Raw genomic sequence first — 72,089 nt, 5'->3', positions numbered from 1 at the left:
GCTAACATCAATTGTTGGCCTACAATTATTAGTAATTGCTTTTTAGTTTTTACGTTATAATGTGATGCCTTATTATACTCACTATTTTGCCTGTTCGTCTGTGAGACTTTTTATGTTGTACGATTGCCTCAACTGTTTTGTTCCTTTCGTTTTTGTTAATTATGACAAAACAATCTCAGATTCAGAAAAAATAAAAACTTTAATCTATTAATTAATTTAAGGAATGACTGTAATATTCGTTCTGTCTATTCAAAATAGCTTCAAAAATGTGGTGCACACTGAATAACCTGCGTAGCCTACGAGTTATTTTGAAGTGTGCACCACATTTTTTATGTTATTACGAATAAACATAAAACAATATTACAGTCATTTCTTATAATTTAATACTAAATTTCATTTTAAACCGGAGTAAACCATGAAAAAACGTTGATGACGTCACGGTCACTTGATACAATTATGTCTATGAGCTAATTCACATAACAACGTCAGCCAATCAGAAGACGCGTCTCTCCGGCACAGTCGGTGTGGATACACGCGTCCTTCCGACAGCAAGAGGGTTAAATACACCATTCAAAAATGTTTACTGGTATCAAACTCAAATATTTATTGGTAAAATTGGTGTGAAAACCGGGCCAAATTTGTTTATATTCACGAATTATGAGAAATATTTGTTTTGCTACCATTTTAATAAGAATCAGTATGCAGATACAAGATGCATATGCAAATTCCTGGTGTTAAATTTGAAGTGAATTAGAATATTGTTGAAACTTTTTTTTTTCTAGAATAGCCCATTTTATCCGGATTAATCTGTACACCTGTTATTTTGACTGCACATTTCAGTAATTTATGCTGGCATAGGGTTTAATTTGTTTGCAACTCCAACGTTAACTGATAAAACATGTACTAAGTTGTTTTTTTTAGATATGATTTGATATACTGCATTCCAAAGTGCTCCTCAATGTTTTTAAAAGCTTGTGGTTTTACTAGGATTTCAATGCAATTCAATATGTAAGTATAATTTGCAATATAAAAATGAGTACTTGTTTAAAAAAAAAACCGCTTTATTACCCCCACTTACCTAAAGATGCGCTTTGGTCGAGTAGTTGTTTCTTGTTCACATTCCCTGTTTCCATTCTCTATTCTAAATGTACATCAAAATATTAATAACTTTGATTTTAACAACACTTGATGTTTACAAAAATGTATTGAGAACTCATCTTCCTTTAAATCCAAAATAATGAAAATTGACACCCTATAAACACGAATTGTGTGCTTCCTCTGTTTCTCACATAACAACTTCCAATAGAGGCCCAAGCTGATATGTCATTTTTCTAGTTTACTTGACGCATTAAACGTTAAAAGAATGTGTACTCCCCCTGATATCCAATTGAAATTATACAAGAGAAAAATGTATCAGAAAAGGTAAAAATGATCAAGTTGGTATATTCGAATTGTTTATTCTGTCCCTTGCTTTAATAACTTAATAAAAGTGCTTTCTTGAGGACTGTTTGCATCTAACATACGTGTTTATGTTAAACTTATAGTATTTGAGATATTCTAAACTATTACGTTAAAAATAAAATTAACAAAACATTAGATTATTGAAGATGCAAATACATTTTGATCATTTATATGCATAACCATGAACACACTTCACAGGAAGATTAAAAATTGATAATTTGCATCTTTTCTCATTTTCAATTAAAATTAAAGCAATTCTTCTTTTCCTGAATTTGTTTTAAAAAAAAAAGGGAAAATGAGTTAACTAATACCCTTAGAATTTTCATAAAATCCCAATAGACTTTACTGGTTTTTTTTTATACATTATAAGCTTAAAAACTAATTGTGTATTATCTATAAGGTTATTTGTCTTCAAAATGAAATTGTTTAGTCTGTCCTTTAACGTAGTATTTAAGAAACAATTGATGCAAATTTTATCGCTCGGACAAAAATAATCACGAATATAATGCCTACTCATGTTAAAACTACAATAAAGTATAGCTTGCATCAATTATTTCGATTCTGACTAGGACAATTAAGGTAACTTCTATGTCCGATAAGCACAAGTGTAAAATAATTTGTGTAGGCTCTTCCATGAACCTCCTTTTTTTGTTTGTAAAGAAGCAAACGGCTGGCACTGTGGTTTTTCAGAGGGAGGAGTTTGAACAACCAGCATGAACGGTTGTCGTATCTAAGTCAAATATATCAATTTCGGAATGCAACACATTACAGTCATCACAAATGAATTAGTAACATCATGTGCACCATTTAAGAGTTTGAAAGTGTTTTAAAGTTAAGGAAATATATTAAGTGCATGATAATTTGATAAAATTTGATAATTTGATAAAATTCACTATTCTAAAGAAGTCAATATACGCATGTGCAAACAAATTGTATTATATTTAGAGCATGGGTTTGTTCAGAAAGCGAAAGAAGCACGTCATATTACAATAAAATACAAATGTTTTTAAATTTTTTGAACTGTTCAAATTTACCCCTGACAACCGATCAGATATTTGTTGGATTGGATGCGGTATGGGGGGATAATTGTGAGGGAAAAAATCCTGGCTCGACTGTTGTTAATCATCCGTGTATCACCATGGTTTCATTGGATTTTCATTAAATATTTTGTTCGTATTTCAATATTTAGATTTCTTACCTTGTATTGTTAGATTTTACTTTGCTATACATTAATCCAATGACCACAATGCTGAAGACTAGTAAAACTATAACTAAGACTATCGTCAAAACTGATTTCTTGTCATCTAAAACAAAACAAAAAATATCAATTGAAACTACTTTGGAAGTCATTTAACTTTTTTTACTATTCGATGCCTTTGGTTTGAGATCTAGATCAGTTTGGTATGATTTGTCCTTTTAAACTTTCATTTTCTATCTGTGCAGTGTTTATAAAAAATGTTTGTTTGTTCTCATGTTTTCTGTTGAAAATTGTAAAATTTTCTTCGAAATATGGGTTTTGATTGGCCCTTAATATTATTTTTTTTCTGTTTGTATCACTGTATAATAGATTACAGTGGAAAAATAGATTAAGATAAAAAAAAAATGAGATGAAATTCAAGAATGAAAGAAAAGTATTTCTTTAACATCCTTGATCATCATCAGTTTCAGGTTAAACCCTTACATGGACGGTGCCATATGTGAAGCAATATCTGCTTACCCTTCCAAAGCACCTAAGATCACCACATTTTTTATTAGCGTTCTTGTTGCTTGGTCGATGTTGGGTTTTGTGTAATATTGATTATCTGTTTGTCTTTTTTCCCTTTTTAGCCATGGCGTTGTCAGTTTATTTTCGACTTATCAGTTTGAATGTCCGATTGGTACTTTTGCATCTCTTTTCAGAAAGGCTTTTCGAAAATACTCAGAAATTTCCTTTGCATTAAACCGAGTCCATGCATTTTAAATTGTTTCTTATGAAAGTTTTGCCATTTCTATAAACGATTTAGTATGTTATACAAATAATATACGAATTTTGTTCAAATTGGTGAATTATTAATTTGACTGCTAAAATATGCACCTTTAAGCGAAATATCCACAGACGTAGAGGAAGTATGAACATATGTTAGATGGAAAGTTCAAAGATAAAGGATGACAAATACTACAAATTATTGAGAAAATATGCGTTGGAAAGAAAACAATTGTCGGGCGGACATTTCATTATTCTCTAAGCTACGTTCCGACTCACCTTGAATTGTTTGAAAAATTGTTAAAATACTCTGTTCAGTCGTGGGAATATTTTTGCCATCTGATAAAAGAAATTAACCATATTTTATTGCGGAATATACAAAAGCATCCATATTGGACCTAAGTTGTTTAATTTCAAAGATCGTCTTCAGTTACCTAGTCTAGTAATAAACAAGCTTTATAAACATGCATCAGCAAAACATAAATAAACTGTATGAAAAAACAGAAATGCATGAATGATGAAAGTGTCTACTGTAGTATATAATCAGAAAAGAGACAAAAGACAAATGACGATGAAACAGGAAAAAAAAGTAGAGAAATAAAAAAAATATTTAAGAAAAAAAAAATTATTAGAAAGTCAAATCATCCAAAAATAATACATTAATATAGTTGTACATGAATAACAGTTTACACTTAAAGCATATTATTTAAGAATAGAAAGCCATTTTACATATTATTGTGGGTTCTAAAGGCGTTGATCGTGCGTACATATTTTGAGTGAAGCTCTTCCGCTCTACATACAAAATGTTCATCTGTAAACGCTTTTACGTCCAAATTAAATGATAAAAAGAAGCATTCAATATTTAAATTTGCGCAATAACATCAGACAAAATTTTCAAAGGATTATACTCTGCAAGGTTTGTTTTGATCACTGACAGGTAATAGTTACATGAAAGTTGCGATATGATTGCTTGATTTGCAGGCTAATAATATACGATAAATTCAGGATTATATCGTGCATTTATTATTGCGAATTTGTCATGCAAGACAAAAAAGCAATTTTTAATATTTGCGATATTGAGAAAAATATTGTTTAATTCATATAAAAAATTAAGGTACTAGTAAATTGATTATCGTTGGGAAATTGATCCAGATGGTGAAAGAGATATGAACGAAAAATGAATGATGTTTTTTTAAAACATCCTTGTTCGTTATATCTTCATTTAGGTCACACCAATGATAGAGATTGAACCCGAAAATCCCCAAATATAAGATTAAAAATTTAATTTCAGGTGACCTTAATCATATATTTTCTATTAAACTCCTCATTTCTTATCGAGCTGCAGAGCAATACATTTAAATCAATTTATTCCAATACACAGTCATATTTTTAATGTTGATTAAGAGTTGTCACTGATCTGTGAACCAGATTTATGAAACAAGTATATTGCTCGGAATGCGAGAATATCTTATTAAAATGTTGCTGGGCCTGAAATTCGATATGCTCTTTTGGATATTATTATATATTTTGGTTGAAGACGACATTAGAGGAGCGTAAGCTACTTACTAGTATAAGACAATAAAATAAATTAAATCAAACATTTATCAAGGCGGAATATCAAAATGTATTATACTTGACGTTAACACACCAGATTTTGATTGGCTACTACGATGGAGACAGCTTACTCTATCCCATGGCACAGCGGGAGACAATATTTTTGATTGTCACCCTCCCTACCAGCCCAATCAAAAATCGATTAATAAAAGGACATTGAATTTAATTTACATCAAGTTATTAAAGACATTGCTACAGTTTTACGTTTTGCCTCAGATTTTATTATTTGACTGTTAATAAAATAAACCCATCTTGCTTCACTTCTGTTGGTTTTTCTAATACTCGTAACGTTGTTATGTTAGTGACGTCATAAAAATGCTTTTAAATAAAATTCGTCTGTAAAAACAATAATGATATGAAATTCAGTATAATAAATTAAATAACCCATAGCTGAGAAGTTGATAGAGCAGATTGGTAGTTAAAAACATCCCTTCGCTGATATATCATCAGCTTGCAGTCAACAATTCGATCTCCAATATTTGAATCCGTATTCATGCAATCTTTAATTTGAACTTTAATAGAGACCGGCTTTGCATGTTATCATGCAGTTCATGCGTTGTTAATAGTATCTGTGACATTTTCATATACGATTTAGTATGTTTTTAATTACAAAAAATAGGTCATATTGGTGAATAAATTTGACATCAAAATATATATCCATAAATAAAGGCAACAGTAGTATACCGCTGTTCGAAATTCATAAATCGATTGAGAAAAAAGAATCCGGGTTACAAACTAAAACTGAGGTAGCACATTAAATATAAGAGGAGAACTACGACACAACAGAAACATAACACTACAAAGTAACACACACAGACACTAACTATAATATAACAATGGCCATTTTTCTGACTTGGTCCAGAACATTTGAAGTAAAAAATGGTGGGTTGAACCTGTTTTTTTTTTTGCTAACTAAACCTCCCGCTTTTATGGTAATGTTAAATATAATTAAAATAGAAACATTACATGACTAGACTACAATATAAATAAATGGGAGAACATATAGGACAGAGAAACACGCAAAAATGGCTATCAAAAGGTTCCAGGTTTATGATTTAATACACCAGACGCGTGTTTCGGCTACACAAGACTAATCAGTAACCCTCAGATTAAAACGTTCGAAAGCCAAAACAAGTACAAAGTTGAAGAGCATTGAGGACCAAAACTTCCAAAAAGTTGTGCCCAATACGGCTAAGGTTGTCTGCCTGTGATAAGAACATCCTTAGTATTTAGAATAATTCATACTTTTGCAAACAGTAAATTTATAATGCATGGATATATTTTAAAGTTTATCTGAAATAGGAAATGCTACACTAAAATTTTCCAAGGAAAGCTGACGACATCTTTCATTCAACTCACTCAAAATCGAATGATAAAAATCGTTGAAAACAATTATTTATCAAAAGGACGTTTCATGATTGTTTTAAAAGGGGGGCGAAAGATACCAGAGGGACAGTCAAACTCATAAATCGAAAATAAACTGACAACGCCATGGCTAAAATTGAAAAAGACAAACAGACAAACAATAGTACACATGACACAACCTGGCTACTAGTACGTTGTGACTCACCTTGAGTAGTTGTTTGAATAATGACACTCGATAAGCCTTCGGTAGTGCACACATGTTCAGTCGGGGAAACATTTCCGCCATCTGATAAAAGAAAGAAGTTTGAGCATATTTTATTGCAAAATACACAAAAGCATCGAATCCAAGTTGTTCCAAACTACAAAGGTCCTCTTACGTACCTTTTTTAGTACATAGATATAATAAACAAGCAATATAAACATACATTATCAAAAAAGTAATAAATGTACAAATGTATTTAACAAAACGAAAATGAACAATTTACTGTATGAGGGAATTGTCTACTGAGGTATATTTTAGAAAAGGAAAAAAAATGACTAGAAAAAATCAAGTTCATTCATCGGGTCCAATTGGCACAGTTCTTTTATTTATTGTTACTTTTTTTAAAAGTTACATAAAATAGTTTGAACATATATTTTCGCATTCTGTTTATTTAATTAAGGTGTTTTTTTTTCTTCATGATATTATTAGTTGAAAATCAAAACTTTGAACTGATTACTGATTCAAAATCGCCAATATGACCATGCAATTCATCAAGGGCTTCCAAAATGCAACGAATTGTTTTAGACTTTTTGAAAAAGAAATTAATTCCCCTATTTTTAAATGCCTTATTTGAACAACATTACCATGTGTACTAGTAAGTAGAATACACAGTTTAGAAATGGAACAAGGCTTGAAGACGAAATGAATCTAAATTTGGAAGGTGTTTTGTGCTGCTTTTGAATCCATTACATAGTTGGAATTTTATTGTTAGTCGATTCTACTTGTAAAGAGGTACACACCTGTAGCGTCATTAAATTTATGTTTCCCAAAAAAAAAATATATTAGTTAGAATGTTGTTGAATTTGTGATTTCCTATTGCAGAACCTCAATGTAAACTTTACGTCAACTCTATTTATATAATTGGCAGCCTTATCAGCATGGACAAAACAAATTCGTTGGTGAGTTCTTTTAACTTGTGTATAATACGAGAAATAGGACTAGTCTGGTTGTTGTTAGGAACAGAATGTTCTTTCAATTGTTTAATACGAATATCACCTATGTTCATCCCTAAATTAAAAAAAAGAGTCCAAGGATTTTTTTTCAGCTTTTTCTCGTTTGATCCGTTTCGATCAGTAAGTATGGAGTGAGTCGGAGACGATGTTACGACAATAATTCCAATTAAAATTTGACGGTGGACGATATTAAAGGGGCACTAGCTGTCAAATTCGTGGTCACCGATTTGACGCAAATTCTCATATTTGATTTATAATAGTGTAAAACATTTATCCAAACTACCAAAAGTCTAAAATAAACAGTTTCCAGAGCATGGGGTAGATAATATGTAGGTTCGTTTCGTGTGTATTTTAGTCCAGACGCCATCTAATTAACTATCTATTTGACCTCAGATGACCATATAAGCGATGTAAACATGAATGAAGATATGAAAAGATTAAACCAACACGTGCAATTGGATTTTTTTTTTATGTCTGTTTGAGTTTATTTTATAGTTTAATAATAATTGTTTCTCATTGTTTTAACCGTATAAGAATGATTGTATATGGATCGAATCAGTATTCAAATGATTTACCGTAGTTTCACTTTCATTGTTGACATTCTTTTTCTTTAAATAACCAGTACACGTACAATGCATGCGTTGTCAATCTCTAGCAAGGGGTTAAATTGAAGTTCACATGAATTTAATGAGGTCGACTAATTCACTTGCAAGTGAATGAGTAACTATCAATGTTTCTTCGCTTAATTTGACAAAATTGAACCATTTTGGCTGCTAAAAGCGAATTATTATTTCACTTATTGATTGAACAAAAAAAAATCTTACTTTAGTTTTTTTATATATCTCGTAGCTAGTGCCCCTTTAATGTCCCTTACTGAGGAATGATTTCAACTCTCGGTCATTGACCATGTTAATGTCTCCTGTTATAACATTGGAACTCGGGCGATAAATTTATTTGGAATTACTGCAACTTCATGACGTAGGTGTATTGTCACAGATATTTATATCTTTTCACATTTCGTTATAATTAAACACATAACTCTGTGTAGATTTTTTTTGTAAAGATAGCAAATAAGAGGGAGCTCAGAATTTTCATAATAGCTAGGAGTTTGATCTTTAACGGAATGATAATTAATTTTTAGAACTATATGCAAATTGTTAAAAAAATATCGGTTCTTTATATGATACCAATTCCCATATTATTATCATTTAGACCGATATGATATACTGTCTGTAATTATTGATAAAAACTTCTAAAACGATAAAGGTGTTCTTTCGTGCGTTATGCTCTTCAACTTCGTACTTTATTTGGCCTTTTTATTTTTTTTTTTATTCGAGCGTCACTAATGAGTCTTATGTGGACAAAACGCGAGTCTAGCGTTTAAAAAAAATGTAATCCTGGTATATATGATAAGTTTATTTATATAAATAGCGTCTTGTTTCATCTACGTACTAATAACGCATCCCGATTTGTTTCATGTGTAAGTTTTTTTCAAAATTTTAAAGGAAAATGAGAGAATATTAAAGGTTGACCCTAACGTAGTGTTAGTTGAAAGACGTTGACCTGTAAATCATTTTTGGCATGACATTATCGGTAGAAGGGTAACCACAATCTTCAATTGTACAATTGTAGTTCTTTTAGAAAAGTTTTTTTTTTGTAGATTGAAACCATTTGAATGAGTTTGGTATTTAGTATTTTTTTATTTGCATTTTGTTTTCCATATTTCCAATTGAAACAAGCAAAGACTGTCGTCCAGAATATCAACCATCACACAGGAATTGAATTAAGTAAAAAGATAACACTCTTCGGCTAAAGACATCAAACGCTATTAGTCATCAAGTATACGACAAAATACATAAACTATAAAATCAGAGGACAAAAACAAAAGACAATATATACCAGGGTACGTAGCGACGTCTGACTAAAAAGAAGAATAGAGGTGAATACTGAAATATTAGTCTAAGATGGACAATGTTAAGGTAATTTTTTGTCCGAACACAGTGACATTCTCGTTCGGACACACTCTCCATTAAATAAACTTGCATATTGTGAGAGCATAAATAAACATGCGGCAAAAAAGGCACTCTACTGTCTCCACACGGCAATAAAACAAACTCTGCAGGAAAGAAATTTAAGATTGGAAACGATGCATTGTTGGAAACTTTTCGGCTTGTATGGTTTTCAAAACGAGGCTTGCCGAGCTGTTTTAATCTTATTTCGAGGTGAATATTTTTTTCGATATTGTACATACTTCGTATAAAACAAACAATGATGAATTTGACAAATAAAATAACTGTCAGAAAAGCCTTTTCGTAAGTATTTTAACAATAAAATTACAAACCATAAACCTTTACGCCTACTACACCATAAGGTCGAGTATATAACCAGCTGCTGGTACTTCCTCCAGATTTATCGGCTCGTTTTATTATACCGTTTCTTGACTGTGACCAGTATATGTAGCCGTTATATCCATCAATGCCATACGGATAATGGCTATACGAGATGACTGTTTTAACATCCTTTCCATCTGATGTCATTGATTGAATATTCTGTGAGCCAGTATTTGTCCAGTATAATGTCTGCTCCTTGATATCTGAGAAGAACGTTTTACCCATTTCATAACATGATAAGAGTCACTTTCAATTAACAATGTTTCAAACGCGAATATGTAAATGAAGAGATATGTTAATGTTGTTGTTAATTCTAATGTTTTTCGTCTAGACAAATATAGTATAGAATTGAGCATAGATCAGTGAATGTGCCAAACATCTAACCTGATGGAAGAGCAGAAATAGTTCAAAGCTTCCCATTGGTCTTTTAAGCAGCCAGAAAATCCCACATCCGGATCAGGCTTATGCTGGCCCCTTAAAAATAATGTAAACTACTTCAGCGATATGAATGCCCCACTGAACTCCAAAACTTATAAACTAACCAAAATTAAAAAACAAACACACACAAGACTAACAAAGGAAACAGGTTCCTGACTTAGAATAGGCGCATACTTCATGCAGCGGGCTAGGCATGCGTAGTAAAACTCAGTCCGAATCCGACATAAATTAACTAAGGAATTCTAGTAGTTACTGATATGCCAGCTCCAGACCACAATTAAATTGTTCAAACGATTATATATACACATGGAAAAAAGTATTGCAACACCAAATTGAAATTGAAATTAAAAAAACACTCTTTATTTTTTTGTGATATAATTTGGTAAAATAGAACTAGTTAAACATTATTTAAGTATCACCTGAGTTTAATCAATAAATATCGACTCGATAAGTTTTTATCTGCGCATGCAGCTACTGTACCCGTAAACAGCAAAACAGATGTTTTTATCCTCATTGTTTTCAACACTTTAAAAACCAAGTTTTTAAAAGTTATGTGATTAACACCTTGTAATGGGTCCTTGACAACTCTTAACTGCAGCAAGATGGCAGATTATCAGCATAAGAGAAACAGGGATGTCGCTTAACAACTGCACGTATTGTTGGTCATCACCATTCCACTATAAGTCGTTTTGAGAATAAAAATCAGGCAATAAACCCTGTTAAAGACCTTCCGAGATAATGAAGACCCCCTATACCATTTGCTAGGGAAAATCAAGCATAATGAAGGTTGGTCAGAAGGAAACCCATTGCATACAAGACAATCCTAAAAAGAGAGTGGTGGCCATACAGGAGCCTTTTAACAAGAACTGTTCGAGATCGACTCATCGCTACTGGTTATCGTGCGATAAGACCATTTCGGAGACTTTTGCTAACAAACACACACACAGTTTTCCGTATCCAATGTAGTGCAGAGCTCGCCAAAGTTGGAAATTAGCATCGTGGAGGAAGATCCAATGTTCAAATGGAATTCGGTTCATCTTCCTTGGCCCGATCGTAGCCCGGATTTGAACCATATCGAGCATATTTGGGACACTATTGGGCGGAAAGTGCGCGAAAGGACACCCAGTTCAAACACATCATGAAATAAACAATGCCCTTCATCAGAAATGGTTGCTGCTTCCTTAGCAACACATTAGTCGATTTATGGCAGGAATCAGAAGACGTTTATATGCGGTTATCCGTTTGAATGGAGGCTGCGCACAAAGTACTAATTCTTTGGCGTATAACGATCAACCATGATGTGAACAGTCATCTGAAGATTAATTTTGAAATGTCTGTGATTGTAAAGTTCGACTACAGTAAAAGTTGTAAAATGCATTTTTTTGTACAAAAAACACTTCATTTTGTTATAAAAATTGTGGTTATATAAATCATTTTTTTTTCAAACTTTTTTTGTTCGTTTCAATGCCAATGTTATCATCAACTATGTTTCAATAATATTATACACATATTTTATTATATTTCATCCAAAAAAAGAGGCTGATTTTTCAAGTTTTAAAAAATCAAGGTGTTGCAATACTTTTTTCCATGTGTATATTTATTATCTGAAAATCATACACATCCCCCACCCCTTGTAGGGGTTTAGAATCACGCCATCATAAATAAGTCCCTAGTTTATTAAGTAATATTATTGCAGTGTGTATTACTTGAAAAGGTCTTTCTTAAGGTGTAATACCACCATTGATTTTCCCCTATTAGTCTTTGTTAAATTTGCACTTTTCACAAAATTGTGCAAAAATTAATCTTTGTTTCAAATAAAGAAATACTTGGCATGAGTAAAGTTTTATCGTGTCCAGCACTATAGAAACAAATTCACATAACATTTAATTGCATAGAAGAAAATAACCATCACTGAAAGTTAACCAATCAAATTTCTCCCCTTATTTAACCTGTGTACAAGATTTAGTAACCATGTAAGCTCAAGTTTACAAAATATTCTATAGAAACCCCAAATAAAAAAATAATGGTGCTTTGAAATACCCAAGACATATGTTTATGAAACAGAAATGTTTTACTGCAATAAAATGTAGGATTAATTACCTACAACTGTCAAATTCAAGGGAATATTCTTTTTCGACTTATGTTCGTATACAACCGGATGTGACGTACCATTATTTAGTGGTATTCCTTAAAACTTTCCAAATTAATCATTCATGTTTTGTTCCATAAATTGTAAGTAGAGAGATGAAACATCATTGTATAAAAATTGGTCATGCATTTTAAGGTAAAATCATGTTCCGTCCAGTTGAAAAAAATTACGTTTGATATATAATTTGTACACTAAACGAAATACTCCACATTGTAAAATTAAAATTATGCAAGCGCATGTGTGACTTTTTTATTTGCATTCATTGTCCCCATTTTATTTAGACCGAATCAACTATGATTATCCTATATTAGTAACTGATGTTGATTTTACAGGAGGTTTTTACACACAGATACACAAGGAACTAAACAAAACATATAGATGATCATAGTTTTGTATTCTCGTGTGCTGCTATACGAGAAAAACACTTGGAGATAGTCAGACTATTGATTATATTATAAATTGAAAATACCTGGACTTAGAAATTGAATGGAAGCGGTAGTTTTTCTAAAATAAACTTCTTTTTTTTTATCAAGAAACGGAATCTGGCAAACGCTGATTTTGACACTTTGTCAGTAATAAGTAAAATCACAAAAATACTGAACTCCGAGGACAATTTAAAACGGAAAGTCCCTAATCAAATGACAAAGTCAAATGATAAAACACAACAACTGGCATATTCCTGACTTGGTACAGGCATACTAAATATCGAAAATGGATTGAACCTGGTTTTATAGCGTGTAACCTCTCACTTGCATGACAGTCGCATCAAATTCTATTATATATTTACAACGATACGTAAACAAAACAGACATAATAGGTAAAATTGTCAAAATAGAGGTATATCAGTCATCACTGTGTCACAATCTCAATAAGAACAAAGACAAACAAATATTTAACAAATAAGCACAAAAAGTATCTATCGAGTTTAACAACTATATTCATTGCTTACTTATATATGTATTTTAAATCAACCCATAAAGGATTGAAATATTTGATGTCCAGTAAAAGTTTCCTTTTAAAGTACTCCCACCTCTAAAAATATTGATAAATACAGAAAGAAATGAAGAAAGAAAGATTATTTGATGAAGAACAATTAAGCATTTGAAATAAAGAATAATGAAGCGTTCATTTACAAAGATTAATGTAAAATAGTTGTTACTTTATCAAAACAATGTTAGACAACTCAAATCGATCATAAATTAGGTATATGGTACATGAGTTTTGTCAGTGAACATTATAACTGGAATCTGGAGAATAAAAGTACATGTTTTTTTCTTTATGATGAAGAAATTATGTAACCAGCTCGAAAATTCCAATTTCAAAGTATTGGAATACTTTGTTTAAACTTAAGTGACGTATTTTAGAAATTGCATAGGTTAGAATATTTTTATACTTTAGAAATTGCATAGGTTGGAATATTTTTATACGAAAGCATCATATGCCTAGGCGTGTGAATAAAAAAATAAGTATACTTGTCCAAAAAGTTCGTTAAAAGCATAAAATATTTTGTAACAGCATCGGGTATAGTGAAAAATTAGAATAAAATAGTATTTGCTATATACATAGCGGTAACATTTATTCAATGCCAACAAAAAGCATGTGGTTTTAGCTTGATGTTTGTCGATAGTACTTTACCTAGATATATTAGATTCGGATAGTCGGCGTTTGAGTACAATGTTTGTCTGTTGGAACCATCCAATCCAATTTTTTCTATTTTTCCAGCGCCATTGTCAGTAAAATATATAACACTGAAAAAAAAAGAAAAGAAAAGTAATGTCATTAATAACGCTTGACAATTCTACAAGTATTAGCAAGCCTCCCACTTTTATCAAAACTTGTAATTTGAATTGAGCTTCTAAAATACAGTGCTTTTAAGCTCTTAGATTCCTTTCGGTTCACCTTTTAATATAATGTATTTCTTTTCAAAATCGTTTCCCCATATAGGTGTTGCCATCCAGTTAATAATAATATACCAAAAACAACTAGAGGCTCTCAAGAGCCTGTATCGCTCACCTGATTCTACTTGGGTTTTTGAAATCATATGAAAAAATATAAAATTTGGCTAAAAGTGACAACACAACCTCATTGATAAGGAAAGGAACATGTTTAATTTCATTCAAAAGTCCCCCACTGGCGGCCATCTTGGATGGCGGATCGGCTACAAAGTAACAACACTTGGTCAGCACCTCATAAGGAACATTCATGCCATGTTTGGTTTTATTCCATTCAGTGGTTCTCTAAAAGAAGTCATTTGTATGCATTTCCCATAGGGTCCTATGTTAAACTAAGTCCCCTGCTGGCGGCCATCTTGGATGATGGATCTGCTACAAAGTAACAACACTTGGTCAGCACCTCATAAGGAACATTCATGCAATGTTTAGTTTTATTCCATTCAGTGGTTCTCTAAAAGAAGTCATTTGTATGCATTTACAATAGGGTCCTATGTTAAACTAAGTCCCTGCTGGCGGCCATCTTGGATAATGGATCGGCTACAAAGTAACAACACTTTGTCAGCACCACATTAGGAACATTCATGCCATGTTTGATTTCATTCCATTCAGTGGTTCTCTAAAAGAAGTCATTTGTATGCATTTCCCATAGGGTCCTATGTTAAACTAAGTCCCATGCTGGCGGCCATCTTGGATGATGGATGGGCTACAAAGAAACAACACATGGTCAGCACGGCATAAGGAACATTCATGCAATGTTTGGTTTCATTCCATTCAGTTGTTCTCTAAAAGAAGTCATTTGTATGCATTTCCCATAGGGTCCTATGTTAAACTAAGTCCCCCGCTGGCGTCCATCTTGGATAATCGATCGGCTACAAAGTAACAACACTTGGTCAGCACCACATTAGGAACATTCATGCCATGTTTGATTTCATTCCATTCAGTGGTTCTCTAAAAGAAGTCATTTGTATGCATTTCCCATAGGGTCCTATGTTAAACTAAGTCCCCCGCTGGCGGCCATCTTGGATGATGGATTGGCTACAAAGTAACAACACTTGGTCAGCACTCCATAAGGAACATTCATGCTATGTTTGGTTTCATTCCATTTAGTGGTTCTCTAGAAGAAGTCATTTGTATGCATTTCCCATAGGGTCCTATGTTAAACTAAGTCCCATGCTGGCGGCCATCTTGGATGATGGATCGGCTACAAAGTAACAACACTTGGTCAGCACTCCATAAGGAACATTCATGCTATGTTTGGTTTCATTCCATTTAGTGGTTCTCTAGAAGAAGTCATTTGTATGCATTTTCCATAGGGTCCTATGTTAAACTAAGTCCCCCGCTGGCGGCCATCTTGGATGATGGATCGGCTACAAAGTAACAACACTTGGTCAGCACCCCATAAGGAACATTCATGCTATGTTTGGTTTTATTCCATTCAGTGGTTCTCTAAAAGAAGTCATTTGTATGCATTTCCCATAGGGTCCTATGTTAAACTAAGTTCCCGGCTGGCGGCCATCTTGGATGATGGATCGGCAACAAAGTAACAACACTTGGTCAGCACCTCATAAGGAACATTCATGCCATGTTTGGTTTCATTCCATTCAGTGGTTCTCTAGAGGAAGTCATTTGTATGCATTTCCCATAGGGTCCTATGTTAAACTAAGTCCCCCGCTGGCGGCCATCTTGGATGATGGATTGGCAACAAAGTAACAACACTTGGTCAGCACCTCATAAGGAACATTCATGCCATGTTTGGTTCCATTCAATTCAGTGGTTCTCTAAAAGAAGTCATTTGTATGCATTTCCCATAGGGTCCTATGTTAAACTAAGTCCCCCCGCTGGCGGCCATCTTGGATGATGGATCGGCTACAAAGTAACAACACTTGGTCAGCACCCCATAAGGAACATTCATGCTATGTTTGGTTTTATTCCATTCAGTGGTTCTCTCAAAGAAGTCATTTGTATGCATTTCCCATAGGGTCCTATGTTAAACTAAGTCCCCGGCTAGCAGCCATCTTGGATGATGGATCGGCAACAAAGTAACAACACTTGGTCAGTATCTCATAAGGAACATTCATGCCATGTTTGGTTTCATTCCATTCAGTGGTTCTCTAAAAGAGGTCATTTGTATGCATTTCCCATAGGGTCCTATGTTAAACTAAGTCCCCCGCTGGCGGCCATCTTGGATGATGGATCGGCTACAAAGTAACAACACTTGGTCAGCACCTCATAAGGAACATTCATGCCATGTTTGGTTCCATTCCATTCAGTGGTTCTCTAGAAGAAGTTCAAAATGTAAATTGTTAACGACGACGACGACGGACGACGACGGACGACGACGACGGACGACGGACGCCAAGTGGTGAGAAAAGCTCACTTGGCCCTTCGGGCCAGGTGAGCTAAATAGGTTGAGCCAGGTTTGGCTTGCTAGCTCACAAGAAACAAGCGTAAGAAAATAAATCGATTTAATGAAGTGTTTAATCACTTTTAAATTAAATAATAATCAAAGAAACATACCAGTATTTTTAAATTTTTAAATTACAGTGCAACAGTTAGTATTTATTATAGAACTAAAAAGTCTTTATTTTTTATAGAAAAATATCCCATGAATTATCTTGCTAATATTACTTTAGTTGACCATATTGTCAGGCTTTTATTTCGTAACAGATAGCACCAAGTCATAAAAAGAAAACAGGGTGATAACTATTTAAAAGATCTAATTCATATAAGAGAATACTATGCATTTTTATTTTTAAATGCGATAGTACTTTGCTATTTAAATCAAACTTATTCATTTTACCACGGTCATCGATCATGGAAAAATTACATTCTTTGAACTTAAATAAATCATCTCAGAAAGCTCATTTTAAATCATCATCATCATCTACAAGAGTATCAAGGGATTTTGAATTGATTGAATGAATGAATGAATCTTTATTTCATTAGCAACAACATTGCTTAAGCATTATACAAGGTATATACATATATGACAAATATGACAAAATACAGAGAACAATTAAATAAATTAAATAATGCATTATTTGCTGTGCAATTAAGAACTTTTTTTTCAAAAGATCATTTATGTATCACTCAAATAAAATAAATCATACGTGTACCTGTTCTCGACGTCCAAAGCTATTCCTAGTATATTGTGTATACTAGAGTCCTGTAAAATAACGTATTGATTAAGTCCACATAGATCTGCTTTTGATATTGAATCGGCATAGTCGTCAGCCCAGTAAATAAGATTATTGATGCTGTCAACCGCCACAGCACTAGGCCTATGGTCATCTTCTGCCTGTATTATTATCTCAGGAGAAGCTGTGTTGTCATTTGGTGGATAACGTATTCTAGAAATATACTTCTTTTTATTATTTGATAAGAGCCAAATAAGAAATGTTTCTTTTTCTAACCGGCTATTTTTAACATTCACGAACTAGCATAAAACTTTTGAATGTAAGTTCGTTTGATGTGTTTGATTTTGCATTTAATAAAGCACTTTCCTATTTGAATTTTCCTTTCGAGTTCGGTACTTTCGTTATTCTTTTTTTCTCATAATAAACCCTCAAAATAAACAGAACCCTTTTTTTCAAGATGGGTTAGTTTACGGCAATAGTTATATACAGCTGTTCAAAATAGTATAAATCACTGTTCTTTACAGGATTTCAAAATTTGTATCTATATTATAGATCATTATACGATATACAACATGTATTTGAATAAAAAAAAATCATTATGAACATACATATCGGTATATTAAAACTCATTACATTATTCCTACCAGTTTTTCTCCTCACGAAAACAGAAAGTATTGTTCTAGCGGCAGTATATATGTTATAATATATTATAGCCTGGTTGGTCGGTTTTGGTCGCTAATAACAGTGCTGGAGGTGATGTAATAATGTCACAAAACCATGTTCCTAGTGATCGAAAGAGAAATGCAAAATACAGATTTATCATTGGTGTGCAAAATTATGAAAATAGATGTACTCCTAATAACGTTGCAGTTAATACAAACCTAGAAAGTGCACGAGTATTGAGATCAGTATAGTATAACAGACCAAGTCGAGTGTGGTAATCTATCGCAGGATTTCCAAGGCCATCAACAATAACAGTAATATCCCCATTGTTCAAGTCCAATGAAATTAATCCATCACTGTTTTCTAAAGCTACAAAGAGCACTGGTTCGCTACCTAAAACACAAAGAGAGGTTTCTACACAAGGGAATGCATGTGTATCAAGTCAGGAATGTAACAGTTGTTTTCCATTCGTTTGATGTGTTTGGACTTTTGATTTTGCTTTTAATAAAGCACTTTCCTATTAGAATTTTCTTTTAGAGTTCGGTACTTTCGTTATCTTATTTTTTTTCCATTATTATTTTTTCTTTTTCATTTAAAAGCAGTTATTGCAAATATGATACAAATTTAATAATAAAACATTAACGGTGTCAATTTTATTATAATTTTAGATTCACTTCCCGACAATTATTGTCTTTTCACCAAAATATGTATATGATACATGTAATATGCTTTTTATTTTTGTAATAAGATATCGGTCATAATGTCATTTTAATGTGGGTTATACACATGTAAAAATTTGGATAATTGACAAATACTACTAGACGGCAAACTTTTATGTAATTCCTTTTGTTGTAATCAATTGTGACCATCAGTTTTTCTTCATAAGGACTTTATATCCTATTAATCTTTTATTATAAATACATAGCATGACTAAGATTCTTATATGATAATATAGTTTGTTGTATATTACTCTCAAACAAAGTGAACTGGATAATACTCAAAATATAGAATCTTGAGAAATCTCCTTTATAGGTTGCACTTTGTAAATACAGCTGTTTCTCAAACCACGCCTCTTTTGGGGAGATTTAGAATATTCATAAAAAATTAATTTTGTTTACATACTGGTTCTCTCTGTATTCCATCTCATAGAGACATAATTTGGGAATGTTACCAGTAAATATACATGTGCATATTATTTACATCGAAATCTGTGGTAACCCTTCATTCGAGGTAGGGGCAGTTAAGAAAATTAGTGTTAGTTTAACTTCTGAAAAGTTCAGGACCTATAAACGTTGAAAATATGCCGCACAGCCCTATATTTTGACCTTTAAAAAAATGTAGTGCATATGAACTTTCTATTCTGGAATAAGATTTTTTACAAACTTCATAGTAAAAGTGGTACAGTTTTAGCCGTAAAAGGAGTTCCTATGGGAAATTGCATTGTCAATATTTACAGAAATGCAACCTATAAGTTCAACAATGAACTATTTACTTTTTACAGATATAGTACGTAAAACGAAAATGCAAACTAGGATTTTAGAGAAGTTGTTTTATTCTATTATGAAATCCGATTATCCCTATATCTTCCGAAATAACTGAATTTATATAATCTACGGTGTATATTTCAAATAATCTTAATTCAATATGATAATTTTTCATCACGAAAAATAAATGTTGAAATTATAATCCATTTTTCAACATTTATTTTTCGTGATGAAAAATATCTTCTAATGTAGATATATATTATGCTCATACAACTAATTCAATTGACCATTGATACTGGAAACCTATTTAAACAGGATAGATCTGATTTGATAGGAATATTTTAATTGAACAGACTTTAACTGACGCTTACTTTTATTTAGTTTTTTTACAAGGTACAATTTAAGACATCAAATATGATTTTTTTTTTATTAATAATTGAAAGTGTCTGATGAGCTTCTAATAAACTAAGTATGAAGCTCAAGTTTGAGGTTATATAAACACAATAAGATTTTGATATTTGAATACTTTTTACACGCGAATTCACTTCAAAGTTCATTACTACCACCAAGTCATTGGCCTTCAGTGACAGTGGTTTTATTTTTTTTCGCAAGATTGCAGTTTTTGACACACACAAAACCTATATAAAAAGATAAGCAAACATTATTAACAAGATCATCGAATAAGTGAGAAGTTATAAGTCATTGCCTTTTGATGACGATCGCTTACCATTTTTTTTCCTGCTGAATTTGTAGTTTTAAAGACAGTAACAGATCAAAATCAACACGACCGACAAATTAGGTGTTACTTCTCTTAATATACTATGTATGAAATTTTCTAAAATCTTGTATAAGATTTTCAGTAGAAAAATTTACGCCAAATGGAATCGAATTCTTACGTCTTACGGGAGTTTTTGTCGCAAATCCGAAACACTTATATCTGTGGATAAAGCCAACAGTAGTATGCCACTGTTCAAAAGTCATAAACTGATTAAGAGAAATAAATTAAATCCGGATTGCAAACTTAAAACGAGGTGAACATGTCACCTATAAGGGGAAACAATGGAACAACAGAAACACTGAGCTGCAACAAAAGCAACGCCAACATACATAGAAAGGGATTTTTTAATATCAACTGTCATATTCCTGTCTTGGTAAAGGATAGTATAAGAATAAATGTTGGGTTGGACCTGGTTTTATGGCTAGCAAAACCTCCAACTTATATGACAACGTTAAAAACCACCGTTTAAATGACAATAATACGTGACAGGAATACAGTTAAATCAAACACAAGAACACTCAGCAAGGAGAAATACGTAAATGAATTATATAATAATACATTACAGCATATACACCGCAGAAAAACAACGGACATCTCCAATGAATCAACAACAGCACAGACCACCACAAACTGCGGGTCACATAAATGGATCAACCGCCACAAAAAAAATGACTTATTTTTGTGACGTATATATTATCACAAGTAATCTTGAACTTCATATAAAGATTTCGAACGAGATAACAAAAAATCACAATTATTTTCATAGTACTAGTCCAGTGTAAAAATACTTTTTTCGACGCCACTACTGGTGGAGTTTTGATTCCCCAAGGGTAACACCAGCCCAGTAGCAGCTGTGTTGACATTAATTATCATTGATATGGTCATATTCATAAATTAACTGTTTACAAAACTTTTGAATTTTTGAAATACCAAGGCTTTTCTACCTCAGGAATAGATTACCTGATCTGTTTTTGGCAAAACTTTTAGGAATTTTGGTCCTTAATGTTCTTCAACGTCGTACTTTATTCGGCCATTTAAACTTCTTTTGGATTCGAGCGTCACTGATGAGTCTTTTGTAGACGAAACGCGCGTTTGGCGTAAAAACAAAATTTAATCCTGGGATCAATGATGAGTTTATTTACAACCATTGAATCGACGCCACTGCTGGTGGAGTTTTAATTCCCCGAGGATATTACCAGCCCAGTAGTCAGCACTTTTGTGCTGACATGAATTATCATTGATATGGTCATGTATATGAATTAACTGTTTACAAAACTTTTGAATTTTTGAAATACTAATTAAGGCTTTTCTTCCTCAGGAATAGATTACCTTAGCTGTATTTGGCAAAACTTTTAGGAATTTTGGTTCTCGATGCTCTTCAATATCGTACTTTATTTGGCCTTTTAAACTTCTTTGGATTTTAGCGTCACTGATGACGAAACGCGCGTCTGGCGTAAAAGCAAAATTTAATCCTGGTATCTATGTTGAGTTTAATTATGGTATCAATACAGTATCTTTTTTTGAAGAAACAACTGCCTATGATTTAAATTACATTTTTTTTCTTTCTTTTTATCATTATCATCAAAATTGTGAATCGTAAAAATTATGATTTATGGTCATAATTATAAATTAACTGTTTACAAAACTTTGATATTTTTTAAATATAAGGCTGTTCTATATCAGTGTTACCCAGATTACCTAAGCTGTATTTGGCAAAACTTTAAGGATTTTTTTATCCTCTATGTTCTTCAACTTCTTATAAAATTTCAATCCTTGTATATATGATTAGTCTATTTGTAAATGATAGAGATAAACTTTGTGTCACCTTGGTTGAAGTTTTTACTCGACATGTTCGCTAAGGTAAGAAAACAAACTACGTGGGACTTTTCAAAAATGCTAGACTTGTTTATAAAGATGTTTCAATCAATGATTCTAGTGATAAAAATATTATATTTCGTAATTTATTTTATCATTTTCACATCATAATGCAGTCCTTTTGAATATAGTTGTATATTGTTAACGGTACTACTAGGGAAATTGTATTACTCTGACGTGCAACGGCTGTTTTGCCAGACAAGCTGGGGCCGTGGGATATCAGAGCTCGTCCCATATCAAAAAGTGGATATTTGCCCGTCCAAAATAGATGCGCTGCTTCGTTACTTCTAGGTCCGACTGACGGCCTTGAAATTATATAAATTGGGCATCAATCTGTTCATTTTTCCAATTTATATAATTCCAAGGCCGTCAGTCGGCCCTAGAAGCAACGAAGCAGCGCATCTATTTGGACAGGCAAATTTATTGGAATACATAAAACTGCTGGTAATCATTAGGACAACTGAAATTAAATTCTGATAAAACAGACAAAACAAAAACAAACAAAAAAACATTGCAAAAGAATATTCACCCCTTCACATCCTTTTTTTAACATTTATTTTTTCGAGCTAATCGAGATTTTTTTTATCTTTTGCGTCTACATCGACCATATTTCGAGCATAAGCCAATTTTAGCATTGGTCACGTACAGCAGCCATGTGCATCTTGGATGTTTTTATCATATATAATTAAAATTTAATACACCTCAAAGAGGTTGTGATTTTTTTTGTGATTTTACTTTTTTATAATTCTTTCATGGTTTCACTAAAACGTTGAAGTAGGAATTGTCTTGAACCAATGATATGTATATACTTATTAATCGAATGGACCTTTTATGAATTGATTGAATATCGGACATAGATCCAATTAAGCCAACAAATTCAACAAAGATATACAATTTAATACAGGTCTAATACCACAAATTCATAAACGTCACATCCGGTTTCATAAGAAAAAGGGTCGAACACAATATATTCCCTTGAGATGTTGGAAATAATTCCTACATTTCATTTCAGTAAAACATTTCTCGGTCATAAACATGTATCTTGGTGTTACAAAGCACCAATTTTTTATTAGGTATTTCTACAGAATTTTTTTGGGAACATCAAGATAAGAACTTGATTACTAAAGCTTGTACACATGTAAAATGGAGGTGAAAATTTGATTGGTTGACCTCCAGTGATGGTTATTTTCTTGTATGCAATGCAATGGTGTGTAAAAAAATATATAATACTGGACAGGATAAAACTTTTATTATTACTCAAGTATTTCTGTATTTGAAGCCAAGACAAATTCTGCGCACAATTTTTGGAAAAATCTTACAGTATAGCAAAAAAATAATGATGGTATTACACCTTAAATGTAGGTATCTTTGAAAAGAATACTTTCACTACGTTTCTAATCATTTTAGGCTACATATTTTGCATACGGAAATAAATGATGTTAAAATAACAGAGTTCAAATGGCCTCTGTGTTGCATATATTTTATCTGTTTTGTTCAAGTACAATAAAAAAAAAATGTTTTTGTTTTTGGATTTTTTTTTTCAATTATCTTACTAGAGTGTTGAAGACTTGAGAGCAATTTTCGATATAATTAATATTTCCAAGGAGGTTATAATATCTAATATAAGGTCTAATATAACCTCCTTGGGGAAACACACTAACACAAATTTGATCGGCACTTATCTTTGAAATTGCAAGAGTCGTTGTTGTTATTTACATTTGATATGATTTGATAAAAAAAAAATCGGGAAAAAGTTGAGCATGCGAGCAATGCAATTTTCTATATAATCAATGTTTCCAAGGGCAATACTAATAAAAATATTTGATCAGCACTGAATTTCAATCTTGTTAAAGAAATTGCTGATATAAACCTATCATTTAACTGTCATAAAAAATCTGGCAAGAATTGTACAAAAGATACCCATAACGATGCAAATTTTCCATATGATTAATGTTTTAACTCTTTTCAAACTAATTGGTCGGCACTGTTTTTCAAACTCCTCCAAGACATTGGTCATATAATTTAAATCTATGATATAAGTTTTATAAAAATCTAACCAGACTTGTAGTAATGAGAGGGCAAAATATGCAATTGTTCGTATAATTGATGTTTCCAAAAGGGCATAACTCTTTTAAAAATAACTCGTCGGCACTGATTTTCGACTTAACTCCTTCAAGACATTGCTCATACAATCCTATCATAAAAGTTTGATAAAAAATCTGACAAGAAGTGTACAAATTAGAGTTCTAACTGTGCAATTTTCCATATAGAAATATTTCAAATAGGCATAACTTCTGTAAAAAATATTGATTGGCACTGATTTTCGACCAAGACGTTACTGATATAAACCTATGATATAAGTTTCATAAAAAAAATGGCAAAATTTAAACGTTAGAGCGCTAACGAGACAGGACAGACGGACGGACTGTATTTCTTCTGTGTTGCGGGGGAGATAAAAATGCATATATGTTCAAGTGTTAATTTCTTTTTTTATAACTTGAAGTCATACAAATAATACTAATATTTTAACAACGAATATTGTATCAGTTACTTCTCTTTCTTTCTATTCTGAAGTAATGCAAATTTTACAAAGATATATTTAGCATATTATCTTTACGTTATGTCAGAATTTAGTACTTGTTAAACATTATGAGGAGGTTCAACTCTTGGATAGAATCTCTGTGCGTATATTGTAGAATTATTAAAATTATCTGCAATTATAAGCATTCATACAGTTGTAACATAAAAAAAAAAACTAACCTTCAATGTATATGATATTTATGGCGAAAAGGCAAATGAAGATTTTCGCAATTGTCTTATAAGACATCGTATTGTCCAATTACTATTTATCAGTCCCTTCCGAAATGACATAAGATCTAGAGCAACACCATATCATAAATATGAACTAGATGTAAACCGCAGCGCATGTATCAATGAACAATGTTACTTTGCATAATACAATCTTTTGTTCTTAAATTTTATCAAATCTCTATACACATTAGTTCTTCTATTATAAATATGGTTGCTTATTTGCACTAAATTAAATCGACCACTGATTCTATAAATAACAAGCCATGTAGACAGAATATACTCTTATTTACTATACAAAATACTGAACTTAAATACTTTATTTGCTCATGATTTATTTGAAAGAAAAAAGTGCAATTTAAGACATCAAATATGCATTTTAAATAAATGTAGAAAATAATTTAAACAAGTACCGAACTCCGAGGGATTTAAAAAGAGGAGAGTCCATAAACAGTGAGTCTGTCAAAATCAAACGTTATCAATCAATTGAAAAATTGTAAACATCTGTCATTTGGTGAGTGCAATATTTTGTCGCTCCTGTCACCATTTTTCAATAGAAATTTCGAGTTATTCAGAAATAGATTCGATAAAATTTTAAGTAACCAATAAGATTGTTTTCAAGAGTAAAAACTTCCATATGTATTCATTCTGTGAAATTATAGATTAATTTGTCTCTAAAAATTGGTTTTCGAAGGTTAGAAAAAAACCCATCAGTAATGCAAGTCTTAAATAGCAATTCATATTGTTCAGCATTTTTTCTCTTTTCAAATAAACCCAACATCAAGCATCAAAAGTGATTTACTTTTGTCTTTATTTTATTGGTAACATTATTTAAATAACCACTTTTATTTCACATGTGAAATTATCGGTTTGTATTTAACTGGGAAATCAATGTAATTCATTGCAACCAATGTAATAAGACGTTTTATCATACATTTAGTAGTAATTCTAATATGACGTGATTCTTTCGTTTTGTAAACAACAATGTGTGAAAATTCTCGATATATCTATGTTCCAGACCGTATGAGTATTTGGACCGTACGCGTACGGTCTGGACCGTATGCGTACTTTTTCAAAATACTCATACGGTCGGACCGTACGCGTACGGTCTGACTAATATTAAAAAGTTGGTCAAGTTTATTAGTTACAAATGCATATAGCAGATCAACATAACTTAACTATCAAATGAATCTAAAAAAGTTCAATTGTAATTGAAACAAAAACTTGTTATTTAACTTTTTTTAAATTCACGCTAATTAAATATGTTAGTCTCTTGTATTAAGCATGTCGATCAGTAATACATTAATTGAATTATGATCACTGAAATTGAAGATATCGGAAGTAAACATAATGTGGGAGGTCAACTGTTTTAGAATATTTAGCAACTTTACCAAAAAATGCAAATGCAAAGGAACATGCATGAACTGCATACATGAAAATGTAAAAAATATTACGTTACTTGAATTGTGTCACCTTGGGCGAGAGTACCAAAATGGGATTCAGATATAAAATTAAACAAATACTTAATTTCAATTGTTCGTTTGTTCATTTTATCTATCTAATTGTAATAAATTATCAATAACAATTTGTAAAACTAAAAATAAAGATTGTGATAAATGCTTGTTTCAGTTTAACCCATATGATCAAATAACATGTATGGTGAGCTCGTACTGGACCGTACGCGTATACTCATACGGTCCGACCGTACGCGTATGGTCGGACCGTACGAGTATACGTATATGGTCCGGACCGTACGCGTACGGTCCAAATACTCATATGGTCTGGAACATCTATACTTAGCGCAGACTCAGAGATATACATAATAATGGATGTTACAATAAACGGATGCATAATAAAAAGAATTAATATACTGCAACTTATTTGTGTTTATTTCCTAAATATAGTAACACAGCTATTTTGTGCAATGTCAATTTCATCATGGAACACTTTCTCCACAATCAGGGGTTCATTAACGCTCAGGATAAAATACGAATATCATGGCCCAGGCCATGTGTAAATTTCCAACAAATCTATGGCTTTCATGGATTATTTCTTAAATACAGTAGTTCTGAATATTTGATAAATAGCCTGCTGTTTAATCCATATCGCGCAACTTTGATGCGCACCCCCTTACTAATTTTTTAATTTTTTTTTTACATTAAAAGCTTCTTCAGAATTTTTTCCCCTCAAAATGGGTCCTAAATGAACGGTCATTCGGGCGTGACGCAATTTATTTAATGACGTCATTGTTTGGAATGTGACGTCATAAACGTCGAGTTTTTATATTTCTGACACACGAAATGCAACTATTAAAAAGAACTCAATGCAGTACCATACAAAACACACAAAAAAATACAATAAACAAAATATTTTTAAAACAGTAGCACGCAAATTGTAAGGGAACATAGGTGCTTCAGATGAGTAATTGAGCAGTTCTTTTAAAGTACAAGACAAAGGTAGAACTGAACTTGAGGTAACCCAGGTGCTAGGGATCAGAAAGCAGTTCATATATACTCTCCTGTTGAAATATATGATAAAGCGTATAAAACATGGCAAAATCCGTATCACATGCCGTATCACCCTCGACCAATATCATCCCTCGGGCCTAAATTAAGGCCCTCTGGCTGATATTGGTATCTCGGGATGAAACGCAATATGATACGGATTTTGCCATGTATTATTCCCTATATAACCCTTAGATGAGTTCAAACAACGAAGCATTATGTGTGCACCTTTATGTTATTATAAACCCTTTAATGGCGTTTCTGTATATCTTGTTACCGTAACCATAGCAACAATATTTACAGGATAGACATGTAACAGGATAGCCAAATTTCTTCAATTTTGAATGCTGTTGTGAAATAACTACTCCCTTTGATGAAGTGATAATGATTTTCTGTTGTGATTTTGGTTTCCACCCTGTTATTGCACTTTTTACAAGTATTACATTGGTATAATTAATCAATATGTTGGTAACAGCATAGACATGACAAAAAAGTATCCACTATTTTATTTTTCTCACTCTACATGCTTAATGTCTTGAAATTTCTTTTCTCTAGTTGCATTACAAGAAACGTGCAGTTTTAAATGTTAAGGTTACTTTGGAACTTTAAATCATCACTGACTTGTTCAATATTCATAAGGAGAACAATTTAACGGCTGATTTAAGTAGCGGTAACAGGGTGGACATGACATTCATGTACGCTGATTGAATTCAGTTTGTAGAAAAAAATGCTACATGGGTTAATAAAAAAGCTGCGATTTTTCACTACAATTGTTATTAGTGTTTCAAAAAATTTCTTTTTGCAAATATTAAGTCGATCAGAAAAAGTGTATGTTTAGAATAATGAGCTCTACCAATTGTCAATATACGTGAAAACTGTTACATTTGTATAGGAGTTATTGGCTTTAAATGACAAATTTTACGTTTATTTTATTTTTTTCCCATTTTTGCCTATTATCATGAAAACTATGATATTTAGAGAGAAACATTTTCTTTTCTGATATGCCTCATATATTTAAATTATAATACATAAATACACACTTTAAATCACAACCAGGTGCTCCACAGGGCGCAGCTTTATACGACCGCAGAAGTTGAACCCTGAACAGTTTGGGCAAGTATGGACACAACATTCAAGCTTGATACAGCTCTGAATTTGGAATGTGATCAAATTTTTGACATAATATGAGGTTCTGGCACAAAACAAATGTTTAGATCTGACAAATCTATTGCACAATCTTGTGCAATTAAAGATTTCTTCAAACTTTTTCAAAAAATTTGGAGGAGAAAAAAAAATGAAAACTACTACCCTCCCTTTTTTTTTGCAATAAGTCCAAAACCTGACATTTCTTTATACATAATTTACAAGCAGTTCAAGGGAGGTAAATCCAAACATACCCAACATTCTATGTTAAATGTTTTAGAATTACCTCCCTTACACTACTTTTAAATTGTCTTAATTGTCCATTGCCCAGAAAAACCTAGTGTTCCGCCTTTTTTTGCCCCTAATTCCAAAAAAGTTTGAGCAATTACACCCCCCCCCCCCCCCCAAGTCAATACTAACCATCCCTTCATGGTATGAAAACTTGTGGTATAATTTCAGAGATATTCATACACTTTATAAACACAAGTTAGTGACTGAAAACTACAAAAATGCTTATTGTGGCCCCTTTTTTTGGCCCCTCACTTATTGACCCCCTTTCCTTTGGACCAAGAACCCCAAAACTCAATTCCAGCCTTTCCTTTGTAGTAAAAAACCTTGTAGTATAATTTCAGAGAGATCCATACACTTGAACAAAAGTTATTGTCTGTAAACTAGAAAAATGCTTCTTTTTGGTCCTTTTTTGGCCCCCTATTCCCAGTCCTATTCCCATATTTTCAGGGATATTAACCCCAAACTGAATCCAAGCCTTCCCTTCGTTATATGGAACATTGTGGTACAATTTCAGAGAGATCCATATAGTTATACATAAGTTATCGTCCCGAAACTACAAAAATGCATGTTTTTTTACCCTTTGTGACCCATAATTCCTAGACTGTTTGCCCCACAATCTTAAAATAAATCTCAACCTTCTACTTAATGGTATGAAAATTGTGGTACAATTTTAGAGCAATTGAAATACTTAATACACAACTTTTTGTCTTGAAACAAGATAAATAAAAATAAAATTGAGAATGGAAATGCTTGTTTTGGGCCCCTTTGGTCCCCTAATTTCTAAACCGTTGAGATCATAACCCCCAAAATTAATCCCAACCCTCCTTTTGTAGTTATAAACGTTTTGTTTAAATTTTATTGATTCCTATCAACTCATACTAAAGTTATTATCCGGAAACCATCCGTCTTCGGACGACGACGACGACGACGACGAAAACGTGACACCAATATATATACGACCAAAAAAAAAAAAAAAAAATTGCGGTCGTACAAAAATTATCAACATGGAAAGATCTATTAATAAGCCAAAGAAACTAAAACAGACTGAAATATAAGTAATAATCGGTTCAAGATCAACAAAATAGTTTAAGAGATTTTTGTCATGAAGTCCATTCTCGTCTAAAATGTTGGTGAGTGAACTTTGTTTGATATGCCCAAATTCCAAGGTGAGGGACACGGGCTCTTATATTTAAGAATTGAATGCTTCTTTTTGTAACTTCATTGGGGTGTAAAAGCGTTGACCGAAGTACATTTTGTAAAAATGTGCGCACGGTCAACGCTTTTGCAACCCTATGAAGTTACAAAAAGAAGCATTCAATACTTATAATTACATTTTTTAGCTATGATCATGAAAACACGAATTTTGTAATTCTTTTATTTAATTCACCTGTGCACTTTATTTTGGGACCACGTGTTATCATGAACGAAAAGTTTTATTGAGTGATGCAATTGCTTAAAGAAATAAATTTCTTTTCGTTATAAGGCTTAACGAATACCGTTATGCGTAGTAATTTGCACGGGTGAATCACCTAAGCGGGAATTAAATCATTCGATGGTTTGCATTCAATCAGTCTACACGTTTAATTCAATTGCTGTTAAGGTCTGTTTGACTTTTATTTTGTTTTTGTTTAAAAAAAAAAAAAAAACACACTTGTTGTTCTATAGGTACTGTCTTTTACATAAATTTTAGCATTGGTCACGTACAGCAGCCATGTGCATCTTGGATGTTTTTATCATATATAATTAAAATTTAATACACCTCAAAGAGGTTGTGATTTTTTTTGTGATTTTACTTTTTTATAATTCTTTCATGGTTTCACTAAAACGTTGAAGTAGGAATTGTCTTGAACCAATGATATGTATATACTTATTAATCGAATGGACCTTTTATGAATTGATTGAATATCGGACATAGATCCAATTAAGCCAACAAATTCAACAAAGATATACAATTTAATACAGGTCTAATACCACAAATTCATAAACGTCACATCCGGTTTCATAAGAAAAAGGGTCGAACACAATATATTCCCTTGAATTGTTGGAAATAATTCCTACATTTCATTTCAGTAAAACATATCTCGGTCATAAACATGTATCTTGGTGTTACAAAGCACCAATTTTTTATTAGGTATTTCTACAGAATTTTTTTGGGAACATCAAGATAAGAACTTGATTACTAAAGCTTGTACACATGTAAAATGGAGGTGAAAATTTGATTGGTTGACCTCCAGTGATGGTTATTTTCTTGTATGCAATGCAATGGTATGTAAAAAAATATATAATACTGGACAGGATAAAACTTTTATTATTACTTAAGTATTTCTGTATTTGAAGCCAAGACAAATTCTGCGCACAATTTTTGGAAAAATCTTACAGTATAGCAAAAAAATAATGATGGTATTACACCTTAAATGTAGGTATCTTTGAAAAGAATACTTTTACTACGTTTCTAATCATTTTAGGCTACATGTTTTGCATACGGAAATAAATGATGTTAAAATAACAGAGTTCAAATGGCCTCTGTGTTGCATATATTTTATCTGTTTTGTCCAAGTACAATAAAAAAAAAATGTTTTTGTTTTTGGATTTTTTTTTTCAATTATCTTACTAGAGTGTTGAAGACTTGAGAGCAATTTTCGATATAATTAATATTTCCAAGGAGGTTATAATATCTAATATAAGGTCTAATATAACCTCCTTGGGGAAACACACTAACACAAATTTGATCGGCACTTATCTTTGAAATTGCAAGAGTCGTTGTTGTTATTTACATTTGATATGATTTGATAAAAAAAAAATCGGGAAAAAGTTGAGCATGCGAGCAATGCAATTTTCTATATAATCAATGTTTCCAAGGGCAATACTAATAAAAATACTTGATCAGCACTGAATTGCAATCTTGTTAAAGAAATTGCTGATATAAACCTATCATTTAACTGTCATAAAAAAATATGTCAAGAATTGTACAAAAGATACCCAAAACGATGCAATTGTCCATATGATTAATGTTTCCAAGATATATAACTCTTTTAAAACTAATTGGTCGGCACTGTTTTTCGAACTCCTCCAAGACATTGGTCATATAATTTAAATCTATGATATAAGTTTTATAAAAATCTAACCAGAATTGTAATAATGAGAGGGCAAAAAATGCAATTGTCCGTATAATTGATGTTTCCAAAAGGGCATAACTCTTTTAAAAATAATTCGTCGGCACTGATTTTCGACTTAACTCCTTCAAGACATTGCTCATACAATCCTATCAAAAAAGTTTGATAAAAAATCTGACAAGAAGTGTACAACTTAGAGTTCTAACTATGCAATTTTCCATATAGAAATATTTCAAATAGGCATAACTTCTGTAAAAAAAATATTGGTCGGCACTGATTTTCGGACGATCGACCAAGACGTTACTGATATAAACCTATGATATAAGTTTCATGAATAAAAAATGGCAAAATTTAAACGTTATAAACCTATCATTTAACTGTCATAAAAAAAATCTGGCAAGAATTGTACAAAAGATACCCATAACGATGCAATTTTCCATATGATTAATGTTTCCAAGAGATATAACTCTTTTCAAACTAATTGGTCGGCACTGTATTTCTTCCGTGTTGCGGGGGGGGGGGGGGGGGGGGGGAGATAAAAATGCATATAATTATGTTTAAGTGTTAATTTCTTTTTTTATAACTTGAAGTCATACAAATAATACTTATATTTTAACAACGAATATTGTATCAGTTACTTCTCCTTCTTTCTATTCTGAAGTAACGCAAATTTTACAAAGAAATAGTTTAGCATATTATCTTTACGTTATTTCAGAATTAAGTAATTGTTAAATATTATGAGGAGGTTCAACTCTTGGATAGAATCTCTGTACGTTTATTATAGAATTATTAAAATTATCTGAATTATAAACATTCATACAGTTGTAACATAAAAAAAACTAACCTTCAATGTATATGATATTTATGGTGAAAAGGCAAATGCATATTTTCGCAATTGTCTTATATGACATCGTATTGTCCAATTACTTTTTATCAGTCACTTCCAAAATGACATAAGATCTAGAGCAACAACATATCATAAATATGAACTAGATGTAAACCGCGGCGCATGTATCAATCAACAATGTAACTTTGCATAATACAATCTTTTGTTCTTAAATTTTATCAAAATTATAACTGTTGAAATCTCTATACACATGTTAGTTCTTCTATTAAAAATATGGGTGCTTATACACTAGATTAAATTGACCACTGATACTATAAATAACAAGCCATTCAGACAGAATATACTTTAGTTTATTTACTATACAGAATACTACACTTAGATACTTTATTTGCTCATAACTTATTTGAAAGAAATTAGTGTAATTTAAGACATCAACTATGCATTAGTATATGGGCAATTGTTAAAAATTAAGTAAAATGTAAGTACCGAACATGAGCTATTCCCGAATATGACTGTTTTGCTGAGTATGAATTCGCATTGCTATAAGACATATGTCACGGTATCTGATTATCCAACATTCATGTATCTATTTAGGGTGTTGTATTTGTAATTCTGATTGGATATTGTTAAATGTCTTATTGTTTCTGGTTTAATTCTATTTTTTTTAATTTTCTATTCGTATGTAAAAGTAAAGATAATTTATCACCCAGTTCATTTCTACTTTTACTTCTAACATTTTGCGGCCACCATCATCAAACTGATTATTTTGCCACTTTTTGGATGCGCATGTAAATACTTTAGATAAAAATATGTGAACATTTTTTGTGCTATACATTCTATGTACAGTGAGGTTAAAAACATCCTGGGCGGTGATCTAAATCTTCTCATGTAGGTGAGTCTTGAAACTTTCAAGACTACCTGCACTGGTGGTGGTAAGTGGTAGTGCGTTCCATTCCCTTATTGTTCTTGGATAGAACGATTCTTTCCTCACTTCTGTTCTGCAAGTTGTTAATTGGAAACCGTTGATGTTTAAGTTCGGGATAATCTGTCTGGTGGAATGAGCGTGTCTTCTGTATTTACGTTTACCATCCCGTTCGAAAGTTTGTAAAACGTTGTGAGTCTTGCTGATTTTCTCCTGTCTTCAAGGGATTTCCTTTCTAGTATGGTCATCATGTCACTAACAGATGAGATGTTGTGATATCTGTTAGTGACATATCTTGCTGCTCTTCTTTGTACCATTTCCAGACGACGTTTTTTTGTTCTGCTGGAAAGGGTCCCACACTGTGCATGCATACTCCAAGGTTGGTTTGACTAGGGATTTGTATGCAGTTACCTTAATAGTGGTGTTACTGATATTAAGGTTTCGTTTCAGAAATCTAATTGTCTTGTTTGCTTTATTAAAGATATTTCTTATGTGTTCGTTCCATTTCAAGTCTGAGCTTATGGTACAACCAAGATATTTGGCAGATTTAACAGTCTCCAGTGCGTGTCCATGCAATGTACTCTTTTGTACTCATTTATAAGATTTTAGTTAAAGCAAATATATGTATATGATTTGTTTGTTTTAGTTTGATTTAGAAGAAATGCCGACATAGCTAGATAATACTAGTTATCAAACTTTTGTGGCGTTGATTCAGTCGTGTGACAGATAGTTCGTCTCTCTATTGTGCTGTCCTAGGTTGTTTTACGTGTTCGTTTTCATTCTGTGGTTAGCTTGTCAAAATGTTCAATTATATAGTTTATTTATGTATTTCTATGTCGTATGTTCTTGCATTTGTTTGTACTGTATTCCTGTCGTGTAAAGTTGTCATTTTAGTATTATACATGTATATTTAACATTGCCATAAAAAGGTGAGGTTTTGCTTAGACACAAAACCAGGTTCAACCCACCATTTTTTCTTAATAGGTCCTGTACCAAGTCAGGAAAATGGCAGTTTTTATCTTATATCTTTCTGTGTGTTGCATTGTCGTTTGTTTTTTGTTGCACTTCGGCCTTCATTGTTGTTGTTCCATTGTTTTCCTCTTATAGTTGATGTGTTTCCGTCGGTTAAGTTTTTTACCAGGATTTGTTTCTTCTTAATTAATTTTGATTTCCGACAGCGGTCTACTACTGTTGCCTTTATTACTCAACATTCTGAAAATGTTTGCGCAGTCAGATTTTCTGTTATTATAATGGTTGCAGTTTACCTGTATGTTCAATTATTAGCATTATCAACAAACTTCGTTGGCTGGAAGGGTCATTAGACACATTTTTTTAAACAAGATACTCCAATGATGATGATGGCAAAGATTGATTGAATTTGGCCTAGAAGTTTCAACAGGAGAGAATTTCTGTAAAAGTAACAACAACTGACAACAGACACCAAATGATGAGACTAAGCTCACTTGGTGCTTTTGGCAAGGCGAGTTGAAAATACTTTTTATTTGTGGGGTGGTTTTTTTTGGTGGTTTTCTTTGATAGCTTTAAATTTGTTTTCATTTAACCATGGGCTAACGCTCAGGGTAAAATAATCGAATATAAATGCCAAACACATTGATAGAACTGACTAAGCCAATTCTAGCCGTAGAATGGATCAAGTCAGTTCTAATCGTATGTTCTAGTCGTAGATAAATAAAGGCAACACAAGTTTACCGCGGGGTCCGCTCGACAGTCCGACAGTTCTATAGTCCGATGGTTCAATGGTCCGACGGTTTAATAGTCCGACAGTTCTATAGTCCGACGGTCTGATAGTCCGATTTATACAACCAGATAAGCACAGATACAAGACGTTCTACTGACCTGGCTTTCGAGAAGCGACAAACCTTACTTTTCCAAAACTGAACCCCTGTTATTGTTTTAAACGTATTTCACAGATAATCCCCTCCTCTCCCCCTTTATATAGTAATGGAACAAGAAATTTGAACCAATATTGAAACGCAGTGTGCCTTGGAGTGGTTCAGTTTTGACAATTTGTTGTATTTTTGTAAACATATTGTAAAATCAAAAGTGCAATTTTTGATAAAAATCATTTAGTTTCATGATCACTATTGAATTTTGGCTGCATGTCAATCTGCGATCTTTTTCATAGATAAATAATTCTAAATTTGATCATAGAGTTTAAACTTTTGTATGAAAATATAAGTATTTGAAAAATTAACATGATTAATGCATTGCCAAAAACAAACTAAGAAAAAATACAAACGGGTTATCCTTTGTTATACAATATTCGTATACCAATTAAAGGGAAACTTCGCAAAAAAATCAAAAATTGATATTATGTCCATTCTGTATAAAAATGCTCAAATTTATAGATATTAATATTTTATTCCGCTAAATAAGAGATCACCATCGATTTTAAATTTTGAGTATCAGTTCTCTACTCTCCGCCATCTTGTCACCTTCTCCGAGAGGTATAATAGTTGTGGTTCTTACGATCTAAAAACCACGATATGGACCACGCTCTGATTGGCTAATTTATTTTTTATTTTTGTTATCTATCATACGATTGGTTCTCTATGTATCTCGGATTTATTGTACGAAAAAGAGAGTTTCCGAAGTTTACTTTCTGTTTCGATTTCACGTTATATTTATACTGCTGTTAAACAGGTCGAGAACTCTAGATTTTCTGACGTCAGAATATATTTGCATAGTAATTTCCAAAACACAAGGCCAATATGGCCTTGCAAAACTGACCAATCGACTCAATGAACTACAATGCATTGTGGGCTACTACGAGTAAACTACTACTTAAAACACGTGGAATTAGTGGGAAAACAGTCAATTAATACATTGTCTGGGACTCTCATTACCAAAGTTTTTATTCTGCAAATATATTTAATGTAAAATATATAACGTAATCTTCAATTTGCATGCTCAGATTTAAAAAATATTGTTTATTGGCTTCACGATTCGACTTTCTTTTTCGCCTTGCAAAAGTAGTTGAACCGGTTTTGTGCATTGTTATAAATTGAACCTGCATTCATTTCACGACATGACACAGTGAAATATCCAATGAAGTGACCACTGTCCAGTAAGAAAATCATTTGAGCTCTTTTAAACCTGGATAATGTCATTGCAAAATCATTTCTGCCTAGAAAAACACGAAACTTTCATTGAAACACTTCTTTCTGTACTGAATGTGTATTTTTTTTATCAGGACCCGAACTAATAGTAAGAACATCATAATATTCAGTATGCTAAAAAGAAGTGTTATGAAGGAGGCAGGGGCGGGTCCAGCCATTTTAAAAAGGGGGGGTCCTAACCCTGGGCAAAAGGGGAGGGGTTCCAACTACATGTCCCCATCCAAATGCACTGATCGTCCAAAAAAGGGGGTCCATCAGCCGGAACCCCCGCCCCTGGATCCGCCACTGAGCGGGTACGGTATATAGCTCAATACATTTTTTATAGTTTAAATTCATCCATCGATAATATCCGTTTGTTGCTAATTTTATCACAAAATATACCTCAGAGGTTTTTTTATCGTTCGGCTGCTGTCCTGTTGACATATGTAAAATATCTCCAATATTAAAAGTCTCTGGATCATAGTGGGTGCCATATTACCTATCATTTTTTTTTCTAAAACGTGCTTTGTATATAGAAATAAGAAGATGCGGTATTAGTGCCAAATGAGACATTTTTCCAAAAAAGACATAATCTAGTAAAGTAAGCAGTCATAGGTTTAATGCCGAATAGTACGCTATAAATAACCAAAAATTTACTTGTGAAAACAATCCAAACAAAAAAAAAACAGCAAAAAAATCCCCAAAAAAACCGGCCAATATAATATATAAAGGGAGAAGAAATCTATCTAATAAATAAAAATGTATATAGGTTTGTATATATAGGAGCCTGTATTTCAGTGGTTTTCGTTTGTTTATGTATTACCTATTTGTTTTTCTTTCATTTTTTTATATAGTTAAGGCCGTTAGTTATCTCGTTTGAATTGTTTTACATTGTCATATCGGGGCCTTTTATAGCTGACTATGCGGTATGGGCTTTGCTCATTGTTGAAGGCCGTACGATGACCTATAAATGTTAATTTCTGTGTCATTTTGGTCTCTTGTGTCCCATTGTCAATCATACCACAACTTTTTTTTTATATTAGATCCAATGCTGTAATTTTCACAAAACATATCAAATTTTCCACCTCGTCGCACATACATATGGATAACATCATTACAGCTTATTTCCTAATGCATGTAGAGCAAAATTTGGTTAGCTTGCTTGCTTTGTATATTGTACAAACATATAAGGATAACAACCAATTAAATTCAAATATAAAATATACGAGTTAAACTATGCCTATATATATTGTTTAAAGATGTCAATCTTATTTTCAAAGCTTGTATAAACAACTATACACACAAAGCAAGCAAGCCAACCAAAGTTTTACTTTGCAAGCATTAGGAAATCAGCTGTAAAGATTGTATTCAGTTTGGCTAATGTCCGAGCCCGTTAAAAAACGAAAACAAAATGAAACTATAGTTGCTGACTTAACTACCTTACAAAAAAGGGAACAGTTTGGAAGTCTCGTATACTGAAATGTGACAAAAATAAATACTTGTAGATTTTGTTAACACTGCCATGTATGTTAATATTTCTTCGCCTTTTTTACGAACACAAAATTCAAGGATCACACATTTGCCTTTAATTGTCTATACGGGAATTGCTGCACTCGTGAATATTAGCACCGGCTGTTATCGACGGCTTACTTAACACTAGTAAGTTTGTCTCATGGGTAATTGTGTTTTTCGCTGTTGTTTCGTTGCTGTCTGGTGGACGAATACATGAAATCTCCGTGCCATCATCAAACATATTAATGGCTATATATCGGGTAATTCAAACCCTTTTTCTTTGCAAAGAAACAACTCTTTGTTAATCTGAGCATGGAAGGAATACTTTGTATCACGAACTATAAATGAGGATACACAAAATGAAAAACTAAGCGAAATTGTGAATCCCGCATTGCACGAAAAAATGTGTTGTATTTCAGTAAATAACACATGTTCTCGGTTGATTGTAAACACGTAGTAGTCCATCATGCATTGTTACTCATTTATTGGATTGGTCAAAAACCTAGGTAAAAATAAATTGCGTCACATGTAAATAAACAGGTACATGTGAGAGAACATAAGTATGCTGATTTATGCATTTCCATATAAGGTAGTGGTCCTGACCTGTTAAAGGATGGGTAAAAAGTCCTAACGATGCTAAAAAAGGGTAAACACTAAAATAAAAAGTTAACGACAAAATAACAAACATACTTTTGTTTTAAACATTTTCAAGATTTTGGCCAAAATATCAGCTAGGCTTTGGTTTAACCTGGGATTTATATAAAGGCTATAACAAATGAGTAGTGTGAGCATGTTGATAGTTAGAGTTTCCTCCTCATATTCATGATTATATGTTTACACAGTTGATCCCCTATCATTATCATTGTTTTATGGGGGGTACACTTGATTATTGGACGATCATGTGGCACGCTTAAAATAAATCTGCCAATCCTGCGTCATGCTTAGACCCTAATGAGACCCACTTTATATTCATAACCATATGATTAAACAGTTAGGCTGTGTTGATCGTCTGATTATTGTATTGTTATGCGTTTACTTTTCTACATTGGTTAGAGGTATAGGGGGAGGGTTGAGATCTCACAAACATGTTTAACCCCGCCGCATTTTTGCGCCTGTCCCAAGTCAGGAGCCTCTGGCCTTTGTTAGTCTTGTATTATTTTAATTTTAGTTTCTTGTGTACAATTTGGAAATTAGTATGGCGTTCATTATCACTAGACTAGTATATATTTGTTTAGGGGCCAGGTGAAGGACGCCTCTGGGTGCGGGAAATTCTCGCTACATTGAAGACCTGTTGGTGACCCTCTGCTGTTGTTTTTTATTTTGTCGGGTTGTTGTCTCTTTGACACATTCCTCATTTCCATTCTCAATTTTATTATTGCCCTTAGTATTCATTACCATATGATTAAACAGTTAGGCTGTGATGATTGTCTAAATATTGCCGTGATGATTGTCTGATTATTGCCCTTGTTTATTATGATCATATATATGACTAAACAGTTACTTAGGCCATGATGATTGTCTGATTATTGCGCTTTTTCATCATGATCATATATATGACTAAACAGTTAGGCCTTGATGATTGTCTGATTAATGCCCTTGTTTATCATGATCATATATATGACTAAACAGTTAGGCCGTGATGATTGTCTGATTATTGCCCTTGTTTATCATGATCATATATATGATTAAACAGTTAGGATATGATGATTGTTTGATTATTGCCTTTAATATTCATTACCATATGATTAAACAGTTAGGCTGTGATGATCATCTGAATATTGCCCTTGATTGATAATCATGATCGTATGATTAAACAGTTAGGCCATGATGATCGTCTGATTATTGCCCTTCATAATCATGATCATATGATTAAACAGTTCGGCAAGTACATGTATGAATGTTTGATTATTGCCCATAATATTCATGATTATCTGATTACACAGTTTGACCGTGATGATCATTTGATTATTTTCCTTACTATTCATGATTATCTAATGTAAGGTTTGTTGCCCTTGCTATTCACTAAGAACCATAGAAAATACATATATACCGTAGACTATACTTAAACACCATAGACAACAAAATAAGCTTATATCCAAGAATTGTAGACAATATGTAAAGCCTATTTCTAACAACAATAAACTAAACATATCGACTTCAACTAAAAACCATAGACAAAACATATCATTCATATATCCTTTTATTATCTAAGATCAATAGATACTAGTAATACATATAAACTTAACTTAAAATCCATCTAGACAAAACATATAGTGCATATACATGTATCCTGTATCTAAGAACCATAGACAATACATATAAACCTAACCTAAGAACCATAGTCTATACACATAGACTTTACCTAAGAACCATAGAAAATACATATAGACTGAACTTGAGAACCACAGACAATACATATAGACTGAATCTAAGAACCATAGACAATACACATAAATTAAACCTAAGAACCGCAGACGATACATATAGACTGAACCTAAGAACCACAGACAATACATATAGACTTAACCTAAGAACCATAGAAAATACACATAAATTAAACCTATGAACCATAGACTATACATATAGACTCTACCAAAGAAACACAGACAATACATATAGACTAAACCTAAGAACCACAGACAATACATATAGACTAAACCTAAGAACCATAGACAATACTCTTAGACTAAACCTAAGAACCATGGACAAAACACATAAATTAAACCTAAGAACCATAGACTATACATATAGACTCTTCCTTAGAACCACAGACAATACATATAGACTGAACATAAGAACCACAGACAATACATATAGACTCTTCCTAAGAACCACAGACAATACATATGGACTGAACATCAGAACCACAGACAATACATATAGACTAAACCTAAGAACCATAGACAATACATGTAGCCTATACATAAGAACCACAGACAATACATATAGACTAAACCTAAGAACCATAGACTATACATGTAGACTCTTTCTCAGAACCACAGACAATACATATAGACTGAACATAAGAACCACAGACAATACTCTTAGACTAAACCTAAGAACCATAGACAATACATGTAGCCTATACATAAGAACCACAGACAATACATATAGACTAAACCTAAGAACCATAGACAATACATATAGACTCTTCCTAAGAACCACAGACAATACATATGGACTGAACATCAGAACCACAGACAATACATATAGACTAAACCTAAGAACCATAGACAATACATGTAGCCTATACATAAGAACCACAGACAATACATATAGACTAAACCTAAGAACCATAGACTATACATGTAGACTCTTTCTCAGAACCACAGACAATACATATAGACTGAACATAAGAACCACAGACAATACTCTTAGACTAAACCTAAGAACCATAGACAATACATGTAGCCTATACATAAGAACCACAGACAATACATATAGACTAAACCTAAGAACCATAGACAATACATATAGACTCTTCGTAAGAACCATAGACAATACATATAGACTAAACCTAAGAACCACAAACAGTACATATAGACAAAACCTAAGAACCATAGACAATACTCTTAGACTTAACCTAAAAACCATAGACAATACATATGGACTGAACCTAAGAACCACAAACAATACATATACACTCTTCATAAGAACCACAGACAATACATATAGACTAAACCTAAGAACCAATGACAATACATATAGACAAAACCTAAGAACCATAGACAATACTCTTAGACTAAACCTAAGAACCCTAGACAATACACATAAATTAAACCTATGAACCATAGACTATACATATAGACTCTACCTAAGAACCACAGACAATACATATAGACTTAACCTAAGAACCACAGACAATACATATAGACTGAACCTAAGAACCATAGACAATACTCTTAGACTAAACCTAAGAACCATAGACAATACTCTTAGACTAAACCTAAGAACCATGGACAATACACATAAATTAAAGCTAAGAACCATAGACTATACATAAAGACTCTACCTAAGAACCACAGACAATACATATAGACTCTACCTAAGAACCACAGACAATACATATAGACTGAACCTAAGAACCATAGACAATACTCTTAGACTAAACCTAAGAACCATAGACAATACTCTTAGACTAAACCTAAGAACCATGGACAATACACATAAATTAAAGCTAAGAACCATAGACTATACATAAAGACTCTACCTAAGAACCACAGACAATACATATAGACTGAACCTAAGAACCACAGACAATACATATAGACTAAACCTAAGAACCACAGACAATACATATAGACTAAACCTAAGAACCACAGACAATACATATAGACTAAACCTAAGAACCACAGACAATACATATAGACTAAACCTAAGAACCACAGACAATACATATAGACTGAACCTAAGAACCACAGACAATACATATAGACTAAACCTAAGAACCACAGACAATACATATATACTAAACCTAAGAACCACAGACAATACATATAGACTTAACCTAAGAATCATAGACAATACACATAAATTAAACCTAAGAACCATAGACTATGCATATAGACTCTTCCTTAGAACCATAGACAATACATACAGACTGAACTTAAGAATCATAGACTATCCATATAGACTCTACCTAAGAACCATAGACAATACAAGTAAATCACATATTTAAACTTTTTAAGTAATTATGTATGAAAACTTTTGTTGAACCACAAAGTTTAATATCCATGTAAATATAATGTTTCCATTACCGATAATATTTGTTACATTGATTTCAATTACTTTTCTGTCTTCAGATTTCAAAGAGACTTGGTTCATTAATTCTCAGCTAACAAATTCACATTTTAAAGGATTTGGCCACACTCTGTAAGGTCACATCAGATGTATTAGATACTGGTATGTATATAGACAAAATCAATATTGTTTAATGTTTGGACGTGGTAAATGTTCCTTGCTTTAAATTATACCCCATCATTTAAGGTTAAAATTTTCCTTTTTCTCTTCAAACCCAAATGTTTTTGGACAAGAAACATAGGTAAAGAAATTAAAAGATGTGGAGTGATTGCCACTACAGACAATACATATACACTGAACCTAAGAACCACAGACAATACATATAGACTAAACCTAAGAACAAAAGACAATACATATAGACTAAACCTAAGAACCATAGACAATACTCTTAGTCTAAACCTAAGAACCATATACAATACACATAAATTAAACCTTTGAACCATAGACTATACATATAGACTCTACCTAAGAACCACAGACAATACATATAGACTGAACCTAAGAACCACAGACAATACATATAGACTAAACCTAAGAACCACAGACAATACATATAGACTAAACCTAAGAACCACATACAATACATATAGACTTCACCTAAGAACCACAGACAATACATATAGACTAAACCTAAGAACCACAGACAATACATATATACTAAACCTAAGAACCACAGACAATACATATAGACTTAACCTAAGAATCATAGACAATACACATAAATTAAACCTAAGAACCATAGACTATACATATAGACTCTTCCTTAGAACCATAGACAATACATACAGACTGAACCTAAGAATCATAGACTATCCATATAGACTCTACCTAAGAACCATAGACAATACAAGTAAATCACAAATTTAAACTTTTTAAGAAATTATGTATGAAAACTTTTGTTGAACCACAAAGTTTAATATCCATGTAAATATAATGTTTCCATTACCGATAATATTTGTTACATTGATTTCAATTACTTTTCTGTCTTCAGATTTCAAAGAGACTTGGTTCATTAATTCTCAGCTAACAAATTCACATTTTAAAGGATTTGGCCACACTCTGTAAGGTCACATCAGATGTATTAGATACTGGTATGTATAAAGACAAAATCAATATTGTTTAATGTTTGGACTTGGTAAGTGTTCCATGCTTTAAATTATACCCCCATCATTTAAGGTTAAAATTTTCCTTTTTCTCTTCAAACCCAAATGTTTTTGGACAAGAAACATAGGTAAAGAAATTAAAAGATGTGGAGTGATTGCCACTACAGACAATACATATACACTGAACATAAGAACCACAGACAATACATATAGACTAAACCTAAGAACAAAAGACAATACATATAGACTAAACCTAAGAACAATAGACAATACTCTTAGTCTAAACCTAAGAACCATAGACAATACACATAAATTAAACCTTTGAACCATAGACTATACATATAGACTCTACCTAAGAACCACAGACAATACATATAGACTGAACCTAAGAACCACAGACAATACATATAGACTTAACCTAAGAACCACAGACAATACAAATAGACTAAACCTAAGAACCATAGACAATACATATATACTAAACCTAAGAACCATGGACAATACATATAGACTGAACCTTAGAACCACAGACAATACATATATACTTAACCTAAGAACCATAGACAATACATATAGACTAAATCTAAGAACCATGGACAATACACATAAATTAAAACTAAGAACCTTAGACTATACATATAGATTCTACCTAAGAACCACAGACAATACATATAGACTGAACATAAGAACCACAGACAATACATATAGACTTAACCTAAGAATCATAGACAATACACATAAATTAAACCTAAGAACCATAGACTATACATATAGACTCTTCCTAAGAACCACAGACAATACATATGGACTGAACCTTAGAACCACAGACAATACATATAGACTAAACCTAAAAACCATAGACAATACATGTAGCCTATATATAAGAACCACAGACAATACATATATACTATATCTACGAACCATAGACAATACATACAGACTGAACCTAAGAATCATATACTATCCATATAGACTCTACCTAAGAACCATAGACAATACATGTAGCCTATACATAAGAACCACAGACAATACATATATACTATATCTAAGAACCAAAAACAATACATAGACTTTTCCTTAGAACCATAGACAATACATACAGAATCTTCCTAAGAACTATAGACATTATATATATCCTTTATCTTAGAACTATAGACAATACATATAGACTACATAATAACCAAAGACAATACACATAGACTGAACCTAAGAACCATAGACAATACACAAAGACTGAACTTAAGAATCATAGACAATTCATGTAGACTTTTCTAAGAACCATAGACAATTCATATAGCCTTTATATCTAAGAACCATAGACAATACATATAGCCTTTATATCTAAGAACCATAGACAATACATGTAGCCTATATCTAAGAATCATAGACAAAACATATATCCTATATCTAAGAACCTTATAAGGCTCGTGTGAAAACTTTTGTAAAACCACAAAATCTAATATCCATGTCAATACAATTTTTACCGTTTCCTATAATATTTGTTATATTGAATTCAATTATTTTTCTGTCTTTAGATTTCCAGATGACTTGTTGCATTCATTCTCAGTTAACAAATTCACCATGTTCACAGTGTCAAGGATTTGGACACACTCTGTAAGGTCACACCAGATAATTTAGATGCCGGTATGTATATAGACAATATCAATGCATGTGTTCCATGTGTTAATTTAGACTACCATAAGTTAAAATTAAAATTTTCCTTTTTCTCTATAAACCCATAGGTTGTTGGACCAGAAACAAAGATATCAATATAAAAAGATTTGGTATTATTGCCACCAGAGACTAAGTGACATTGAAGGTAAGGAACTTAAGGTCACTGTTCAGCCTTCAACAATGAACAAAACCTTAAATAACAAATGAAAATATTAAGCTGATAAATTGATAAAATCATCAGATCAATACAAACATGATAATTAAATCACAAAAACAAATGGAGCCAATTTATCAGCAAAATAGATTTTTCTGATCATGTTTGTTGTGACCAATGAAATATGATTCAAATATCTTGCTTGAAAATTAAATCTGCAAGGCCCTGCTATTTATGTTTCCTAGGCTTATAATAGTGGTTGCAATCCTGACCATTTGTCCACTTTAACATCAACCTCTATTATACATAACTGAAGTTTCTTAGGCATAGTTCTGTATTCCAAGATCAACAAAAAAGTGTAATGTTTTAATACTTACACATGTAATCATCAATTTGAAACACTTTCAGCTTTTAACAATGGTCATAAAAGACATTTCTTAACCTACTCTTTAATATATTTCCAACATGAGAAAATATATCCATTATAAAATATGTGGCAAGGAAACCTATAGTGATTAATGTCATTCTATACAAGAATGTAATGTTGATCTTATTGAGAATCTAATGGAACTTTTCCATAGGGTCATCTCCTATTGGTCAAGGTATTTATACATTTATCTGTTCTATTACTAATTGAAAAAATACAATAGTTATTAGCCTCTTTATACTATCACTGGGACCTTTAGATCTATTCAAAGAGAAATCTATCACTCAATGATTAATATACATGAATAAAAAAACGGTCTGCTAAATGGATGAAAAGATATGTATCAACTCACAAAACCTCTTGCTTGTCAATAATTTAAATTCTACAAGATCATGCATGAACAAAAGAATCACATTTTGGCCAGAATCTATGTGACAGAATGTGGTCAACTGCTATACAGTAGTAATGAGTTGTAGAGAATTTGCTCTTTTAAGAACTGACTCATGACTCATGCACCAAATTCCTATTCTATACTTTCTTTTCAAAATGTAATTTGGTTCGTCTGACATCTTTGAAAGTTGATAGTTTAAGTACTACAAGAATTAATGAGAGCTTACGAATTCTAACATAATGATTTTATATTTCAGGTTGGTTCACATCTACTATGCAAAAGTTCACCTAAGACCTCAAGGAGTTAACACACAGATGATTTGAGCAGAATAACTGAACAATACAAAAAAAAGTTTTAACATTCTGTAATACATGAACATTTAAATTTTTCCTAGGCACTGTACATAAATATATATATAAAAAATATATACTTTTGATACCTTTAATTATAGGAACTATTTACAAGGTGTTTATTATATAATGATGATATGGAAAAACTACCTATTATGAAAATGTAATGCATATTTTTAGAATGTTTAGATAATCCATGAAAATTTTCTTGAAGCTCTCATTTTAGATTTCATTGGATTAAACAGATGGTAGATAGAAATTCTGCTTAAATAACATTAAAAAATACATAAACTAATAGTATACATGTATATTATTTTTAGAATATGATACAAACATCTTTAACGAAGCATAATTGAGGATAACAATAAAATCAATACCAGAGATAGTTTGTAAATGTTTATGCTTATATTTCAATAACGAATGAAAATCATTATCATTAATTTCAATAATTTGCTTAGAAATGCTTACTGATTACTAGAACAAGGTGTGAGCCCATATTATCCATAATATTTTGTAAATTATCTGAATATATGTCACATTAGCAAAAGGACTATTTTAGGTTTTGATTATATAAGCTTAATACTTAATGAGGCCATCACTTGTCATATTAAAAACATAATTTGAGGTAAAGGCATATTTACAAACACAAATTAGTTTTAGATAATATAGGTAATAGCAGAAACAAAGGTATTAAACACATTTTTGTTACAATTCTAATCTTTATAGAGTATACACATACATGTATTTATAAACAACTAATAAAATTATATAAACCTAAAATATTTGTTAGCTGTGGTTATTATATACATTCTATATATATTGTCTTTGGTTCTTCAATAGAGTTTGTATGCATTGTCTGTAGTTGTTTGATACAGACTATGTAAATTGTCTGTATATGAATAAAGATATATGGTATGTTTACCCATGAAACAACTATCCAACAAAGTTTAAATGAGTGGATGGTAGCAATTATTGACAACCATACAGAATTCAACAATGAGAAAAAAAACCCATACCATATACTCGGCTTTTAAAGGCATTAACATGCAAAAATGAAACAATTCAATAGAGAAAACTTATGTCTAACTTTAAAGCAAAACAGATAACAAATATGACAGTCATGAAGCAACAACCACTGAACTCCAGTGTCCTTTCTTGGGAAAGGCACACCGATAGTGTAGTTATAAGATACCCTCTGCATATATTGTCTGTGGTTGTTATAATATAGATATAGTATGTATATGTTGTCTGTGGTTCTTAGATACAGTGTGAAGATGTTGTCTGTGGTTCTTAGGTACAGTCTGTATATTGTCTTTGGTTTTTAGATACAGTGGGTATATGTTGTCTGTGGTTGCTAGATACAGTTTGTATATGTTTGGCTGTGGCTGCTAGATATAGTATGTATATGTCGTCTGTGGTTCTTATATACAGTGTGAATATGTTGTCTGTGGTTCTAAGATACAGTATGTATATTGTCTTTGGTTCTAGATACAATGGGTATATGATGTCTGTGGTTGCTAGATACAGTGTGTATATGTTGTCTATAGTTGCTAGATATAGTAAGTATATGTCGTGTGTGGTTGTTAAATGCAGTCTGTTTATATTGTCTATGGTTGATAGATGCATTCTGTGTATATTATCTGTGGTTCTAAGACACAGTCTTTGGATATTGTCTGTAGTTTCTAGATACAGTGTGTATATTCTATCTGTGTTTGTAAGACAAAGCCAGTATGTGCTATCTGTTGGTTTTAGATACTGTCTGTTTATATTGTCTGTGGTTGTTATATGCATTCTGTGTATATATTGACTGTGATTGCTAGATACATTGTGTATATGTTGTCTGTTGGACAGAGCCAGTATATGCTGTTTGTAGGTTTTAGATATATTTTGTATATGTTGTCTATGTTTGATAGGTAAATCTAGAAAGGCGGTTATGTAGAAACAGGGAATGTGTCAAAAAGACAACAGATGTGTCGTAAACTAATAGAAAAAATCCAACATCTGGAGGCGGGCATCAGTTTGCCCCTTAAATAATGTATACTAGTTCAGCAAAAAAAGGAATATATATATAAAAAGAACATGTGGTATGATTGCCAATGAGAAAACTCTCCACAAGAGACCAAATGACACAGAAACTGATAGCTATAGGTTAACGTACGGCCTTCAACAATGAACAAAGCCTAGAACTGCATAGTCAGCTATGAAAGGCCCCCGAAATCACAAATTTTATACAATTCATACAAATAAAAAACTAACGGCATAATTAATGTACAAACAAAAGTGAAAGAAAAACTAATACGTAACACAACAAAAACGACAATCACTGAATAACAGGCACCTGACTTGGAACCGGCACATAAACACAGAATGTGGCGGGGTTAAAAATGTTAGCGGGAATCTAACCCTCCCCTTACCTGTAACTGTGGTGTAACAGTACAACATAAGAACGAACTGTGAAAATCAGTTGAAAAAGATGATACTCATAGATATGAATATAACAACACAACGTGAACGTGACCGGGTGTTGTACATCTCAACAACATATAAAGACACTTAGTACAGATCTGAGAGCGCTCGATCGTAGTTACCGGTACTTATTCAAAGTCTATATCAACTTATATAAAATAAAACAATCATGCATCCAAGACTAATTTTTCAATCAGTACGCATCCACCATCGAATTGATTTAGTGTAATTAATACATATATACGGTCATTTGATAAATCTGTAAGTGTTGTATGATGTACTTGTAATTGGACCTAATGGTATATTATAAGGTATAAGGTTATTTGGTATAGTCTATAAGTGTTGCAAGTGGTAATTTGACCTAATTGTGTTATTTAGTACAATCTGTAAGTTTTGTATGAGACAATTAGACATTGAGGTATAAGGTATATGACTATTTGATACATTCTATGAGTGTTGTATGATGTATTTAGATCTTCTGGTAGAATATATGTAGCTATTTAAACCAATATGTGTGAGTGTCATAAGAGATTATTCAAATTAAAAGTGTACGCCAAGAAAAGTTTGGAATCTTCATAGTAATTGTAACAAGCAATATTTGATTTCATTGGTAAAGGGTTGCTGCTTAAAAGGAAGATATTGACCTAAGAGTTCTAATTAGTAGAGTAATCTATAGACAACATGCAACTAGGAATCATACCGTCTACAGACATCTTGTATCTGGTAACCATACCATCCATAGACAACGTATACCGAGGAAACAAGACCATAAATAGGCAACTTGTATAAAAAGAACCAAACATTCCTATATACAAGTTTTCTGTAATGTAATGATTGCTAGATACAAGTTTGAAATACATAGTATGAAATACTTGATATATAGGAGGTATGGTTCCTAGATATAAGATATCTTTAGATGTCGTGGTTCGTAGATACAAGTTGTCTATATATGGTGTGGTTCACAGATACAAGTCTTTAGTTTTCTATGTTATGTCATGTGTACTATAGTTTGTCTGTTTGTCTTTTTCATTTTTAGCCATGGCGTTGTCAGTTTATTTTCGATTTATGAGTTTGACTGTCCTTCTGGTATCATTTGTCCCTCTTTTTAAATAAATGGTATGGTTTCTAGATACAAGTTGTTTATATATCGCTGTTCCTGGTTACGGATACACTTTGTCTTTAGATGGTATGGTTCCAAGAAATAACTTACTCTTATATAGATGAAACTCGCGTATTAAATCATGAGCCTGGTACCTTTGTTAACCATTAGCATGTATTATTGTATGATTTATTTGTACTGTAGTCCTGTCATGTAATGTGGTTCTTTTATTGTTATACTAGTATTTATCATTGCCATAAAAACACGAGGTTTGGCTAACAACAAAACTAAGTTCAACCCACCATTTTTTCTTAAAATGTCCTGTACCAAGTCAGGAATATGGCAGTTGTTATCTTATAGTTCCTTTCTGTGTGTGTTGCATGGTCGTTTTGTTTTTTGTTGCACTTAAGTGTTTCTGTTGTTTCATTGTTTTCCTCTTATATTTGATGTGTTTACCTCGGTTTTAGTTTGTACCCTGAATTTGTTTTCTCTCAATCAATTTGTGACTTTCGAACAGCGGTACACTAATTATGCCTTTATTTATCTATATCTTGTTTGGTTCCTAGATATCAGGTGCCTACAGATGGTGTGGTTACTAGATATAAGTTATGTATATATGGTGTTGTTTCTCGATATAAATTGTTTATATATGCAGGGGTTCCTAGATACAAGTTGTCTATAGATGGTGTGGTTCTTTATTAGATGTTATCTACTAGTATATATATATATATATATGGTGTGGTTCCTTGATACAAGTTGTTTAAGATGTCGTGGTTCCTAGATACAAGTTGTCTATATATGGTGTGGTTCCTTGATACAAGTTGTCTACAGATGGTATAGTTCCTAGATATATCTTATCTATAGAATGTGGTTCTTAAATTTATACAAGTTGCCTATTTATGGTGTTGTTTCCTCGGTATACGTTGTCTATGCATGGTATGGTTACCAGATACAAGATGTTTGTAGACGGTGTGATTCCTAGTTACATGTTGTCTATAGATTACTCTACCAATTGGAACTCATAGGTCAATATCTTCCTTTCAAGCAGCAACCCTTTACCAATGAAATCATGATATGGAATGCAAACTTTTGAATATCGTATTAACTGTGAGATTTATAATCTATATGCATCCGCTGCTGGGATGGCATTACACAGAAACGGAAAATGTACAGTTGGAAGCTGAATCATCTCTATATTGTCGTAAAATTTGATCTCAGCCGATACTCATTGCAAATTTTAGATATATTAAGTCATGATATAAGGCAGATTTATCTGTATATTGTGTATCCTTTATTTCACGTTCGATGGGATAGATTTGTTCAACATGTTCAACATAGTCTTTGAATTATTCAGTGAGATGACCTGATCTAGATAACAAAAAGAGAACTAATAAATTAATCATAGGTTCTTTTCATTCTTCCGTAGAAGCTCTGCATAAAGCCTGTCTCATGTGAATAATGGAACAACTCGCGACAGGAAGAACATCCCAGTTGCGTTCCATGGGATTGTCGATAGTTTGAGGAACAAAAACGTCCTCCGAACGTGAAACAAATTGTATCACATTTTTTTTTACAAAGTACTATTTTTTCAACCTTACACAAAGATAGATTTTTGAGGCTACGTCTTGTCCATTTATTTTTCATGAAACAAAGCAGAATCAATTATAATTTTACCCATCAAATATTGCGTGTTACAATTACTATGAAGATTCCAAACTTCTCTTGACGTACACTTTTAATTCGAATAATCCCTTATGACACTCATTCATATTGGTTTAAATAGCTACATATATTATACCAGAAAATCTAAATACATCATACAACACTCATAGAATGTATCAAATAGTCATATACCTTATACCTCAATGTCTAATTGTCTCATACAAAACTTACAGATTGTACTAAATAACACAATTAGGTCAAATTACCACTTGCAACACTTATAGACTATACCAAATAACCTTATACCTTATAATATACCATTAGGTCCAATTACAAGTACATCATACAACACTTACAGATTTATCAAACGACCGTATATATGTATTAACTACACTAAATCAATTCGATGGTGGATGCGTACTGATTGAAAAATTAGTCTTGGATGCATGATTGTTTTATTTGATATATCTATGCGTATCATCTGTAGGGTTAATTTAAGCTTTTTTCAACTGATTTTTACCGTTCGTTCTTATGTTGTACTGTTGCACCACATTTACAGGTTAGGGAAGGGTAAGATTCCCGTTAACATGTTTAACCCCGCCACATTCTGTGTTTATGTGCCGGTTCCAAGTAAGGTGCCTGTTTATTCAGTGATTGTCGTATTTTGTTGTGTTACGTATTAGTTTTTCTTTCACTTTTTGTTTGTACATTAAGTATGCCGTTAGTTTTTTATTTGTTTGTATTGTATTACATTTGTGATTTCGGGGCCTTTTATAGCTGACTATGCAGTTCTAGGCTTTGTTCATTGTTGAAGGCCGTAAGTTAACCTATAGCTATTAGTTTCTGTGTCATTTGGTCTCTTGTGGAGAGTTGTCTCATTGGCAATCATACCACATGTTCTTTTATATTCCTTTTTTTCTGAACTAGTATACATTATTTAAGGGGCAAACTGTATGATGCCCGCCTCAAGATGTTGGATTTTCTCTATTCGTTAACGACACATCGGTTGTCTTTTTAACAAATCCCCTGTTTCTACATAACCTCTATTCTAGATTTACCTATCAAACATAGTCAACATGTACAAAATGTATCGAAAACCTCAAAACAGCATATACTGGCTCTGTCCAACAGACAACATATACACAATGTATCTAGCAATCACAGTCAATGTATACAAATAATGCATCTAACAACCACAGACAATATAAACAGACAGCATCTAAAACCAACAGACAGCACATACTGGCTGTGTCTTACAAACACAGACAAAATAAACACACTGTATCTAGAAACCACAGACAATGTCCAAAGACTGTGTCTAAGAACCACAGACAATATACGCAGAATGCATCTATCAACCATAGACAATATAAACAGACTGCATTTAACAACCACACACAACATATATGCACTATATCTAGCAACCATACACAACATATACACACTGTATATAGCAACTACAGACATCATATATCCATTGTATCTAGAACCAAAGACAGTATACAGACTGCATCTTAGAACCACAGACAACATATTCACACTGTATCTAAGAACCACAGACGACATATACATACTATATCTAGCAACCACAGACAAACATATACACACTGTATCTAGCAACCACAGACAACATATACACACTATATCTAGCAATCCTAGGCAACATATACACACTGTTTCTAGCAATTACTGACAACATATACACACTGTATCTAGCAACCACAGACAAACATATACTTACTATATCTAGCAACCATAGAAACATATACACACTGTATTTAGAAACCAAAGACAATACACAAACTGTATTTAAGAACCACAGACAGCATCTTCTCACTGTATCTAAGAACCACAGACGACATATACACACTATACCTAGCAATCCCATGCAACAAATACACACTGTTTCTAACAATTACAAACAACGTATACACACTGTATCTAGCAACCACAGACAACATATACACACTATATCTAGCAATCCTAGGCAACATATACACACTGTTTCTAGCAATTACTGACAACATATACACACTGTATCTAGCAACCACAGACAAACATATACTTACTATATCTAGCAACCATAGAAACATATACACACTGTATTTAGAAACCAAAGACCAATACACAAACTGTATCTAAGAACCACAGACGACATATACACACTATACCTAGCAATCCCATGCAACATATACACACTGTTTCTAACAATTACAAACAACGTATACACACTGTATATAGCAACCACAGACAAACATAAAATTATACACACTGTATCTAGCAACCACAGACAACATCTACCCACTGTATCTAGAAACCAAATACAATATACAGACTGTACCTAAGAACCACAGACAACATCTTCACACTGTATCTAAGAACCAAAGACAACATATTCATACTATATCTAACAACCACAGACAATATATGCAGAGGGTATCTTATAACTACACTATCGGTGTGCCTTTCCCAAGTAAGGACATTGAAGTTCAGTGGCTGTTGGTTCATGTCTGTCATTTTTGTTATTTTTTTGCTATAAAGTAAGGCATTAATTAGTTTTCTCTATGGAATTAATTCATTTTTTTCATGTTAATGCCTTTAAAAGCTGAGAATATGGTATGGGTTTTTTTCTCAATGTAGAATTCTGTATGGTTGTCAATAATTGCTACCATCCACTCATTCAAACTTTGGTGGATAGTTGTTTAACGGGTAAACATACTCATATCTCTTTATTCATATACAGACAATTTACATAGTATGTATCAAACAACTGCAGACAATTTATTCAAACTTTATTGAAGAACCACAGACAATATATATATAGACTGTATATAATATCCACAGCTAACAAATATTTTAGGTTTAAATTATTTTATTAGTTGTTTTTAAATAAGTATATACTCTAAAAAGATAAGAATTGTAACACAAATGTGTTTAATACCTTTGTTTCTGCTATTAACTATATTATCTAAAACTAATTTATGTTTGTAAATATGCCTTTACCTCAAAATATGTTTTAATATGACAAGTGATGGCCTCATTAAGTATTAAGCTTATATAATCAAAACCTAAAATAGTCCTTTTGCTTATGTGACATATATTCAGATAATTTACAAAATGTTATGGATAATATGGGCTCACACCTTGTTCTAGTAATCAGTAAGCATTTCTAAGCAAATTATTGAAATTAATGATAATGATTTTCATTCGTTATTGAAATATAAGCATAAACATTTACAAACTATCTCTGGTATTGATTTTATTGTTATCCTCAATTATGCTTCGTTAAAGATGTTTGTATCATATTCTAAAAATAATATACATGTATACTATTAGTTTATGTATTTTTTTATATCATTTAAGCAGAATTTCCATCTACCATCTGTTTAATCCAATGAAATCTAAAATAAGAGCTTCAAGAAAGTTGTCATGGATTATCTAAACATTCCTAAAATATGCATTACTTTTTTATAATAGGTAGTTTTTCCATATCATCATTATATAATAAACACCTTGTAAATAGTTCCTATAATTAAAGGTATCAAAAGTATATAATTTTTTATATATATTTATGTACAATGCCTAGGAAAAATTTAAATGTTCATGTATTACAGAATGTTAAAATATTTTTTTGTATTGTTCAGTTATTCTGCTCAAATCATCTGTGTGTTAACTCCTTGAGGTCTTAGGTGAACTTTTGCATAGTAGATGTGAACCAACCTGAAATATAAAAACATTATGTTAGAATTTGCAAGCTTTCATTAATTCTTGTAGTACTTAAACTATAAACTTTCAAAGATGTCAGACAGAACACATTGCATTTTGAAAAGAGAGTATAGAATAGGAACTTGGTGCATGAGTCATGACAGATCTTAAAAGAGCAAATTCTCTTCAACTCATTACTGTATAGTAGTTGCCCACAGTCTGTCACATAGTTTCTGGCCAAAATATGATTCTTTTTTTAAGCATGATCTTGCAGAATTCAAAGTATTGACAAGCAAGAGGTTTTGTGAGTTGATACATGTCTTTTCATCCATTTAGCAGACCGTTTTTTTATTCATGTATATTAATCATTGAGTGATAGATTTCTCTTTGAATAAATCTAAAGGTCCCAGTGATAGTATAAAGAGGCTAATAACTATTGTATTTTTTCAATTAGTAATAGAACAGATAAATGTATAAATACCTTGACCAATAGGAGATGACCCTATGGAAAAGTTCCATTAGATTCTCAATAAGATCAACATTACATTCTTGTATAGAATGACATTCTTGTATAAATCACTACAGGTTTCCTTGCCACATATTTCATAATGGATATATTTTCTCATGTTGGAAATATATTAAAGAGTAGGTTTATAAGAAATGTCTTTTATGACCATTGTTAAAAGCTGAAAGTGTTTCAAATTGATGATTACATGTGCAAGTATTAAAACAATAAACTTTTTGTTGATCTTGGAATACAGAACTTTGCCTAAGACACTTCAGTTATGTATAATGGAGGTTGATGTTAAAGTGGACAAATGGTCAGGATTTCAACCACTATTATAAGCCTAGGAAACATAAATAGCAGGGCCTTACAGATTTAATTTTCAAGCAAGATATTTCATTGGTCAAAACAAACATCAGAAAAATCTATTTTGCTGATAAATTGGCTCCATTTGTTTTTGTGATTTAATTGTCATGTTTGTATTGATCTGATGATTTTAGCAATTTATCAGCTGAATATTTTCATTTGTTCTTTAAGGTTTTGCTCATTGTTGAAGGCTGAACATTGACCTTAAGTTCCTTACCTTTAATGTCACTTAGTCTCTGGTGTCAATCATACCAAATCTTTTTATTTTGATATCTATGTTTCCAGTCCAACAACTTATGGGTATATAGAGTAAAAGGAAAATTTTAGTTTTAACTTCTGGTAGTCTAAATTAACACATGGAACACATGCATTGATATTGTCTATATACATACCGGGATCTAAAATATCTGGTGTGACCTTACAGAGTGTGTCCAAATCCTTGACACTGTGAATTTGTTAACTGAGAATGAATGCAACAAGTCATCTGGAAATCTAAAGACAGAAAAATAATTGAATTCAATATTATACAAATATTATAGGAAATGGTAAAAATTGTATTTACATGGATATTTGATTTTGTGGTTTTACAAACGTTTTCACACAAGCCATAAAAAGGTTCTTAGATATAAGCTATATGTATTGTCTATGGTTCTTAGATATATAAGCTATATGTATTGTCTATGGTTCTTAGATATAGGCTATATGTATTGTCTATGGTTCTTAGATATATAGGTTATATGTATTGTCTATGGTTCTTAGAAAAGTCTAAATGTATTGTCGTTCATTATTATGTAGAGGCTATATGCATTGTCTATGGTTCTTATGTATAGTCTGTATGTATTGTCTATGGTTCTAAGGAAAAGTCTATGTATTGTCTATGGTTCTTATATAAAGTCTTTGTGTATTGTCTATGGTTCTTATGTTCAGTCTGTATGTAATGTCTATGGTTCTTAAATATAGGCTATATGTATTGTCTATAATTCTTTGCTATAGGCAATATGTATTGTATATGGTTCTTAGATATAGGCTATATGTCTTGTCTATGGTTCTTAGATATAGGCTTTATTAAGTATTGTCTATGGTTCTTAGGTAAAGTCTATAGGTAATGTCTATGGTTCTTAGGTAAAGTCTATATGTATTGTCTATGGTTTTTAGGTAAAGTCTATATGTATTGTCTGTGGTTCTTAGGTTCAGTCTATACATATTGTCTATGGTTCTTAGGTAAAGTCTATATGTATTGTCTGTGGTTCGTAGGTTCAGTCTATATGTATTGTCTGTGGTTCGTAGGTTTTGTCTATATGTATTGTCTGTGGTTCTTAGGTTCAGTCTATATGTATTGTCTGTGGTTCTTAGGTAGAGTCTATATGTATAGTCTATGGTTCTTAGGTTTGATTTATGTGTATTGTCTATGGTTCTTAGGTTTAGTCTAAGAGTATTGTCTATGGTTCTTAGGTATAGTCTATATGTATTGTCTATGGTTCTTAGGTCAAGTCTATATGTATTGTCTTTGGTGGCAATAATTCCACATCTTTTAATTTATATACCTATGTTTTTTATCCAAAACATATGGGTTTGTAAAGAAAAAGGAAAATTTTAACCTTAAATGATGGGGTATAAATTAAAGCATGGAACACTTACCAAGTCCAAACATAAAACAATATTGATTTTGTCTTTATACATACAAGTATCTAATACATCTGATGTGACCTTACAGAGTGTGTCCAAATCCTTTAAAATGTGATTTTGTTAACTGAGAATGAATGAACGAAATCACTTGGAAATCTGAAGACAGAAAAATAATTGAAATCAATGTAACAAATATTATTGGTAATGGAAACATTATATTTACATGGATATTAAATTTTGTGGTTCAACAAAAGTTTTCATACATAATTACTTAAAAAGTTTAAATATGTGATTTACTTGTATTGTCTATGGTTCTTAGGTAGAGTCTATGTATTGTCTGTGGTTCTAAGGTTCAGTCCATATGTATTGTCTGTGGTTCTTATGAAGACTCTATATGTATTGTCTGTGGTTCTAAGGTTCAGTCTATATGTATTGTATGTGGTTCCAAGGAAGAGTCTATATGTATAGTCTTTGGTTCTAAGGTTTAATTTATGTGTATTGTCTATGGTTCTTGGGTTTAGTCTAACAGTATTGTCTATGGTTCTTCCGTTTAGTCTATATGTAGTGTCTGTGGTTCTTAGGTTTAGTCTATATGTATTGTCTGTGGTTCTTAGGTTCAGTCTATATGTATTGTCTGTGGTTCTTAGGTAGAGTCTATATGTATAGTCTATGGTTCTTAGGTTTAATTTATGTGTATTGTCTATGGTTCTTAGGTTTAGTCTAAGAGTATTGTCTATTGTTCTTAGGTTTAGTTTAAGAGTATTGTCGATGGTTCTTAGGTTTAGTCTAAGAGTAGTGTCTATGGTTCTTAGGTTCAGTCTATATGTATTGTCTGTGGTTCTTATGTAGAGTCTATATGTATTGTCTGTGATTCTTAGGTTTAGTCTATATGTATTGTCTGTGGTTCTTTGGTAGAGTCTATATGTATAGTCTATGGTTCATAGGTCAATTCTCTATGTATTGTCTGTGGTCCTTATGTTAATTCTATATGTATTGTCTGTGGTTCTTAGGTAGAGTCTATATGTATTGTCTATGATTCTTAGGTTAAGTCTATATGTATTGTCTGTGGTTCTTAGGTTAATTCTATATGTATTGTCTGTGGTTCTTAGGTTAAGTCTATATGTATTGTCTATGATTCTTAGGTTTAGTCTAGATGTATTGTCTGTGGTTCTTAGGTTTAGTCTATATGTATTGTCTGTGGTTCTTAGGTTAAGTCTATATGTATTGTCTGTGGTTCTTAGGTTTAGTCTATATGTATTGTCTGTGGTTCTTAGGTTAATTCTATATGTATTGTCTGTGGTTCTTAGGTTAAGTCTATATGTATTGTCTGTGGTTCTTAGGTTAAGTCTATATGTATTGTCTGTGGTTCTTAGGTTCAGTCTATATGTATTGTCTGTGTATCTTAGGTTCAGTCTATATGTATTGTCTGTGGTTCTTAGGTTTAGTCTATATATATATTGTCTGTGTTTCTTATGTTCAGTCTATTTGTATTGTCTGTGGTTCTTAGGTTTAATTTATGTGTATTGTCTATGGTTCTTAGGTTAATTCTATATGTATTGTCTGTGGTTCTTAGGTTAAGTCTACATGTATTGTCTGTGGTTATTAGGTTCAGTCTATATGTATTGTCTGTGATTCTTAGGTTTAATTCATGTGTATTGTCTATGGTTCTTAGGTTAATTCTATATGTATTGTCTGTGGTTCTTATGTTAAGTCTAAATGTATTGTCTTTGGTTCATAAGTTAAGTCTATATGTATAGTCTATGGTTCTTAGGTTTGATTTATGTGTATTGTCTATGGTTCTTAGGTTTAATTTATGTGTATTGTCTTTGGTTCCTTGGTTCAGTCTATAGGTATTGTCTGAAGTTCTTATGATCAGTATACATTGGATATGTATTGTCTATGGTTCTTAGGTTTGGTCTATATATATATTGTCTGTGTTTCTTATGTTCAGTCTATTTGTATTGTCTGTGGTTCTTAGGTTTAGTCTATATATATATTGTCTGTGTTTCTTATGTTCAGTCTATTTGTATTGTCTGTGGTTCTTAGGTTTAATTTATGTGTATTGTCTGTGGTTCTTAGGTTAAGTCTGAATGTATTGTCTGTGGTTCTTAGGTTAAGTCTATATGTATTGTCTGTGGTTCTTAGGTTTAATTTATGTGTATTGTCTATGGTTCTTAGGTGTATTGTCTATGGTTCTTAGGTTAATTCTATATGTATTGTCTGTGGTTCTTAGGTTAAGTCTGAATGTATTGACTGTGGTTCTTAGGTTTAATTTATATGTATTGTCTGTGGTTCTTAGGTTTGATTTATGTGTATTGTCTATGGTTCTTAGGTTTAATTTATGTGTATTGTCTTTGGTTCCTTGGTTCAGTCTATAGGTATTGTCTGAAGTTCTTATGATCAGTATACATTGGATATATATTGTCTATGGTTCTTAGGTTTAGTCTATATATATATTGTCTGTGTTTCTTATGTTCAGTCTATTTGTATTGTCTGTGGTTCTTAGGTTTAGTCTATATATATATTGTCTGTGTTTCTTATGTTCAGTCTATTTGTATTGTCTGTGGTTCTTAGGTTTAATTTATGTGTATTGTCTATGGTTCTTAGGTTAATTCTATATGTATTGTCTGTGGTTCTTAGGTTAAGTCTACATGTATTGTCTGTGGTTCTAAATTCAGTCTATATGTATTGTCTGTGGTTCTTAGGTTTAATTGATGTGTATTGTCTATGGTTCTTAGGTTAATTCTATATGTATTGTCTGTGGTTCTTAGGTTAAGTCTGAATGTATTGTCTGTGGTTCTTAGGTTCAGTCTATATGTATTGTCTGTGGTTCTTAGGTTTAATTTATGTGTATTGTCTATGGTTCTTAGGTTAATTCTATATGTATTGTCTATGGTTCTTAGGTTAATTCTATATGTATTGTCTGTGGTTCTTAGGTTAAGTCTGAATGTATTGTCTGTGGTTCTTAGGTTTAATTTATATGTATTGTCTGTGGTTCTTAGGTTCATTTTCGCATTTGTATTTTCGACGTTTAATTTCGATCTATCTAATTTCGAAGCAGAATTTATCTCAATTAAAATAAAAACTATTTATTTCTTGAATATTTACGGAGTAATTTAAAAAAAAAAGTCGTATAAAGATATTTAAACCATTCAAATTGTAGACTCCAGTTACTGATGTTATAACTTATATAATCCGGAATAATATTTATACGGCGAAATCTATTAACTATAACTTTATTTATAACAAAAGACATATTTTTCACAATTTTAAAAATTAAATTATGGAAATAGTCGACATTTACCTCTTCCATTTTATTTACGTTATTTTAATTTTTATTTTAGTTCTGATGAAAGTACAGAATTACAAGACACAGAAACTACACCTACCGAGACTCCTTCCGCACCTGATATTGAGACAACATCTACAGAAGACAATGTTACTACTACATGTACTACTCCGACTCGTACCAGAAACGCAAGTGGTCATAAAGTTGGGGTTAACAAATCTTGGATAGCTGTCTTCTCTTGGTTAATTTTCGCCACAGAAACTGACGATGATGACAACACTTATGATGTTATATGTTCTGCAAGTTTTGTCAGAAACACAAGTCCTATGGTTTTAATGGTAACAAGACTTGGTCCGAGACTGGTTACAAGTGTCTTCGTCGTGACAAGGTCAAAGAGCATCAAGACAGTGATCAGCATAAACATTCACTCGCCTTGGAACTTAATCAGACTGTCAACGACATGTCCAACAACATCACATCCTCTGCCCAGAAAGCCATTGTTGATGCACTCAAAGTGATGTACTATTTAATTAGCAAGAACTTGCCACTTGACCACTTCAACAGCATGATAGATCTCTGCATTGAACTTGGTGCTACCAACTTACCAAACCTACGATTAGCAAAGAATGCCACATACTCAAGTTGTGAAATAGTACACGAGCTGCTTAACCTTCTCAGTGAGCAAGTCTCCGACACGGTTACAAACAATGTGAAATCAAGTCCATGTTTTTCTTTAATGGTAGATGAGGTATCCGACAATCGATCTATAAAACACCTAGCTCTCTGTTCGAGATATATCAACCAAACAGGACAACTGCAGACATCATTTTTAGTCGATACAGAGTTACCAAATGCAACTGCAGAGACAGTTACAAACTCAATAATATCCGAAATTAACAAAAAAGAACTTCTTATAAGTGACATGTCCGGTTTTGCCTCTGATGGTGCTGCTGTATTCTTAGGTAAAAAGAATGGTGTAGCCAAAAGACTAAAAGACCACAACCCAGCAATGATAACAAACCACTGTAGAGATCATAGATTGGCACTGGCTTGTATATATATATAATATAGAGACAGCTTTAACTCTGTACCACTTATGAAAAAAACAGACGAAACTCTGGAAAAAATATACAAATATTACAAGTACAGTTGTGTACATACAGCAAGTCTAAAGATGGTACAAGCTGCTTTTAACCAAGCACCTCTAGCAATCAAACAAGCCAAACATCACCGATGGTTATCTCATGATCAGGCAGTGTCTAGCATAGTTCGATCCTACAAATCTATTGTTGTTAACCTGGAAACAACAGAAATCAGTACTGACCCAGTTGGTAATGGCATCCTGAAGAGCCTTAAGGACCCCATCACACTGAGATCCCTATTGCTTCTTGCAGACACCCTACCACACATAGCTGCCCTATCATTGGTATTTCAACGTAGGGATGTGAACCTTGGCATGGTAAAAACTACAGTAGACAAAACCATCAGGATGCTGGAAACCAGACAAACTCAAGATGGGCCTTGGCAGCTTAAGTTCTCCCAGATGTCATCAGATTTACAACTGACAACATCATCAAGCTCTGACTTCAACACAAAAGTCAAAGAACCATTCCTGACCAAATTGATCAACAACATTCAAGATAGATTTGTTGACACAGACATTATTGACCAGCTTTCAGTCCTTGATTTGAGTGGTACACCTGATGAACTCCCAGCACTTTATGGGTTCAATGAGATGTTCAGCATAGCAGACCACTTCTCCATGGACCCAGAAGAATTGCAGACACAATGGCAAGACTTCATTCAACTGCTGAACACCCTGACATCACAGGATAGATCAATGACTAAGTTACTACAACTTTTTCACAACTCCACAGTAACAGGACTAAAAGACATCTATCACTTGGTATACAGACTTCTAAGTGTGGCCACCACACTTCCACTTAGTACAGCAGAGGTGGAGAGGGTATTTTCACAAGTGAAACTAATCAAGACCAGTCACAGAAACACTATGAAGACCAGAACATTAAATCAATTGCTAAATGTGAAATTGAACTGTGATAATACAATGTTTTCTGAGTTACTTCAACCAACAGTTACCAAGTTCTTTAAGGCCAAAGACAGAAGAATAAACTCTCTGTGTTAGGAATGAACAATTGAACATTAAAACTGTAGATGTAATAGTGCTGAATCATTTTTATTTCGTTGTGGTTTTTTTTATTCATGTGAAGTGTGAATGTGTATTACTATGTATAATGACAATCTGAATGTATGAATGACTTATAATATATTTTAATGCAAATTTTATAGAATAAATAATCAAAACAACAACTTATGATACATCTTTATTGTAAAAAAAAGCAATGTAAAACAATGTAAATATGACACAAAAACTAGACAGATGCACACAGGTACGACACACAAAAAAATTGAGAGTTGCCCTTTCCTAACCTAAAAAAGTGCCCTGCCCTCCACTGGCACCCTGCCCCTTTCAATTTCTAGCTAGAGCACTGAAGTCTATATGTATAGTCTATGGTTCTTAGGTTTAATTTATGTGTATTGTCTATGGTTCTTAGGTTTAGTCTAAGAGTATTGTCTATGGTTCTTAGGTTCAGTCTTTATGTATTGTCTGTGGTTCTTAGGTTAAGTCTATATGTATAGTCTATGGTTCTTAGGTTTAATTTATGTGTATTGTCTATGGTTCCTTGGTTCAGTCTATAGGTATTGTCTATGATTCTTAGGTTCAGTCTATATGTATTGTCTTTGGTTCTTAGGTTCAGTCTATATGTATTGTCTATGGTTCTTATGATCAGTATACATTGGATATGTATTGTCTATGGTTCTTAGGTTTAGTCTATATGTATTGTCTGTGGTTCTTAGGTTCAGTCTATATGTATTGTCTGTGGTTCTTAGGTTCAGTCTATATGTATTGTCTGTGGTTCTTAGGTTCAGTCTATATGTATTGTCTGTAGTTCTTTGGTAGAGTCTATATGTATAGTCTATGGTGCATAGGTTAATTTATGTGTATTGTCTATTGTTCTTAGGTAAAGTCTATGTGTATAGACTATGGTTCTTAGGTTAGGTTTATATGTATTGTCTATGGTTCTTAGATACAGGATATATGCGCTATATGTTTTGTCTATGGTTTTTAAGTTAAGTTTATATGTATTATCTATTGATCTTAGATAAAGGAGACATGCATGACATGTTTTGTCTATGTTTTTAGTTTAAGTCTATATGTATAGTTTATTGTTGCTAGAAAAAGGCTTTATATATTGTCTATTATTCTTGGAAATAAGCTTATTTTGTTGTTTATTATGTTTAAGTATCGTATACGGTATATATGTATTTTTCTATGGTTCTTAGTGAATATCAAGGGCAACAAACCTTACATTAGATAATCATGAATAGTAAGGAAAATAATCAAATGATCATCACGGTCAAACTGTGTAATCAGATAATCATGAATATTATGGGCAATAATCAAACAATCATATATGTACTTGCCGAACTGTTTAATCATATGATCATGATTATGAAGCGCAATAATCAGATGATTATCATGGCCTAACTGTTTAGTCATACGATCATGATTATCAAGGGTAATATTCAGACAATCATCACAGCCTAACTGTTTAATGACATATGGTAATGAATATTAAAGGCAATAATCAAACAATCATCATATCCTAACTGTTTAATCATATATATCATCATGATAAACAAGTGCAATTATCAGACAATCATCACAGCCTAACTGTTTAGTCATATATATGATCATGATAAACAAGGGCAATAATCAGACATTCATCACAGCCTAACTGTTTAGTCATATATATGATCATGATAAACAAGGGCAATAATCAGACATTCATCACAGCCTAACTGTTTAGTCATATATATGATCATGATAAACAAGGGCAATAATCAGACAATCATCATATCCTAACTGTTTAATCATATATATCATCATGATAAACAAGTGCAATTATCAGACAATCATCACAGCCTAACTGTTTAGTCATATATATGATCATGATAAACAAGGGCAGTAATCAGACATTCATCACAGCCTAACTGTTTAGTCATATATATGATCATGATAAACAAGGGCAATAATCAGACATTCATCACAGCCTAACTGTTTAGTCATATATATGATCATGATAAACAAGGGCAATAATCAGACAATCATCACGGCCTAACTGTTTAGTCATATATATGATCATGATAAACAAGGGCAATAATCAGACATTCATCACAGCCTAACTGTTTAGTCATATATATGATCATGATAAACAAGGGCAATAATCAGACAATCATCACGGCCTAACTGTTTAGTCATATATATGATCATGATAAACAAGGGCAATAATCAGACAATCATCACGGCCTAACTGTTTAGTCATATATATGATCATGATAAACAAGGGCAATAATCAGACATTCATCACAGCCTAACTGTTTAGTCATATATATGATCATGATAAACAAGGGCAATAATCAGACAATCATCACAGCCTAACTGTTTATTCATATATATGATCATGATAAACAAGGGCAATGATCAGACAATCATCACAGCCTTACTGTTTAATCATATGGTAATGAATACTAAGGGCAATAATCAGACGATCAACACAGCCTAACTGTTTAATCATATGGTTATGAATATGAAGTGGGTCTCATTAGGGTCTAAGCATGACGGGGGATTGGCAGATTTATTTTAAGCATGCCACATGATTGTCGAATAATCAAGTGCACTCCCCCCCCCCCCCCCCCCCCCCCCGCCCCTAAATTATACCCCTTACTAAGGGAAGTAATAAAAGAATGATAATGATGGGGGATCAACTGTGTAAACATATAATCATGAATATGAGGAGGAAACTCTAACTATCAACATGCTCACACTACTCACGGGGGGGGTCTCAACATGGGATTTTGGGTACAGGTGTGCAGCTGGGATTTTAAAAACACCCCCCATTCATATATTGAATAATTGTGAAATCCTACCTATACATATATTTCACAGCGAAATCATAACCCATTCATATATTTATCAGCTCAAATAGTATCACAATCGGTCAATTACTACCTATTGATATATTTCCTCGGTAAAATTGAACCCCATTGATATATTTGACGGATCAAAAAAGGGACCCATTCCAGCGGCACATATGTATATACCTTTATATAGGAAGAGACCCCCCCGTGACACTACTCATTTGTTATAACCTTTATATATAAAATCCCAGGTTGAACCAAAGCCTGATATTTTGGCAAAAATGTTTAAAACAAAGGTATGTTTGTTATTTTGTCGTGCAATTTTTCATTTTAGTGTTTACCCTTTTCTGCATCTTTTATAGGACTTTTTTTCCCATCCTTTAACAGCAGTATAAATATAACGTGAAATCGAAACAGAAAGTACACTTCGGAAACTCTCTTTTTCGTTGAATAAATCCGAGATACATAGAGAACCAATCGTAGGATAGATAACAAAAATAAAAAATAAATTAGCCAATCAGAGCGTGGTCCATATCGTGGTTTTTAGATCGTAAGAACCACGAATATTATACCTCGATCCGATGAAAAATCACGATATGTCAATAAACCACAAAGGAACAAAACTACAGTAAACGATGTAGTCGTAATTGCGTGTCGATATCTTGTCAATCGTACGGTTGTTTTATCTGACTGACTAACTTGATACGGAAAATGGTCTTATATTTTTAAATAACCATATAGTCTGTTATTTTTAAACTGATAATATTGTAATTAGTTAAAAAGTCAAAGTTCAAATCATAAAATGATAAATAAGTGTTCCGTGGAAATTGTTTTCGAAAATGTAATTCGTTCATAATTCTTTCAAGTAATAAATAAATTCGGATCTTCCCTCATCTGATCACCAGCATGGCTAAAGGTATTACTCCCAAAGGTATTGGAAGGGGTGTAAGGTGACACGTCCAGGTATTCAATCGATTTCCTGTCCGGCGGGCTTGCAAGTTCATGCATCGTTTCACTTCTGTAGGTATTGATCAGTGTACACGACCGTTACTTATAACTTTCCATTTTGAACTATCAGGTGCATGTATAATATACATTTTTGTCTTGCGTGTCCGAAAGTGATATAATATACTAGTCATTACTGAACTCATACGCTTGTTTATAAATAACATTTCTGGTGTAAAGAATATTATTTATAAAAAAAAAATAATACAAAAAAAAATAATTGAAGAAATACAAATCTATTTACATATTTTTCCAAGGGTTAATTTGGGAAAATGTAATATATACTCGTTGTCAATAGTTTAGGACAGATTGGAACATACCAGAATTATTGATCTAAAAAAATGTGCGCACTTGTCGACGATTCGTGTATACATACGCCTGGTAGAAAGTTACGGAACTATAGTCAGTAGCGCTGTTTAAAATATGTATACATGTATACATTGAACATAAGAAAGAAACATACATTTTGTGTAAATTGTGGTAAAAGTTTTGTAAATAGACTAGTCCACGTATGCCAACAGTATGTAATCAACGAATTCGATAGACTATTGTATACCAAAAGAAGAAGAAGAAAAAAAAGAAACAATTTGATTTAAATACAGGTCAATTTATAACTTGCTTTGGTTCACCGAAGTTAAGAACATAGTAAACTCACAGATTTATATATCAATTAAATTGTTCTCGAATAAAGGACGAAATTCGTCATCATCACAATTGTTCCAACATTCATGTAAAATATTTGCAACTGGACGTACACTAATAATCCCCAAGGAATGTGAATATTTTCTAGGAAAACTATTGAGTATCAATTTCGGGATTTATTTTCTTTCTTGATATTCAATGACAGCAATTTAAAGAATAAACTGCTTGTCGGATATTTGTCCGCTTTAGGGGTATTCTTGCAAGTTGAACAGACTTATAATAACATTCAAAAATAGGGAAAGATAACATTAAATTCGTTGTCTTTTAATTTTAAACATCGTTGATCAAATAGTTATTTAAGTATATATATACGTTGGGAGACGACGATTATTATAGTTGTCTCAGATTTTAATAAGGACGTTCCCGATTATGAATAAATTTGGTTGACGTTTATCACACTTGAAAAGAATATCTATTCGTAATTTTTCGATTCCATTACAAAAATATTTTTTTCTATATTCGTACATATTATATTCCGCTTCGGTAGAGTTATCTTCAGATAGTTTCATATATTAATTAATACATGGCTTTCAAAAGTATAAATGTAAGTGTTCTCGTACATTTTTTCGCCTAATAAAGACAAATAAAAATGATTTAGTAAAGCTATTTCTAATTTCTAAGTCCCCCTTTTTTATGAGACATAAATCAAGGACAAGACTTGTATATCATTTCATTCTGACATATGAATTAAGTTTCCCGTCTTTAACCGAAAATTGTGTATTTCTTAGTAAATTAACTTATTTGAATTCAAATAAATAATAGCACCAAATATAATTAAATAATTCCACGGCGACCAATTTTTATTTGTCACCAACTTGAATATGTATTTTTAATGTGTGTATTAAATGCTACCACTGCTCCGAATAGACAGTCACACCTGGCAAGGTGTGCCCTAGAGGCGTGGTTAAATACCGAAGTGCAAATAACAATTTACCTTTCAACAAGCCATCTACGAGTATTGCCACAGAACCGTGAATACACACATCGTATAAAACTAGCCATAGCAGAGATAGTAAAAGGTCAATAATAGTACACCAACATATTGTCTTTACAGATTATTGTACTTTAATTTGTTCACCTTATCAGTCCGAAAATGCATTTATTAAAAATAAATTTATAACTTTTTGTGTTGTCTACAAAAATAATTCGAATATATACGTTTTAACATAGATAATTTATCTCACGAATGAGTACAACTGAACGTCTGTGCGTTTTATCTTCTTATTATCGGATGGTTATTAGATAAAGCATAAGTCATCGGCGCGCTTACGATTACGTTAAAATATGATTAAAAACCAAGACTTTTAATGATTGTATTTTAAATCCCGGCATGCAAAAATCAGGAGAAAACGTCACGACCTACAGGAAGTAGTTGATATTTTTTCATTAATTATTGAATTTCTCCTTTATTACTGCACATATAGCGATACAACTTTGTGAATATATATATTATGTCATAATGAACATATTTAAACCATAAGTAAAAAATCGTGAATTTTCCCTTTAAAGAACTAAATACATTACCCCAACCTAATAAAGAACCAAAAAAGCAAAGAACTAAAGAAATGTCGTCTTGCGGTAACGGAATACCACGCACACCAGTAAGCGGACTAAATTGGTACGGTAATGTATAATTGTATAACTCTTAACAAATTATTTCATATATATACTTTTGTTATTTTTTTTGTGGCAAGTATCAAATTGACAATTTTGGTCGTTTTCAACTGATTTTTATCGTGCTGTTTCACCACTGTCTACGGAAAACTTGGATCCAGAAAGAAACATTTAACCATGCGGTGTTTTTGCTTGTTGCTGAAATTTCACACTTGTTTTCCGTTTATTGGTTTACTCGTCTGAATTGTTTCACACGGGACCCTTTTTGTTTAGCCCACCTCACCTAAAAGATCATGTGAGCTTTTGCCATCACTTGGCGTCCGTCGTGCGTCTGTCAACATTCTACTTAAAGATTTTCTCCTCTGAAACCACTGGGCCAATTTGAACCAAACTTGGCAGCAATGGTCCTAATGTGGTCCTATTTCAGAATTGTGTCCGTTGCCCCGAAACTGTAGTACAAGATGGACGCCATAGCCGAAAATAGTTAAACATAAGGGTCCTATGGAAAGTTCACTTCAAAATCATCTTGTCTGAAACCATTAAGCCAATTTGAACTAAACTTTGCAGCAATGTTCCTTGGGTGGTCCCCTTTGGAAGTTCTATTCAGCGTCCCAAAACTCCAATCAAGATGGCCGCCACAGCCGAACTGAGTTAAACATAAGACCCTATGGGAACATCACTTTTAGATCTTCTTGTCTGGAACCAGTGGGCCAATTAGGACGGAACTGGTTTAATGGTACTTAGGTGGTCCCTTTCCAAAAACATTTCCAACATCCTCAACCTGCTAACAAGATAGCCGCCACAGTCAAACTTAGTTTAACATAGGACCCTATGAGAAATTTATTGTCTGAAACAACTTAGCAAAATGGAACCATACTTGACAGCAATGGTCTTCGGGTGGTCCTGTTTCAGAAATGAGTCCAATGATCCGGACCTCCGACCAAGATGGCTGTCACAGTGAACTTAGTAATATTGGACCCTTTAGGAATAACTTAAATATTTTGTCGTCTGAAACTAAAAAGCCAATTTCAACTCTGCCCATTATACAAATGATTTCTTGACCATCTAAGAAACTACCATCTTAAAAATGAAATAGTGCAGCATTTGTAAGCCAGGGGCAGCACTAGTCAGTCAAATGAGTACTGTGAATACGTGAAAACAGTCATGTGTGACCAGAAGTTTGAACTGACCGAATAAAAACACACAAGTGACCGGAAGTCATTTTTCCCCCATCCAGTTGGTAGGTAGGATCTTTTTACTTTTAAATCAGTTCATGATACTTTCGTCATATATACGCAGTACTCAAATCCGGTACTAGTATATGACTTCCGACTCGCATACATTCACTAGTACCACTAAACTGTCGGACTATTGAACTGTCGGATCATCGAACAGTCGGACTAT

General features: G+C 32.4%; 2 long non-coding RNA genes across 3 annotated transcripts; one reads left to right on the top strand and one right to left on the bottom strand.

Moving 5' to 3' along the window:
• The first annotated feature begins 39,346 nt into the window (after positions 1–39,346).
• On the top strand, positions 39,347–48,422 carry LOC139481986 (uncharacterized). The gene is made up of 5 exons (XR_011654743.1): positions 39,347–39,389; positions 43,546–43,645; positions 44,535–44,634; positions 46,182–46,290; positions 47,549–48,422. It is a non-coding gene; the product is annotated as an uncharacterized lncRNA (long non-coding RNA).
• Positions 48,423–55,644: 7,222 nt separating this feature from the next.
• On the bottom strand, positions 55,645–67,808 carry LOC139481978 (uncharacterized). 2 transcript variants are annotated; one of them, XR_011654741.1, is made up of 4 exons: positions 67,706–67,801; positions 59,128–59,227; positions 57,838–57,937; positions 55,645–56,589 (listed from the first exon to the last, which is right to left on the bottom strand). It is a non-coding gene; the product is annotated as an uncharacterized lncRNA (long non-coding RNA). The 2 variants fall into 2 exon arrangements; XR_011654742.1 differs by lacking the exon at positions 59,128–59,227 and having other exon boundaries at positions 67,706–67,808.
• Between the last annotated feature and the right edge of the window lie 4,281 nt (positions 67,809–72,089).

Source organism: Mytilus edulis, chromosome 1 (genome assembly GCF_963676685.1).
Source record: "Mytilus edulis chromosome 1, xbMytEdul2.2, whole genome shotgun sequence".
In the NCBI taxonomy this organism is placed as follows: Eukaryota; Metazoa; Mollusca; class Bivalvia; order Mytilida; family Mytilidae; genus Mytilus; species Mytilus edulis.
Note: the sequence above shows the minus strand (reverse complement) of the source record. Positions and strands in the feature narration are given on the sequence as shown.